The sequence below is a fragment of the Papilio polytes genome, unplaced genomic scaffold (genome assembly GCF_000836215.1).
Source record: "Papilio polytes unplaced genomic scaffold, Ppol_1.0 DF823399.1, whole genome shotgun sequence".
Classification (NCBI taxonomy): domain Eukaryota; kingdom Metazoa; phylum Arthropoda; class Insecta; order Lepidoptera; family Papilionidae; genus Papilio; species Papilio polytes.
In genome coordinates this window covers 1304787-1358491 of record NW_013525805.1, presented here as the reverse complement: position 1 = coordinate 1358491, position 53705 = coordinate 1304787, and the positions used below count along the sequence as shown (strand labels likewise).

At 32.7% G+C, this 53705-nt stretch overlaps 1 protein-coding gene across 1 annotated transcript; it reads left to right on the top strand.

Moving 5' to 3' along the window:
• The first annotated feature begins 1685 nt into the window (after window positions 1-1685).
• Window positions 1686-50431, top strand: LOC106104782 (small conductance calcium-activated potassium channel protein). The gene is made up of 14 exons (XM_013284917.1): window positions 1686-2423; window positions 37727-37929; window positions 40547-40676; window positions 40746-40841; window positions 41814-41987; window positions 43225-43367; window positions 44081-44185; window positions 45319-45454; window positions 47159-47269; window positions 47864-47991; window positions 48348-48417; window positions 49111-49212; window positions 49419-49561; window positions 49799-50431. The coding sequence occupies exons 1-14, from the start codon at window positions 1686-1688 to the stop codon at window positions 49959-49961; spliced, it is 2442 nt and encodes an 813-aa protein (XP_013140371.1). The 3' UTR covers window positions 49962-50431.
• Window positions 50432-53705: the final 3274 nt, after the last annotated feature.

The following is a 53705-nucleotide window of genomic DNA, read 5'->3' as shown; positions in this document are numbered from 1 at the left end:
CTGCAAGCATTACCTTTCGGATAAAAAAAGAATTATCCAAATCGGTCCACTAGCGGCGGAGTTATGCCGTAACACACATAAAAAAAAATATATACCGTCGAATTGAATACCTCCTTCTTTTGGGAAGTCGGTCAAAAAGGGTGATAAAGAGAAAGGGACTTAAATTAGCCTCCTTTCTTTCTAATCAGCGTACATGATAACATTTAAATTCCACTTTCTCTTTTATCAATGCAAAAAATACGTATTTAAATTCACTTCATTACTTCTTACTATAACTAAAACATCATACTAATATTATAAATGCAAACGTTTAGATGGATTGCCGTTTGTTAGAGTTTGTAGGTTAAACCGCTGAACGGATCTTGATAAAATTGGTTAGAGTTGTAGAGAATAGTCAGGAGGAACATATAAGCTAATCACTTTTTTTTAATCCACGCGGACGGAGTCGCTGGCGAAAGCTAGCTTAAAATAAATTTTCTCAACTAACTGGCACTCATTACATCGCTGTAATTTATGATGAAAATATAATGAAGTATCTTGAAAAACAAGTAATCTTTCATCGACCCTTGCCTTTGTTAAGAAAATCCCTTACAAAAACTTTCGAAGAGAAATTCCGATACAATCAGTGTTATCAATTAACTTTGGAACATTATCCTAGGAATTATTACAGTAAAATTGTAAACGAATTGGTTTAAACTTTCAATTACTATTGCGATCACTAGAAATTTAAGGTATGCCAATCAATACCAATATAATAAAGACGAAAGATGTGTAATTTAATATGTATTGAACTCACCAATTACTAGGCCAATTTCAAAAATACTTTCTACATTAAAAAACTACGTTACGTTAAAGTAACATAGGCCATGTGATTACTATTTTTTGATTTCGATTTTTTAAGGCGAAGTCGCGAAACTATCGACTAGCTATTGCTAGTTATAAACGTCTTAGATTAGTATAAATGGCTTGATCGATAGTTTGGTTAGGCTCTAAGTACATGTATTGCTTAAATATTACTTGTTTGATATAGCTAAAGTTAAACATCTTTTAAATTTACATTGTCGTGTGATTGATCTTTACAAATTCCCCTAGGACGACCCCTACTAACGTTGTCACTAAATTTCGCTATTTTTTCAATGTTACTTTATTCCTTTCATCCTCAAAGATTGCTCGAAAAAAGGATAATGAAATTAACTAATTCAAAGGAAATAAAATGATGTAACGATCTTTTTAATTAGCCATAAAATTAAGATTTTATAATCCCTGAAACTGCTGTGTTAATATTAAAACTGAAGAACAATGTAGCCATCATAATTAGTGTCAGCATAAAAGCGTTTGAGTATTCTTGAATCGTTGCGTTAACTCTGCTGTTTTGTGTCATTTTGTAGGAAACGAGTATAAATTACTAACGTTATAAATTCAGCTGTGATTTTAAGCTTTACCGTCTTGGAAGTTAATTGGGACGAAGGCGGATATAGCTGTCTGATTTTAAATCAACTCATTATATCTTAAATGGCGTCGGCGATCACGCGATAGATTGGCATAATTTTGTACAACCTTTTTTAATGTGAAAGAAGGATCATAATTTAATGTTCTTCTTTAAATATGTTTGAATATTTTATTTATTTTAATAAAAGCTCTATTGTAACATTTATTTCTCTTTTGTTTCAGATAAAAACATCGAAATGTCTGCACCTACAAGTGATAGTACTGAAGCCATCACTAACTCTGGCTATGGCAGCAGTGACGAGACAGCAAGTCTGCTTGTCGCAGCCCCAGCGGTGACAGTTATCGTGCCCACCGAGAACAGAACTGTCAAGCCTATCTTGCAGCGACAAGATTGCACAACTAACTTACGACCTCAATTATCAGGTGGCCCGGGTAGCGAGGAGAGTGCAACGTCTGTTAGAATTGAAGATAACTCGACAAGAAGTGTTCCCGATATAGAATTACAATGTCGAGATCCGCCAGATCGGCCCCAAACACTAATATCGCCCGTGGCCACCGGCAGCCACAGATGTTCAGTTACCACCTGCCAATTAGTTCCTCACGGATACGCTAGATGTCGCGTTTGCGAACGCAGGCAGTCAACGGCGCCAGTGTCGGCATTGCACCTAGCGCGATCTGTTTCAAGAGAAAGCGTTCGTTCAGCATTTCATTACAACTGTGGTTGTAGTTCCCTGCACGCCGTTAACACGTGCCCCGTCATACAACCGCCGGCGCTACTGTTGCCCACAACTAGTACTCGAATCATCCGCCAGAGTTCGCAGCCGGAGTCGAGCGCATGCGTGACCCACTGCCCTCACCACGCCCACCACCACCCTAGCGCCTCCTTGCGGCAACTGCGAGAACCAGGCGATGGAATTGCGGGCATTGCTGCTGATTCACTGAGAATAAATGGTGGAATGCGACCCTTCAAACAGGTAAGTGTACGCGATAGATGGCGCTGTTATTTTTTATGCTCGTCGGTGTCAATTTAGTAACGTTTAATTGGCAGACTATTCTTATGAATTTTTTGTTTGCTTCTAATCGCTTGATTTCAAGTCAATTAGATAAAACAGTATGAAAAACAATATTTATTTCTTAAAAAAAAGTAGAAATTGAATTACTTATTTTTTTAACCGCTAATTTACTAATATTTGTTGTTATATAACTCAAACTATATCAATCCAACATTTAAAAAAAAGTTTCTATCGGAAATGTAATAAATTGTATATTTACATAACAAGCATATTTTATTTAGCTATATACGATATTTATACATAGGCTTTTTATGTCTCTTTTGTACATACTTCAAATCTAGATTGAACCTCTTATAGATTTCCTTTCATATTTCGAAACATTGCAGATCTAAATATTATACGCTTTAGAGCCGGCGTGTATGTGCTGTGTAAAGAACATGAGAAATCAAATCAAACTAGATGGCTTCGATTTGATTCTTTTTCAACCAACAGGGTCTCCTCCTCTGCCCTCAAACCTTGTCGCAGACTCGCCGAGCTCGTCTCAGACGCGCATTCACTGAAGCCACGGGAGATACTGTTAACTACGTTAGAACGGTTCGACAAATAGTAATTGCATCTCGCACTACACCACCATCGACTGTACAATCAAAAAAACATCTATACATTAATGGCAAGCATACACGGACTGCTTCAAGCAATCGACAGTCCACAGTACCACAATTTACTATTGATGAAATTCCATAACTGCTCTGTGGACTGCTTGAAATGTCCGTAAAACCCTGCACATTCCACCTTAAAATACAAAATCATCTATCAAACGAACATTCAAAAATTCTACAATCAAAAAATCTCAACATTACCTATTGAAGAGCAATCACATATAATTGAAGTGTAACAATCTTATTTAAAAGTACAGTAACAATTGTATTAATGGCAACAGATTGTACAGTCGATACTGAGAGCTTAGTTGGCGAATGTGGCGTCCCTGTAGCTTCAATAAACGGTCACGGAGTTTTCACATCCTTAAATCCCATAGCACTTAGGCATTCACGTACACGTGATACTCTAAAGGTCATTTTAAGGTCATCTTCGTATCACAGCTCACTTATGCAATAAATTAGCTTTGTTTGTAACCATCTCTTTGATTGCGAATTTAATTAGGATGATTTTAGATTCTGCTTATGCAGTATCATATCCCATAGAGTTGATTGATTTATAAAATTCATCAATAGAACGATACACAGCACTTACACATCTCAGTGATGTTTTGATGATGAGGCACTTTAAAGTAGACTGCACTAGAATCTTAATTTATAGTATTTATATTAATTTAATGCAACGTTAATATATTAAGGTCTACTAACGGATTTTAACAAAATATTGTAACTTTTATAATGCGTTAAAATCATATTTCAATAGCGGTATATTTCTCTTAGTATCTTGGTTTATTTTCACTTCCTTCTTGTTTGTTTTGTAAAATTTAAGTGAATGTTTTTCCTCTAAGTTTAAATGCTTGGTTAATTTCTTTTTATTTTGAAAATGTTACAACCAGCATATTTTTATCAATTGCAGAACTTGATATGCGATTCTTGTCAGTTCATATGTTCACAACAAGGAACCAAAGCCCACTAGAATTAAGGAGAATCTAGACCACAGTCAATGGCGCTGGCCCATTGCAGGCTCTTTACACATATCTTTGAATTTCTTCGCAGATACGTGCAGGTTGCATGACGATATTTTTCTTCAAATTGAGAATGACGGATCATACTTCATACTAATATCATAAATGCGAAAGTTTAGATGGATGGATGGATGTTTGTTAGAGTTTATAGCCTAAACTGCTGAACGGATTTCGATGAAATTTGGCATAGAAGTAGTCTGGAAGACACTGGCTACTTGCATTTGTTATTTTAATTCCGCGCGGACGGAGTCGCTAGGGAAAGCTAGTCTTTATGAAATTTGAATAATGAACACATTGATACGTGGTGGAGATCGAACATAGACGTATAGATTTAGACCCCGGATGGTTGGTTTAACAATATCGCCACCGACTCTAAATGTGTGATCCTACCGAATATCCACATAGAAGAATCGAGATCTTTAGATAAACTTAAAGCATAAACGTTGAGTATAAAATTTATATGACATATATAAAATTTATTACATGTTACGTTACAGGTTTAGTTGAAGGTTCCGTTATAAAAATAAAATAAAGTTGTTTGTAATACACAATATAATTTTAGTGCGTTAAATTTTATCTGTACAAATTCTTCAATATGAACGACCATATTCGACATTTTTCTGTATTCCAAATTACATCGCTATCGATTGCTACAACTTGAGTTAACGGTATATTGTCCTATGATTGATTACGTTACAGTATATGTAAATATTTAACAGAGTACGCCGCAGTTACCTTTAAGAAATACAATGTCAACTTAATAAATATTAAACGATATTATTGACTTCAGTACAGTAACTAATATCGTTTGTTTTTGTCTCCATTAAAACAGCGTCACGATAATTAAGTTTGTATATCTTACAACATTACTTTGTTAATACCTCGACTTATCGCCATTTTGATTTTTTCATTTACCTTATACAGCTATGATTCTCAGTGGCCTGTATTTTGGAGAGCTCAAACTCCTCATCTACCAAAGAGGTTTTAATAGGTAAACTTTACTCAACACAAGTGATATATCTAAAATCATCAGGTAATTTAATATCGCTTTAAAAGGTTTCATTAATTTAATTATATGAATTCTTACAATCTTAAATCGATGTTGGCTTTATTGTTTGAACAATATTTTAACTAAAGTGTATGATATCTTTCTAAACCTCTTTTATGTAATATCTGTGCTTCCTTTTGTTTTGAAATACCATGTAGTAAATGTTTTGTTAGTATTAAACGTTACATAGAATACATAATGTAGAATATAGATAGATAGATTTGAGAGAGACAGATTTGTCATCTGGACGATTCCATCTGCTGTCCATTTGCATTTACAACTTCAACATAAACGGAATAAGCTGGTACGAGGCGATGTTATTTTGCGCGATGCAGTGAAGTTTGATCGACATATCTGCAGCCATTTGTTCGTATTTGGCTTGAATCCAGATCAATCCAGGAGATATATAGAATGCTTCGTAACACAATGCCTAGTTATGCCAAGATCTACCTAAAACGTATAGGATATCTCCCAAAGTTTTGTTTTTAAAAGTATTATAGAGCTAGGTTAAAGTGAACTTTTAGTCGGTCAATGTTTTAAATCGATTAATGTACCGGTGTGTCGGTAATCGATAAAAGGTTTCGATGCAATGAACTAAATGAAATGACAATCATAGTTTTGTTATCCTTAAATTCTAATTGCATTTAATACAATATTTAAAAGAATATTGTGGAATTTTAAGAACAGCAAAAGAGGATTTTATTCATTTTATCTTAATCTTTATCCGATTTTCAAAAGGATTTTTACTTACTTTTCTCTGTAACTCAAGTAAGCTGGGTATATAGTGACCACTGTATCAAAATTAATAAAAAGTTTCAAGAGCCACATTTATCTTTCTTACACCTAAATTCGCGTTATTATTAATTGACTGTTCTTTGTTTCATGTTAACTTTTCTTAAGTTATTTTAAAGAGTATGAAATAAAACTCCTTTCTTTATTATACTACAGTTAAATATAACTTACGACTTTATGAAAGGCGGCCTCAACTTTTTCAAATAACAATGTCCGATTCTGAGAAATGAATTTTCGAACGTCAACATCCCGTTCAATTGAAACTCGAAGCTTTTCATAAACAAAATCGGTTAAACGAAGTAAGTTGAAGTTGTTTACTCTTAAAATGTACGTTTTTCAATAACAACTTTGATATAAACAATTTACGGCAACCTTAAATATTACAATAAAAATAAAATTATAATTTAGTAGCAATAATTTCGCGTTTGAAAATAATAACAATCATATTTGATTTGATGCGAACCAAAAATAACAAAAGTCAAATATCAATTTTCTATTATTATTGAAATGTAGATTAATTCATAGTTTGAAATTGATATAAAAATCTATGTTTAAAATACTTCGATTTTCGAAACATTCAAAAAGAAATACAATATTGAATGTTTTTTTAATAAAATTTAATATTGCAGTTGGAATTGAAACTGTAATAAAATTCATGTATTGTTCGAAATATTAAGAGCATATGGTAAACATGAGCTGTAAAACTAAATGTATTGTAACGAAGTGTGAGAATACATGTCATAGATGAAAATTAAATGGACACTAAATATTATTGCAGTCTTGAAAACGAGCGAGAACCATTGACAGACATGAAGAAAATTATGGAACATATATGTAAATTGTTAACTATACAGCAGAGATTGGATTCTTAGATGGGTTGAATGACGTCTGCTTTTATTTTAATCTATTTTGATAAACTCTACGAGTTATTTTATGAGCCCTTACAGATAATGCTCTGATTTTTTTATAATATAAGGTTGGCAAACGAGCAAGTGGCCACCTGAATCCACCGAAATGGAAAGCGACCTCTGTCCATAAACATCCGCAATTTCAGATGCGTTGCCCACCCTTATTTGACGGAGGAGGAGACGTACATAAAGAGAATATTTCCCCTTCCTATGCGTCTCTTCCACAGTCAAATCCACTTTTCCTTCCCATCCTTTCCTCTTAGGGTGGAAAGGGAAAGGGACTAAAATTAGGCCTACGGCACCACACTCATCAAACGAAACGCGGAATGGCTTCCGCTTCACGCCTATGTGTGGTCGTGGTATTTCACCGGGTGATCCGGCCCTTTCGTGCTAAGATGTTAAAGCGGGTTCTACCAATGTTAAATTATTTAAGAAAGAAATATAATTTGAAAGTGTATTGGAAGAATCATTTTTAATACAATTTTTATTTTATAACACATTTTATTTTCATTCACTCACTCGTGAGCGGTAACCGAACGGAACTCTACCGTAGTCTTTTTTTTTTTTTTTTTTTTAGTAAAAAGGGGGCAAACGAGCGGCGTGTACACCTAGGTGGTCAACGACGCCCATGGACATCCGCAACACCAGAGGAACTACAGATGCGTTGCCGGCCTTTGAGGAAATGATAGGCTCGCTTCTTGAAGGACCCTAAGTCGTATTGGTTTGGAAATACCGCCGAGGACAGACCGTTCCACAACGCGGCTGTGCGGGGCAGAAAGTTCCGCGAAAACCGCACGGTTGTGGAATGCCAGCCATCGAGATGGTGAGGATGGTACCTGGCGGTCTGTGGCGTCGTCCGATGACGAAACTCGGCGGCAGGAATCGTTCCAAACAACTCCTCTGAACACTCCCCGTGGTAAATGCGGTAAAAGATGCAGAGGGAACTGACGTCCCTCCGCAAGGCCAGAGGATCTAGCCGATCGGTAAGAGCTCGGTCGTTGACGATTCGAGTCGCTCTCCGTTGTATGCGGTCAAATGGAAGAAGCTGGTATTGGGGTGCTCCCGCCCAAAGGTGCGAGCAGTACTCCATGTGGGGCCGAACTTGCGCCTTGTAAAGTAGTAGGCGGTGGCCCGGCTGGAAATACTGCTTCGCCCTACTGAGCACACCCAGCTTTTTGGAAGCCAGCTTGGCCTTGTCTTCCAGATGACCGCGAAACTGAACGTCACTCGATATGTCAACGCCGAGAATACCGATACTGGCTGAGGCAACCAGGGGAGTGTTCTCGAACCGGAGATCTATTTCCTGACTGCAAAACGTAAATGGGCATATAATTTACATAGCAACTTATTCTTATTTCCTTTATAATGGAGTAAGTTTATTTAATTGCATAGATAACAATAACATTTTCTTACTCTATTCCCTAAGAAAAGTAAGGACTATCTATGTTTTTTTCTAGTCTATTACACAGTCCATACTTGTTTTTGTTGTCTTTCCAAGATCTTATAAACGTCAGCAATCAATCTCAATACCTTCCTATGTTACCATCATCTCTCTATGTCTATAGTTTATTGAAATCGTGTTTTCAATAGAGTGCATTCCAGTATTTTTTATTGATGCAATAAGTGAAATTTTTCTACTATTAATTAGGGAATCGTTAACACGGAATATGAATTTGTGCACTAAAATGTCCCAAAACAAATATTTAACGTAGGTAATGCGTTTTGTTGATAACATTATTGCGTTTAGTAGGAACACCATGAGTTTTTATTGCTTTTAACTTATTTTAGTTGTTTCATAAGTTAAGTAGAATTGGTTTTGTTTAATTATAGTTTATACTAATTAATTAAAAGATAAAGGTTACGTGTAGTTTATAAAACATGTGTTATTTTTATCAATACTAATATTATAAAGAGGAAATATTTGTATTTTTGTATGTATTGAAATAACTCAAAAACGACTAGGCTGATATAAAAAAAAAACTCTTACACCATTAAAAAGCTATGTCATCAGTGAGTAACATAGGCTGTCTTTTAGAATGTTTTAATTTCATGCAAGCGAAGTCGCGAGCAACATTTAGTTGTGTTACAAAAATACAACCAGGAAATATTGATATAATATTTCCTGTTTGCATTTTTGGACAATATTTTCACACAGTTTTTTTTTTTTGAACAGTTATCGGTTTTATCGATACGCTGCTCGGTTTTCGCTTCACAGTATGATTCTACGACCTGGTCTTTTTCCAAAATGGCTGTTCGCCAATTTGAAATATGTTCAGAATATAAAATGTTCAAGTCTCGATTGAATATTTAGGGCGACCATGTTGCTAATGTATCGAAACCTGGAAATTTTTGATATAAAAAAAATGTAAAAACCGGAATTTACATTTTTTATCTATGCTAATATTATAAAGAGTAAGATTTGTACTTTTGTATGTATTAAAATAACTCAAAAATTGTTGGGCCGATTTTAAACGATGTTTCACCGTTAACTTTCTAACGTAAAAACGTCTCGTAATTTATCGGTGAGTAGCATAGGCCATATTTTTTTATTTCACGCGGACGAAGTCACGAGCAAAATTCACGAGCAAATCGTAAAATTTAGCTATTTCATAGGGAATTTGAACCAATAAATTAGATACAACATATTCAACATGCAATTATGTTATCTAGAAATCATATGTCCCACAGAAAATATGGTTCCACTACACCGTGCAATCACTTAAGTCGAACTTAACTTAAGTCTAGACTATTTCATAAGAAATACGAACTATCCGATTCTTGAAATATGTCACATTCCACAAACACTAGAAAATTATTTACCTGGCTCAAGTTTCCTACAACATTGGCATTGCTCCAATAAAATTAAACGTAACAACTGAATAGGCGAAAGTGTAATTAGCTTCGTGATTGATGTTCAGTCAGAAAAATTGATTCTGTAATAAAATTATTTGATCCGATTTTCATAAAAGTGGGACGAGCGACTTCGTAGATCGATTAATTATTCGTTGGCGCTTGGGACTCGATGACAATCGTTTCTATTACGTCACTGGACGAACATCAAATCGCAATTTACTGTCTTAAGTAACTTCCAAATGAACATTAATTTAAAATATACTAGAACTTATACTACTAAGTATCTTTAAAGAGTTGTAAATTATCATCATTTTTAAAATAACGTTCCTAGAAATAGACCACAAAAGTGCCATTATATTTTCGGTCTTATTGCAATGAAATAGGACTCTAAATGCAGCTCCTCAGATATTATTGATGTTAACCCTTAAATGCATGATGATACATTAATAAATCAGTCTTTTCTTCCTCCCAATAGATTATTTTGGAAAAACTTTTTTAATCCATGTTCAATTTACTACCAGTTTCAATTTATGGCATTTAAAAAGAAAATATAATGCATTTAAGGGTTAAATCCAACATAAGAGAAGAAATGGGTGATTTTGAACAAAATCATGTATCAAGCTATCATTGTAAAATCTACACAGCATAATAGACTTGCAGTTTCACCATAAATTACTTCGTGTTAACTCTTCTACACATAACAAACGTAACTCATCAAAATCGATCGAATCGATGCAAATAGTAGATATTTATTATTCAACAATCCCCGTATATTTAGAGCATGCGCACACCTTTGACCAAACTATCGCACAAATGTTTAGTCGCGCTTTGATTCCTACCTTATATGTAGGTACGCACACTACAACACTTTAGCTGTACTAAACTGTAATGGAATGCGAAACAATCGGCAATAGTTGTGCGATAAATAAATCAAACGTGTGCGTCCGCTCTAAGAATCAATAACTGATGAAACTTTTATCTGATTAAGACTTTACACAAGGTTGTAAGAAAATAAAACGCTGAAAAAGGGTTTAACGGTTTAACTTTTGTAGCCCTTTTTTAACAACTTTTTTAACTTTTTTAACTTCTTTTGAAACAATTGGATAGTTATGAACATAAACCGGTTATAAATATAATAAAACTTTAATACTAGCTAAATGGGTCATTGATTGGAATTCAATAGAAAATTGTTTAATAATCATTATTAAATTAAAAATAGATATAGTATTACTTTTAGTTATATCTTTGTAGGTTCATCTTTAGATCATTTATTATCAGGATGCCGCTATTTCGTCTTTTGAAACATTAATAATTTCAGCGAAGTCCGCTTCGTTTCGCCCAAAGCTATAGAATAGGTAAAATTGCGGGCAAAAACAATTTATATTTATTTAAAATGAATTTGTTTAAATTATCCGGTTTACCGTTAAACGAAATTGTACCGAATCAATTTTATTTTACAACTAGCTGTTCCCATGCGACTTCATTCGCATTAAAATATGACAATTATTTTATTGATTATATTTGTCAAATTCAATTGCAAATGTCAAAATGTCAGACATGATATGATGACAAAGCATTGCAATTTTGCTTCCTTGATGTTGGCAGCAACATATGGTCTCTTTCCCACATTAGGGTTTTTATCCAAAATATTTACCCCCTAAGTTTAATGGCGTGAAAATGTTTAGCCAAAAGCGTGACGTAAGTGTAGGACTTTTTATTAAATAATGTATTATTCAAAAAAATGCTGTGTTTGCTGATATCTTAGGCAACAAAGAAGTGTGTGTTTACGCTTTATTATAATAGTATAGATATATAACAAAACGATAAAACGTCATATAAAGTGTAAAATGTAAATAAAACAAATAACATGAAAACTATGTAAATATGGCAACTTTAATTAAATTATCATTTCATAGTTTAAACAAAGTTTACTGCGGAGGATTATTAAAACTTATGGGGTATTAAAATCAATATACTATGCTATGAAAGCTATAAATTATCTAAATATTTTTTTCAAGAACATTCCATCAATTCAACCAATCAAATACAATTAAAAAAAAACACCATGTGCGAATTATTTGATTTCCAAACTGTACATTGTGACTTCTTTGTAACATTTTTTAAGTTATTTTGCTTTTTCTAAAACATCATTGAAATTTTCTCTCCACTTTCTGTCTCATAAAAATTACTCGACGAACAAAGGCATGTGGAATAATGCGTGCGCTATCTTACAATCAACGGCTGAGTAATGAGCCGCCAACAATACGGCCCATCTGATACTATGTCCGCTGAAACGCTAATAACTGAGCAAAGACACGACACTCCTTGTACACAATTCAGTTCGTAAGCTTTTGTTTCGTTAAATGGAACGGTACCTAGTGTTAGCTTTTTAACTATTTTGATGTACTCTGTATTTCTTAAAGGTTATATAATCTGTGCTATAAATCAATACCATTTATATTTATTGAAAATAACAATATTAAACTTTGTAATTACGATCAAACGCATTATTTAAATATCTGTTTAATAATTTTAAAATGTAAGAATTCTACTTGTTATGTTAATAATCGGAGAGTAATCAGATGTCAGAAACAAAAGTGTTGTATTAACTGGGCTACTATTGGTAGTGGCGAACAGGGGGATAGTGAATACATGGAAAAACGGTGTTATTAGTAAGGTTATTCTGTACAAATTGAATAAAAAATAAATATATTTTATTAAAGCATAATATGGCTGTGACGTCCATACTAGAATATGTCATCATATTTCTTCAATGGATTGAAAACAATATGGAAATAATCAATACATTAAATAAAAAAGAAAACAATTTTTAAGATCTACGTCAGTCCGTGTTTCTTCAGGGTAATCTCGAAAACGGACCGATTTTGACGGGACTTTTTCCGAGAGGTATACGAAAATATTAAACTCTCTGTGTATATCTGTTACCATCCAATTGTGCCGAACAAGAGGGGTTCGGGTCCCGCGGCACAATCTACACTTAAATTACGCATGCATACGAGGGCATAATATTGTGAACAAGGAGGATGAAGAATAATATTGTAGTACCTACCAGGTCGATGCCTGTCTCACGTCCTGCAGGTGCCTGGTCACTGTAGGTGTCATTTAAGTCAAGTCAAGTCAAACACTGTCAGAGCGATACAGCCTTTAGATACACCTGTGTACGCCGTTATTGTTCCAAACGCGAAATCGAAATTCAAAGCGACCCCGTTCGCTAACAAAAATGACACGCCCGTTATGTGTTTCACAATATTGGATAAGCAATCACTCCCGATGACCTTTGAACTGTCACTTTCCTACACGACCGACTCGTTGGGCTGCTTGCGCACGACTCTCTTGCCGCATCCCTCTCCGCAGATCCGCGCCCGATTAAACCGGAGATGGTTTCGAATCTACCCACTTTTGCGGGCGAATAAAAATTTTACCGGGTACCCGCAATAACCCGGGCCGCGAATTTTAAGCTATATGTCCGCTATGGAATGTAGCAAATCCGAACCATCTGTACCGACAATTGCAACATAAATAATCAAATTGTGATTTAGGCTAACTAAGGTAACCGTAGATCGTGAACGTGAAAGAAAACAATCGACAGATAATCAAAACGGTTTTGTTTTAATTAATATTTTAAAATAATATTCGATCTCAAATGAGATGCATCATGAGAGTACAATATTTAAAATAGCATACATATAACTGCGATTAAATTGTCTATGTGAGTACATGAAGTTATTAACTAGTCCATTCAACCGCTACGTATGTTAGAGTATAAAAACATTAAAGCACAGTAAAAGAGAACTAAAGTTGAATATTTTAGTACGTTAGTAATTTGAATTTGTTCCCTAGTGGCCCGTAACAATGTGCTCATTGTACAAATATCGCGAAAAACTTTTATACAAAATTGACTACAAAGACCTTATAGGTTTTTACTGTTTTTAAAATTAAGGATTTTAAATTTAAAACAAAAGACGATACTTGATGAGTCGGTTTTTAGTAAAAGGGAAAGGTTGGAAGTCCGTCTTTGAAACAGTTGATGTGTACCGTATTTTATTCAAAAGTATGGCAATTATGTGTACCTGTGCCGGGGGTTCTTCTGAGAGCTAGGTTGGCTGGAGTAATCCACGTCCTGTTCCTCAAGCAAAATACGCGCTAGCCGTGGAGTTGCGGAAATTGTAGCCCCTACTACTAGTACTATTATGTGTACCTGAATCACTTTGATTTAATAAAAATAATACTATAAATTTATTTAAAAAACATTTGCTCTAGAAGAAACTTTTTGAATCCCGAGATTCTGATTGAACATCAACAACATTCATTCCTTAAAATCTACTCCTTATCATTGTATGTTATGCCTAAAAAAATGGTGAGTGTTTAAGCACACTTACATAGTGCTGGACACTTATCAGAACCAGTAAGAATGCAGCTCAATCTATTTAAAAAATGACAAAAAAAAACATAACAAGAGATCTAGACTACATGAAGAACATCTGACATTTTTAACAATGACAAGAGGGACAAGTGACCTATCGTTATTTAGTTTTAATTACGCCGACTGGATCAGATAACTTTATCGTTTATATTACACACGTACTGTGAAATGTCTAGGTCGTCGTGACACGTCCATACGTCTCGTTCACCTTATTAATACATTGCTAAGATTCCACCCGTCGCTAAGGCTTAGTTCAAGATAGAGTTAAATAGCTTCAGGTTGTTACGATCGATGCCAAACTTCGCTATTTTAAGAGACCATACACTGTCTAAATATATTAAACTAAACGACTTATTTAAACTTAAATTATAGAAAAATGTTTGTTGTTGTAGGCTAGTAAATATTGTTGCCTTTCTAGTAAATGAGCTATACAACAATATTTTCCTAACTTATTTTCGTTAAATATATTCTCCGCGCCTTTAGAGCAACTCTTGGCAGAGTTAGGCAATTTATTAACACCCTTTTGTAAGTCTTGTATTATACCCGACGAGCGGATTGAATCACATTTTGTTCTGACTTAAGTTGAAGGTTTTTGACCGACTTCTTCATACTAATATTTAAAATCATGTAAAGCCCGGATACACCTTCAGTTTTTTTTATGTAATTTAACCAAACTGTCCAATTGCTGTTAAAAAATGGAAAATTTCAAGTACGAAGAAGTTTTATATGCAAATGATTTGAATTATTGGTGCTTTGATTGAAGGTTGACAAAAATACTCGAACTAAAATACATTGTTTAGTAACCTTTTCACTAACGAAACACATAAACACTCAAAAATATCGTCATCACAGAAACAACATTTATTTATATTTTTTGTACTCACAGTGAATGTAATTATAGCCTTAAGCTGAAGTATATTGTAGGCAGCTGATTTGTTAACACAATTTAATAACTTGTCAAAAATAATTGACACTTCTGAATAACAAATCTAAGGTCTACTAGGTTATGTTATAATTAACTAGCTTTCGCCCGCGACTTAGTTCGAGTGGAGTTAAAAAAACCAAAGTGAGTAGCCTATGGGTTCTTCCAGACTATGATAGACTAAACCAAATTTCATCGAAAACCGATCAGCCGTTTATACTACAAATATTAACAAACATCCATCCATCTAAACTTTCGCATTTAAAATATTAGCATTTGTAAGATTTAAGTTAACTGACATGTAACTTACGAGCTAGAAGAAAAATACACAAATGTTTATCCATTTGGTTTCATTTTACTGTGAGTACAAAACGTGCTGTCTGTGTAAAAACGCCAGTCACGCTACATTCTAAAATCATTAAAGATTTACTGTTAGTACATTTTTTAAACAATAATATTATAAAAACCGTTAAATAATTTTAATTACAAACTAAATGATAGAAGAAAATTTTGGTTTTTAAATTTTTCTATCTAAGATACAAAAAGATCAAAAACTCTTCAGGAAATTTGACTATTCTCAGCGTCCCAAAACTAAACAAGATATCACAAAGTCCTTGAACTCGGAAAAAATCCTAAAACACAAGGAAACTATGTGCTCTATACGAATTTATGTTACACAATGCTGTGGACATGCGTATTGGACCCTTATACAGCCCGAAGCGTGAATTTTCTTTGCCACGACCAGATTTGCGTGGAAATCTAAGCTCTGTTACACTAGGGTGAAGTTCTAAATTTGTTTAGCGGGTGAATTGAGCAAGCGCTTTATGTTGGGCGGAGGCATCGAATCGAGGGTGATTCAGTTGAAACTCGTCGCGTAAGGGGTAGTGTCGCATTTCAGCCCCAACATTGTATAAATTATAGAAGGAAACCATCGGTGACCAATTTTGAATTCCATCCATGGCGACTTCTATTAAGTTATATCGGTGCTTTACAAAGAAACCGCTCTGACGCGAAATAATCATTATGTGCAAGCGAACACACTTTTTTAATAAGTATAAATGTGACGTAAATAGAATTTGTCTGTCTGTTACTAAATTATTGTCAATTAAGTTGTAGTGGAAAGAGTTTATTAACTTCGCAGTCTTGGTGATTCTATTTTTTATTTTGTTTGTCTAGTAACATTTTTTACGTTAATTTACATTAAATTAAAATTAACGGAATTGTTAATTCCATAACATTGATGTCTTTAATGATAAAACAAAAGTATTTATTTATGTTTTTAGTTAATATTTAATATACCTTTTGTAGGTTTCTTAATTATTAAATAAATAATACTTTTATTAAATCTTGAAATGTTATTGTCTGATTTATTTAACATTTGACTTTTAGATGGGTAGACAATTTATTTACATGTAATTTAAAAAGGTATTAAAACAAATTGCAGAAAATATTTATCTCTCGAGGTATTTTAATTAATTAAAAATAAAGAAATACAGTTTTTGTTTAGCTTACACATCGTAGAGTACCTTCACTTTAATTCAAATAAATATCATAAGATAAGAAAAAAAAAATGCCTTTGAATTGAACATGTAGATTAATAAATTAATTTATTTTAAATTCTCACATTTTTAAATCAAATAATTTCTCACGAGAAAATTTCGTTTTCGTTACATTTAACAACGGAATTTGACGTCCTTATTTTAGCAATATTTATTAATCATCATATTTATAAGACTGTATAAAATATAAAAGGGAAATAAATTGATTTAATAGTCAACTGCAGAAAGAAATAAGAGTGCTAGTGAAGTTTTAAAGGATCGAGTACGTCGACCCAATATACGACGCCAGCTAGTCTACGGTAATCTTGAAACGCCATAAAAAGGATTTGGAGTTAAACAAAATTGCAAATACGTTAGTGATCCGAATAAAAAAAAATACATTTAATACTGACAAAATAAACTTTTTAATAAAATAACAGATCTACTTTCAAACAAAATGCACTAAAAGCAAAATATTCTCAAAAGACAGTACACTGAAAAGTAATGAAATAATTCCTTGAAATTAGTAAACCTCCCTTAATGTAGCTGTTATGTCTATATTGTACAATTATTATTATTTGGTGTCGGTGTCAGCCGAGGTATGTTGAAATAAAGTTATTATAAATAATCATAGAAATACCGTAAATTTCCACTTACTTGTACTTTCTTCACACTCTTTTTGAAGACGACAGTGTAAATTCACTTTTAGATTCGTATTTATATAGCTGTTCTCGTGTCTTCTGTTTACATTTGTCAAATTATCAATTGCAAATGTCAAAATGACATGACATGACCAAACCTTAGCAATCTTGTTTCCTTGATGTTGGCAGCAACTTATGGTCTCTTTGCCACATTAGGGTTTTTATCCAAAACATTTACCTCCTAAGTTTAATAGCGTAAAAATAAGTAGCGTGACGTTAGTGTAGGGCTTTTTATTAAAAAAAGAAATATTCAAAAATATGCTGTAATTACTGACAACTTAGGCAAGAAAGAAGTGTGTGTTTACGCTTTATTATAATAGTATAGATATGTAAACGTGTTTGAATAACAGAAAACGTAATTTCGCTAAGACGATCGTAAGCTTTATTAAAATTCATTTGACGATAAATCTTACTACCTAATTTTCATTCCTTGTCTCGTTCTTAAGTACCACAGGAATTCAATCCAGAAAATCCTTAAATTTTCGAAAGAAAAATAAATCAAAAGGTCACAAAAATGTTTACATTTGAAAATACACGAGTAATCTGTTGGTTTGCCTATTTTGATTTGACTTTGATATTAATATTTAAAATAAATCAATTGTTAAATTACTATTAGCTAGATGCACCAGGAATTCCTCGCTGATTTTGTTAAAATCCAGAGACTAAAATAAAGAGTTTTTAAAAATACCTACAAAAACTTTCAAATCATGTCAAAATATTTTATTACGAAATTCTAGCACAAAAACTAGCAATTATTATCAATAATGATGATTGACAGTATTCATTTGTTTTGACACGAATGTCAAAGCAGGTTTTAAGAGTGACTTAGTACTAAAGTGGACAGTAAGCCATGGTAAAGTGTTTGATAGACAATGGAACTAAACTGATCAGGTGAAGGCATGCACCGGCCGTGACGTCACAGTTGTTTCTAGGCGCCGCAGTAAAACAAGACACTGTCGATGATAGTCTGCTTCATCGCTGAACTAACGTCATTTCAGGTATGTACACAAATATCACTTAGCTCGTCATTATTCACATTGAATTTTACCTCCTTGCGGTTAGATGACTAAAGTTTCAAAATACTTTATGAAATAATATTAATTGTATTGTGAGAGAATAAAAAAAAGTCCAATAGTTGCAGAGGTCTATCTATTCTGGTAGCCTATTGCTTGATACCTTATACTAGAAAAAAGGTATTTTCCCCCTTCCTGCATCTACACTTTATTGTAAAGAACACTTTTTTTGTCATTTGTTACCATCTCCTTCCTTTCGTTAATCTAAATCAACCACCAAGTTATTTTTTTGATCTATATATTCATATCATACAGATAAAAAGTTTGTATTCTTGTATGTATTGAAATAACTCAAAAAATACTGAACCGATTTAAAAAAAATATTCACAATTAAAAAGCTACTTTATTACTAATTAAAATAGGCTACGTTTTAATTATTGTTTTTTAATTACACGCAGACGAAATCGCGAGCAATAGCTAGTAGAAAACAAACTCAACAAAACGGCTAACATTTCCTTCGTAGCATGATTAAAACACAGTCCTACTATAACGTGTTGTAGTTGTAGGTATGTGTTGCGAATGCGTGTGAAGCCGCAGGCAACAGCTAGTTCATTAATACTGTCGAGTTGGCGACAAGCTCACGTGACTACTTGCACGTACGTAATAACCAACACCGTGTTAGTACTGTTTTTGCAAAACACGGTATATTGTTTCTCGAAACTAAGTTTATGTTTTAATATCGTCAACCATATATTTATTTTAATTAGCTACTGTAGTAATGTAGGTGGAAAAACTGTCTCTAGTAATAATAGAATTTTTACATAAGAAAGTGTTTCTTTTATCTACATGCAATATTTTTAAAATGCATATGTTTAGTTTCATTACAATGGAAAGTGACGGTTATGAAAAAGGTTATAAAAATGAAATTAGGAGTTTCGAAATAACTACAGGACCGTGACAAATGTAGGTCCGTGGTCTCTGCATACCCTTTTCGGTTACAGGCCTGTATAGTTGTTCTTTGAAATGATAACTAAGAATGCATCAACCAAGTAGGTTTTGATGCACCCTCAGTACAAATCCAGATGTCAATCAAGTTTTGTTCAAACAACAAAGATGTATGCGTTTTACTATTTTGACAGACAGACAAACAAAAATTTTTTAAAAGTGATTTCGATTTTCGATGCGTGCAACGCAAATCTTTCCAAAATCTGGAGATTTTCTTTTGACATTACAAACAGATTTTATTACATGTACAGATAGATAGAAGATAGAAAACCACATAAAATATATATAAAATACAAATTTATCTTTGTAGTGTACAATCAATGTTTAATCAAGTGAAACATCGGCCTCTATTGTTCTGGACATTGTAGTTTAAATAAAGTGTATTCTAAGGGCATTGATCAACAAGGATAGACGACGTTATAAACTAATTCACATTAAAAAGATACTATTTGATTATTTTTAAATTTAAATAATAATGTAATTCTTCAATTAAAAATGAAACACACTTAGAAACATATTGCCAAGATAAAATACTAAAAACATTGTTAAAAAATTAACTAATTTACGCGATTTTAAAAATAACCGAGTTTCCTCTTTTTTAATTTTAGTCACATACTAGCTGTTGCCCGCGACTTCGTCCACGCAATATTAAGATAAAAAGTGGCCTATAATATTCCCGTCTATGTCAGCTACTCTTTTGTGAAAGTACGGTCGAAATCGGCCCAGCCGTTTCAGTGATTACCCGGAACAAACGTAGCTTGCGAACAGACAGACAGACAGGCAAATTTTTTTAAATGCGATTTTCGTTATCAGCAACACAAATAGATTATCTTCCGGAAATCTGGAATTTTCCTTTTGACATTACAGACACTCCAACTTTATCATATGCATAGATTTACGCAAGTAAAAAAAAATACTAATCCTGAACTTCTGTTTTTTTTTTTTAATTTAGTCATATATTTTAAATCTTAAAATATCCATAACGTCGTCAGATTTATTTCGAAGTATGTACAATACAGTATAATATATTAAAGTGAAATATCATCTTAGTATAAATTTGTAAGTCTACGAACATGCAACTTATAAATCAAATAAAGCTCTGGAAAAGCTTTCTACGTATTTGTTTTAGATTTCAATAAAGCACGCCTCTATCATGCATTCTGTAAAGAAATTTGCTTGCAGTTGATACTTGGAAAGACATTTATGAGACAGAAAACGGACAAAGGATGCAAAGCTTTGTGACTGTTCTTTGTAATAAGTCAAAGAGGGATTATTTTAATTCTGCTTTTTGTTTTACAGTTTTATTTGAAATGTTACTGCGTATATCAAAAGTAGAAGCTAGATTAACATTTGAATTTGTATACTAACTATGCCTTTTAAGTAAAAAGAACGTTAAAAAATTCATGTTACTTTGTATGTTAGAGAAACATTCGGTATATAGTTAAGTAATTGTAAGTTAGTCGTAGAAAAATCAAACTAAATAGTTTACACTGCCAAAACCTATAATAATCCAGACTATATCTTAATAAAAGACAACTTATAGTTACGTAAGTATCGTATATTAAAAATTTAATCGAGCCTTTTCCAATAAAAATATCAAAGTACAATAAAATATATTTACAGCAACAAAGCTGATTAAGACGCTGGGCATTGTGTGGCGATAACAAAAATCTCTCGCTGACATTAGAGTCCTGCTTTATTGAGATAAGCCTCACCCATGTCACGTGCGGGATTTAAAAACCTCTATATGAAAAATTACTTCGTGCTTTATCCGCCTAAATTGCAACACGATAGTAAGAAGAAAATGATATAGCTTGTATTATATTATCTGTGTTTACTAATAATCCATACTAATATTATAAAGAGGAATATTCGTATTTTTGTATGTATTGAAATAACTCAAAAAGTACTGGGCCGATTTTAAAAATTCTTTCACCGTTAGACAGATAATTTATCAGTAAATAACATAGGCTATTTTTTGTTCACGAGGACGAAGTCGCGAGTAACAGCTACTCTTAAAAATAAAGACAACGTTGGGAATGATAAAAAGTTCATCTATCATAGGAAGAACCTTCTTAGGTTATTATTCAATATGATTTTAAATATACAATTATTTTATAATAATCACTGAAATTATTTTAGTCAGAAGGTTAATCTTCATTTGGTACATAACAATGACAATTGCGTGTTGGATACAATAATTTTGGGCATGTGCGTGTCCGGGTCATGCCACCCCTAAATATTTGAAGAGATGTTTGTTTGACTACGAAAAAATTCAAGTACATAGCGATACGTTTTATTTCGTCCATTGGGATTTATATTTGTACTGGACGTGAAAAGTTGCAATGTCAATTCATTTTGAAAGTTTTATAAGTTCTTTTGTACCTAAAAGTAATTTATAGCAATTAATAAAACAAATCTATTTAACTTTTAACCAATAAGCTTTGACATATTCTTCGCTTAATTAGACTGAGCAGATATTTTAGTATATCTGAAATTTGTTCATATAAAGTCTAAGATGTCCCTTGATCTTAACCGCACTTCAAGTAAAGGTAGTACCCATACCAGTTTAACGGTGTAGTATCTTGTTTGACATGCCAGTAACTAGCACAAACTTATTATTTAAAGAAAATTATAAATTATATTGTAATAAGGCGGTTAGAGTTCGTACATTTTGTACAGTGTCGTACTTGATTAGCATGCATGACCGAACTTTAGGGCTGTCAAATATCGCAAATGTTTGCACTTGAATCTACAAATCTATACACGGTTCCAAATCTATACTTCTATACATATCCATCTATATCTATACCATTATAATAAAGCGTAAACACACACTTCTTTGTTGCCTAAGATGTCAGAAATTAAAGCATGTTTTTGAATAATTGTTTTTGTAATAAAAAGCCCTACACTTACGTCATGCTTTAGGCTGTATGTTTTTACGCCATTAAAAATAGGGGGTTAATATTTTGGATAAAAACCGTAATGTGGGAAAGAGACCATAAGTTGCAAAATTGCCATAGTAAGGTAATTGGTATTTTAACATTTGCAATTGATTATTTGACACGAGTAAACAATAAAATAAAAGTTTCATAATTTCATGCGGATGAAGCCGCACGGGAACACCTAGTATATAACAAATAAACTAGGATAAGATTAATAATATATCTATCTCTTCTTTAAAGGTCTCGTAAAACTGTCATAACATTTAGCATAAAAGTCTCATTCGAAGTTAAATAATTATGTCCGCATTGCCACGCCCTTTGCCGCACATTGGTATTCATGCTGGCAAGACGCTACGCTGGTCTTTAAAAGTGACTTTCAGTGAGTTGAAGTTGATAACATAGGGGATCGTATTTCTTCTATCACTTACACTAATTACAGTAAAACAAATACAAGCCAACATTATGTTCTACATTGAGATTGAACGACATACTATTTCGCGTTTATGTCTTACATGGGGCTAGTTTTAAGGTGAAGATCAAGAGGGGAATTACGACTGCAATGACGTACAAGACCCTAATAGAGTTACAGGGCAGTAGAATGAATTAAAGGTTTTATATGAATATTTTTTTGATATAATTAGCTTGCGCCCGCGACTGCGTCCGCATGGTTTTAAAATAAACAAAAGTGAATAGCTTATTTGCTCTTCCTGACTACCCTCTACGTCTATGTCAAATTTCATTGATCCATCTAAGTTTTCGCATTTATAATATTAGTAAGATTTAAGCTTGTTGTTTACATTAATATTGTAGACATTTTCCATTTGGCGACAAAATTAAAATAACCACATTAACGACTGAAAAGTTTCAGTGCAGGTTGTAATTCGTTTAATTAAACAGGAAGAAAGGACAGGACAGGCGTTACCCTAGTTTGCTTTGTCGAAAAATCCCTTGTGTATCTCCTAAGGCCAACAAACACTCCAGTGTATGTTTATCGCATAATGAATGAACGAAGCGAGTTAATTTATTTATTAACATTTTATTTACAAGCCTCTCGGTCCCTAAATATTAAGGAAACGATGGTATAATTTTAGTAATACGATCTACTCTAGCTACTATGTAATCGATACACGAGTAAAAACATGAAGAAAAACCATCCCCTACTCGAGCCACCGTATTCCGAAGTGATGAATAAGCAATAAATCGGAACAAGATAGTCTGCATCTACGTTCTGAATAATGTTGGTTATATTTACATTCATATTTCATTGAAACTTTATTATTATTTATTCATCGTTCACATACTGTTCTAATATTCATATTGAAACTAGGGTTGTAACGGAGGCAATTTTAACGGAAGCGGATGCGGATGCGGATGCGGATAAGGAGGCGAAGAGCAATAAAAAAATACTAATTGCGATTTATTAAAGAAATAAAAACTAAAACTACGTTAAACCAAAATACAGATTGGTACATAATTACAAGATATAGTTTATTATGCAAATAAAATGTAAAACAATTATAGTTAGTTGACATATCACACCCGCGTGGGCCGCTTAAACCATACCTAATCGCCTCACTTGCTCTAAAGACGTAAATTAACCTCCGTTATAACTCCGCGTAAGAAATAACGGAAGCTTATGCGGATTTATAATTTTATCCGGAAGTTTTGCACTTGCGGATACGGAAGCGGAGTTCCGTTACTACCCTAATTGAAACATACAGAAGAATCGAGTAGCTCCTTCTTTTAAGAAGTCGGTCAAAAATTTCTTTTGTCCCTGATTATGTCCGCGCTGATCCAATATCCAATATGAAGAATTTATCCAAAGACAATCATTTGCTTTCTTTAACTTTATGAACTACCCTCTGTTCCCGTGCGGCATCATTCGCATGAAATTGTAAAAACTTTATTTTCATTTTTACATTTGTGAAATGTCAAAATTCAAATACACAAATGATAACGGACCATGGCAATTTCGTTTCTGTGATGTTGGCAGCTTGTAGTTTACGGTCTCTTTCTTACATGAGGGTTTTTCCAATTTATTTACCCCCTAAGTTTAATATCGTGAAAATGTATAGCCTAAAGCGTGCTGTAAGCGTAGGGCTTTTTATTAAAGAAAGAGTTATTCAAAAACATTCTATGTTTGCTGAAATCCTACGCCACAAATTTTATTTGATTATTGATTATACGAGAATACATTTTATAATTATATTATAATAGAATTACGAAGAACTTTGTTTTTTTCCTTTACAATTCTTTATGCAGCTTGGCACGCAATTAAAAAGATCAGCAGACTCAGTAAAGAAATTTCTTTGAGTTTTCTTTAGATATTTCCGACTTTACGCGACTCGTGCATTTTAAAATTAAAAACCGGGGACGTACTTCAGAAAGGCCTCCAAAGAATGTTTACCCTTTTAATGTCTATGATTTTAAAAGGTGTTTCTTAAATCCGGTAAACTCTTTATACTTAGTTCAAGCTTTACTATTAATTAGAAGTAGTAAGATTTATAGACTTAATATTAACAACTTAACTCACGCCCGTAACTCATAGGAGTAGACAGATACCGAGGACTCCTGACTCATCTCTATCGTTTTTTTTACATTTATATATCTACGTATGTATGTATATATACAAGTTTTCTTAAGTAATGTATGTTAAATGTAACAATAAAATAAACTGAAGAATATTAAGTCAGTCACTTTAAATAGAAAAAGAAAAATAAAATAATCAGATTTACACTTACGAAACAACTAGAAACCTTGTTATTTTACGTCAATATACACGCGAGCGTTATTGTGTCCCCAATGTATTGAAATCATGTAAGGACGTCATCGCCCATATCGTGTAATACTAAGAAAATAAACAAAACGACATTCAAATATGTTTTATGTACAGAAAGCATTATTTTAAAACGTCTCTTGCATTAATGCAAAAGGTTAAATTCATACTAATATTGCGAAAGTTTAGATGGATGGATGTTTGTTAGAGTTTGTAGCCTAAACGGCTCAACGGATTTCGATTAAATTTGGTATAGATGTAGACGATGGTATAAAAGAACACATAGGCTTCTCACTTTTGTTTTCTTTTAAATTTCACACGGACGAAGTCGCGGGCAAAGCTAGTACTTCATAAAGTAACAACATATTTATCTCGTAAACGTATATTCTTATCTATACTAATATTATAAAGAGGAAAGTTTTGTACTTTCGTATGTATTGTAATAAGTCAAACACTACTGGGTCGATTTTAAAAATTCTTTCACCAATCAAAGTCTACGTTATCAGTGAGTAACAAAGACTGTGTTCTTACTACTTTCTTAATTTCACGCGGACAAAGTCACGAGCAACAGCTAATTTCTAAATACTTTAAAACTTGCGCATTTATTTCTTAACTTCGATAAACAAGGAATGTTCAAAACTTTTATGAGACTCAAGTAGACAACACTCCTATCACAGCTATAAAATAGTTTAAGATAAGAGTAGATAGTGGACTAGACGAAATTTATTCTTGTAATCAGTGAAAAAAAAGTTTCAATTATCTAAAAGTTCATTACACTATTTACTTAGCATGTTCTGTACCAGTCATTCTTATCTTTCTTACCAACTGCGCCCTACATTTGAAAATTATTGCCTTGTTTTCGTCTGTCTTTCTCGTCCAATTCATTGTCACACTTGATTACCCTACTTACTTACGAAGTTACGTGCTTAGTCTGAAGCAATCTCTTAAGACTTGCGGTTTAAGTACATTCCGTTGTCTTGCCTTTACTTCAAGGTAACTTGCACATTCTAGGACGAATAACTTTATAAAACTGTTTACTATATTTGATTAAAATATACATCGTTCCTAGTAAAAGTAGATTTGACGGTGGAGGAGACGCATAGGACGGGGAAATGTTACCTTCTATGTGAGTCCTCCTCCTTAAGAAAATTTCGATTGCATTTAAAACACGGACAACACGGAATTACTGAAGCTAATTATTTTACATGGCTAATTTGTTAGGGCGCGGTCCTTCCGTATTCGAAAAATTTTGTTAGTATGCTTTCGTGACAGCTAATTTTTTGCCCGAGCGAATACAATGTTTTCTCCGATAAAATGAATGTAAAAATATTAAAAGCCTTGATCTATGTTAAAAAGTGAGGAAAACCGCAATCGATTACTTATTTGTACTAGGAGGTTTAGATTTTAGGAGTCCATTGGAAGTTGTTGTAGCTTGATTTAAAAACTACTTCAAACTCATAAGTAAATGAGTTAAAATATCAATACAGACTTTTAATAATAGTCAAATTAAAATCTGTTATTGCATTTGTGTATGCATTTTAATTATTCGTAAATCAAAGAGCGGAAAAATTGATTATCCACTGACGCATATTGCTTTCACTCGATTTGATGCTCGTGTTTGAAAATAGAATGAAACCAACGTTCATATCAAAAGTACTGACAATCGAGGCTAGCTCGGTTAGCATCATATGGCTTTCAATTAATGCTGGGTTTCTGAAGTTTCCATTTATTTTGTCGTTATCTAATGATTCATTATTGTTAGATCGACCTATGTTTTAATGGAGTAAAACTCAAGTTACGTAGTTCGTAAACGCATTTCATGAATTCATCGAACCAACAGTACTAACAAATGGTTAAACGTAGCCGGGAAACCGGCCGTAAGTATGCTAAGGTTATTAGAGCATGATTTTTTAACCTTATCATATAAAATAACCGCTTAAAAAAAGAAACTCACATGATGTAAAAATCTTTTAAATTTTAAAGAATAAACTCTTATATTATTATAAGTGGCACAAGGTTAGACTGTTTCTTACATTTTTAATACAAATACACTATTTCGCTGTGAAGAAAAACTTAACGTGCATTTTTTAGTTAGTAAAAAAATATTATTTCCAACAATAGCCGCTAAATTTTGTAAAGCATGTGGAAAAACTCACAAAGAACATTTTTTACAACACGAGGCAAACAGGAAAGTGTTTCACTTATGAAATGAATAACACGCTCACTTGCTCGAGTTTTATAATTTACAGATAATAAAATTAAACGGTAAAAAAGTTAGGACATAGAATAAATGTTTAAAATATGAAATGCACTCAAATTGCACGCATATTCAAACGTAGAACTCGTACAAAAAAGGGGAAATACTTGTTATTGACATAACTCAAAAACTTCTGGACTGATTTCATGAATCATTTCGACATTAATACACTCAGTTATCTCTGTGTGAAGATGAATATAGGATATATTTACTGCTATTTTTTAAATTTCACGTAGGCAAAGTCACGGGCAACAGTTAGTGCTTGATAAATAGGTATTAACTTTTTGTACATTGTAAATATCTGTTTTTTCATTTAATAAAATTTTGTACATTTAAATATTCATTTAAAACTAAGAACTTAGCCTTTTTTTTGAAAATGTATCATTGTCAATTACCAAATAATTAAACCGACGTTCTAAATATTCGTATACTTCGATACAATAATTTGGTCAATTCTATTTCGTCTATGAACAAAGTTTAGAATTTCAAATTCTGTTCTTTCATTATTTGTTCTTCCAAATTATGAAAACCAATAACTGCTACTGTCTTCAAAAGACAGAATTTAATATAATTTCCAACTTTTATTAAATGTTGAAATAAGTTTTCTAATTTCACAAGTTAAATATGCACGAAGTTGTCCGTACAAAGCGTCAGTGTATCGGAGCATTTCGGTGGAAGCGGAGCGGCCAATAATAAATGGCCTGCAGCTACCCGTATCTTATTGATCTTCAAGTAGCGAGCCTATTCTAGACACTTCAGAGCTCTTTGTGTCAAGGTTTAGTTAGCTAAACAATTTAAAACATACTTTATTATTGAACAATGAACATCACACGAACCACGAAATAACCCGGTTGAAGACAATGATTTGTTGAAAACAATTAATCGTTTTCGGTTCAATTATGCATTTATTTATTTATTTATAAGGTACACCAATTGTATTATATTTCATTGTTAAAGCATATAATGGTTTAACATGCATGTTGTATCACGTAACATTTGCTTTTTATAATTCACCAAAATATTCTATACTTCATACTAAGATTATATAGAGGATAGATTTGTATTTTTGGATTTATTTATTGAGATAATTCAAAAACTACTGGGTCGATTTTAAACATTCTTTCACCATTAAAAAGCTTTGTTACCAATGAGTAACATAGGCTATAATTTAATTGTATTTCAATTCCACGCGGACGAAGTCGAAAGCAACAACTAGTCATTAATATGTTAGATTATTCGATTGTTTTGTTAAATTTCTTTTTCATAAAGTTAATTGTTTTACGTTAACATAAAACCAAACAATTATTTGTGATACTTTTAGTTGCAGTCCTTGAAATAATTACTCCAATGTCATCCAAACATTGACGTAATCATCACTGAAGTTGATCGTTATCAATGGAAGTAAGGTTTATTTTAGAATTGAGGTTATTTACGGAAATACAATGGGGTTAAATATACGTAGTTCAGACCTTGAAAGTCCCCTCGTGTTAACATGATATTGCTTGTGTGTATTTTCCCAAAGGGAAACCCCTAGGTCGTATGTGCTCTGGACAATTCTATATCGTCTGTCGTTAATTACTTGTTGAACAAAGGAAATATAATAAACTTTTCTATCAGCAACATCGATATACAATTTTCTATTATTTTATTAGTACAATAGATGTTCCCCCCGTGCGGTTTTATACGCAAGTTATTATAACAAACAGTATTTTGTTTACATTCTGTAGAGCTTTCAATTGAAGATGGTAAAAGATAATCGCTTATATGACAATTTAAGCCTTGGCCTAATAATTACCTAATTTTAGTCCCTTTTCCTTTCCATCCTTTTATTAAGAGGGAAGGATGAAAAGGAAAAGTGGATTTAACGGTGCAGGAGACGCATATGAAGGGGGAATGTCCTCTTTATGTGCGTCTCCTCCTCCGTAAATTAAGGGTAGGCAACACATCTGCAATTGCGGATGATTATGGGCAGCGGTCGCTTTTCATTTCGGTGGATTCAGGTAGCCGCTTGCTAGTTTGCCACCTTATATTATAAAAAAAATACCATTACCATGGCGACCTTGCTTCTTTACTACTATTGGTTTGTGACAGTAAAGCAGGGAATAATTTGAAAGTAAATAAATAGTTATTATATTTATTTTTATTTCATTGTAATAACACTTTAGATATATTAAAATGAATATTAATAAAGCAACTTTACATCTAAATTTTTTAATATTCTGTTTGTATTTCTGGAAAATTTATTGAGATTGAAATTATATTAAATTTATGTTAATACACGTACCTTGTGTGGCCAAAACTATTGACCTTCTGTTAGTTCGAGGCGGGTCGGAGGTGGACTAATGGGCTGTAAACAATATGCCGAATTTGTACCTCTGACCTTTCATAGTTTCTGATGTTACTGTAATTGTTTATTAGCTCGTAATTAATTGCAGGATCGATTTATTCCAATTGTTACGAACGTATCACTTTAAAGGTTTTTTTACAAAATTATTGCTGTTGCTAATGTCTATGCGCAGCGGTCGTCATTTTGGCGGATTCAGGTGGCCGCTTGCTTGCTTGCCACCTTGATATAAAAAAAGTATGACCAAACTACACAAATAAACATTTATGTAATCATTATGCAACTATGAGTGCGACAGTTTCGAATACACTAGACGTGACTTAATCGCTTAGTCTGATAATAGTCTGCTATTAGTGGTTCATTAAAAGTAATTATTACAAAATGTGAACGCTAACGCTGTTATCTTTGATCACATTCGAATGTCTTTAAACTCAATTCAAACAGTAAAACCCGTGACATGATTTTTAAAATGTTAATCTACCTTCATTAACCTAGACCGTACCGTTTTATAAATTTTAATTACTATTTTATTTACTTTTAAATTTTTTTTGTTACTTAATAAACCATAATTAATAAAAAATAACTGAAACACTCATACACAAGATATTATATATTTAAATATATAATAACGTTTTCTATACTTCCATACTAATGTTATAAAAAGGAAAGATTTGTATTTTGTATGTATTTGACTCACGTAAAGCTAGTGGATCGATTTTAAAAATCCTTTTATCCTTAGAAAGGTAATTTATCTGTGAGTAACATACTATTTTTATTATTTTTTAAATTTCATGCTGACGAAGTTGCAAGCAACAGCTAGTATATGAAACTCTAAATTCGCAATTCATAAAAACTTACAAAGTTTAAGATTTGGTTCATTGTTCAGACATTAGTGATGTAAAAGACAACACATTATTCTTTAAAATCGGTCAAGCAAATATGCAGTTTAAAATGGTACGGAAACTGCGAGAAATACCTTCCCGTCGTGAGGTAGACGAATAATCCTTCTGCATTTCGTTTGAATACTAAGAAGGCACTGACATTTCCTTCCTGTCACATCCTTTTCTTATTTTCCGTTTCAACTTCCCTCCTCTTGTCAAAGGCTGACTCTGGAACCCTTTTGACGATTTAAATAGGTCACAGCTATATTTGCTATCTGCTCAACCATTTACTAGATTACTATCTTCCTTACATCATAAAGTAAACAAATGAAAAGAGATCTTACTAATACATCAGGTGGGATCGTAGACAAGCGTTGTTTACTATATTGTATTATATAGTAACTAACGTTTGTATAAAATGTTTGGATGGATGTTTGTTACTAACTCTCATAAACGGCTGAATATACGACTAAAATGTTAACATTTTGAACAAAATTACTTATTAATGTTTTCCAATATGTGGCAACAATTTTTGTGAAATCTATAATTGTCTATATATTAGGAATAAAATAGTATTTTACAATTATTTCGAATGAAAACATTACATTTTATTTGTCTGTGGTTAGAATTTCGCAACAAAGAGCCACAAAACGGCAGCACAGTCCAATTAGGTGTACAATTTGAAATAAATTTTGACTAAAATTCGTTTAATTCTATTCAAATGTTTAGTTTGGAACAATGGTACGCTGGACAATGTATTTAGTCTAAATAAAACAAGAATTAGAATTACCTGTTCCATGTTATTACATTTTTTGAAAATAGAGTTTCAATTTTTTTGAAGCCATTAAATAGGAAAATGAAAAAACAATCAGGGGAAAAATCATAAAACTAACACGTTTTAAAAGATTGTCGGGTCGGTAGTTTAGTGGTTTAAGCACTTGCCTTGTCTACAGGTCTTAGGTTCGAATCCCGCCATGTACCAATGTGATTTTCGATTTTTCGAATTTTTCATAAGTACATAATTTACCCGACGTTCTTACGGTGAAGGAAAACATCGCAACCTGCACATATCGGCGAAGAAATTCAAAGATGTGTGAAGTCAACCAACCCGCACTGGGTCAGCATGGTTAACTATGGCCGAGTCACCCCTTACTTAAGGTACGGACCCCTCGGTGGGGACTTATAGTGAGCTGGTGATAAAAAGTCTGTCGTAGAAGATTGTGCAGATTGTAACCAGCAGGTTTGTTGGATTATACCTTAATATACAGTAACCTATTTAATTATTTAAAGAGTAAGGTAGAATGTACCGGATTTTATGAATGTATTCAGGACAAAGCTATATTCAGCTAATTCATGCTTATTTTCCATTGCAACGCAGGCCTTTGTTAGAAACTAATGCAAAACACGACGATTGTTTAAATGTGTGAGTTTTTTAATAAGAGATTTATTGTAAAAACATCCTTTAGTATAAAAACAGATCAAAAATTAAACTTTTTATTTAAAAAAAATCAAGTACCATTCGTATTTAAAATTGGCAGAATACAATCGGTCACAAAGTACTATTTTTAATTAATTGAATCCATTTAACTTTTGTACTATAGTACAAAAAGTTATGTTATGAAAGACTCTATAAAATTTTATTGTGATAAATTCGCTACCAATTTTACAAGTACGTGTAAAGTGAACGCCAGTTTGCAAGCAGTTAATTGCAAAAGCCACACGAACCGCGTTGCCGTTTATATGCGAGTACAGTAAAGTACAGTACGATAGCTTATAGCAATTCGTTAAAAAATGTTATGATTTTATAAAAAAGAAAAAACATGATCATTTGTGTGCCGTACAAACGGCTTCAGGTCCCGCGGCACAACCTACCCTTGAACAACGATTGCACCGGAGGGCATAACATTGTAAATGTAGGGGAAATGGTACTCACCAGCTCGATGAATTGCCTCACCTCATGCAGGTGCCCTGTCACTGTCAATCGAGTCAAAGTCTGGTTCAGTCAAGTCCATAGGCCCAGCGATGCTGCCTGTACCAGTAAGGATTTAGAACGCGAAACCGAATTTACCGATCCCGTTCGCTACCGAAATCGACACGCCTATTGTGTCCTCACGTTATAAAAAAGCAACAACTTTCAACTTTAATCCGCACACGTGTTCACGACCGACTCGCTTGGCTGCTCGTTTCCGACCTTTCTTTCACCCTCTCCGCAGGCCCCGCGCCCGTCCGTAGTGGAGAGGGTTTCTTCATCTACCCGCCCGTCCGGGAAAAATAAAATAGGCGCGCTTACCAGCACTAAACCCGGGGCGCGAAATTTAAATTATGTTCGCCACCAAATGTGGCGAACCCGTGCTATCTATACCGAATAATAAGAGGTAATTTGGATTTAAAGTATACTAAGTAGTAAAAATACTTCATACTAATGTTATAGATGGATGGATGTTTGTTAAAGTTTGTAGCCTAAACGCCTGAACGGATTTGGATGAAATTTGGCATATATGTAGAGGATAGTCTGGAAGAACACATAGGCTTCTTTTGTTTTTATTATCACGCGGACGGAGTCGCGGGCGACAGCTAGTGAATTATAAAATTAAGGGCCTGTCCCACCAAATTATAAATTGTCCAATAACAATCTAATGTGTAAAATTTATGTCGGAAATAACGAATTTTGTTACCTTATTTTACAGTGACATTATTTTTAAGTCGTCTGTGCCTCTATCAGCCAGTTGTTGGACAGGTACTTACCGATATCTATGTATCTGGAAATTTATACCACAAACGTTAGACAATGAATTTCTTTTACTTGCTTTCGACAACTATCCATGCAATATATCAATTTCATCACATAACGTTTTGGTTCAGACTTACACTATGATATAAAATATTTTTTAAAAAGGTTAACTAAATAATTTTTATTTTTGTATATCTAATTTGTCACTCTCTGTGAAGATGTTATATTATGTTCATGACGGTTATTTAAGAATACGAGTAGATGCTGTAACTTTAAGGTACAGCCGACATTACGTAACTGCTTTGTTTAAGAACAGAAAGACATGTGGTGTCTGAATAATGCATTACTCTGAACTATGCAGTGACGCGACTCGCCAGAAAGTTCGCACGTGTTAAAAAAAATCAAGACCGGTGCTCTCATTGTGAACCTCTCTTTATTGATAGCTAAACTGCTCGTAACCAAATGGATACGTCTCACTTGCAGACGTAGACCAATTTACATTTCAAAAGAAATTCCACTCGCTTACGAGAAAACATTTCCATTCCATTTCGCTCGTGAAGACAAACAATACGTATTCGAGTTTCCTCTCTAAGAAATAACACAATAGTATTTTATACTTGCCAAGATATTTGTATAATGTATGCATCGTTACCTCAACCATTCAGCGGTATTTTTGAACTAGTATTTACATCCCTCATTTTCAAGGGCAACCTTTAATGGCCGATTTCACAGCTTCGTTTAACCATTTCTTAGTGGTTTTAGATGAATTCGTAAAATGCGTTTCCGAACTACGTAACTTGAGTTTTACTCGCTTAACTTAGGTCAACCGAACAATAATGAATCGCTAGCTAATAACAAAATTAGGAGGAATTTCAGAAACCCAGAGTAAATCTGCTATATACACTAAGTTCTGATGGTTTTATCAGTTACTGTCCGTGTAAAAAAAAAATGTCTGTGATAAAACTTTAACTGAATATTCCAACTAACAGTTAAAATTTTGTCTACACAATGAAACTGTTCAGTTAAAACTGTCAGTTACAACTGTAACGGGCTGTTACAGGCTTAATAAATGTAGCATGATTCTATATCGGTAACTGCATACTTAAAATGTATGAACCAAGAATGCGTTCATCTTTATCAGTACTAATATCAAAAAAGTGAGATTTGTATTTTTTTATGTAACAAAAAAACTTAAAACTTTTTTAATGGATTGAAAAAAATCATCCACCAATAGAAATTAAGTAACTAAATAAAACTGTGGATGAATAGATATTTTATAAATTCCGCACGGACGATGTCGGGTGCAAAAGCTAGTAATAAAAGCGGAACTTGGTATATATTCTTCCGATAAGTTACTAATGATACTTTGATATCCTATGTACATTTCGCTACTTCCTTATTGCATTGCCAAATTGAATAATTCTGGAGGAAATACGGAATCCACAAAAATTACTCGTAATTCAGTCGATTCTTAAATATAGAAATACTAGCTTTCGTCCGCGATTCCGTTATTGTGAAATTAAAAGAACCAAAAGTATAATCTATGCGTTCTTACAGGCTTCTGAAGTTTAGGCTAAAAACCCTAACAAATATCCACCTAAACTATTGTTATAATATTAGTAAGATCACTGCGGTCGTAGGTAAATTTATTAGTAAATGTCTGTATATACGAGCGATGTGTACCACGGCCTTGCTAAAGGGAACCCGTTATCTTTTATTATCCCATTTAGAATTTAAGTCACGTGCATATCATGTTGTAAATCGTATATGGGGGTTCACGCCTAAGATAAAATTATCTAGTAAATAACACTAATAACTATTGAAACGAGAATATTAGCAGAAAATAGCAAAGCTATGTAAAGAGTAGAATTATATTCATACTCTTATTGTTACATAACGTTTTTATTATCTAATAATTATTCGCACGTATGTAATGTTTTTATGCATGAGGGTTTTTATGTATGTAACAGCCTACAGCCCAAACGTCTTACCGGATTTTGAGGAATGAGGTATTCTTAGTCATAATTCTTCTTCCCTAAAGTGTCACAGTGTCATGGGCACAAATACCTACAGTGGAAGAGAGAAAACAAATTCTAAAAAATGTACAGTACCGAGTACGGATCTCTCTCGCGTATTTTTTTTTTTTCATGTTTTAGTATATTCAACTACTAGAGTAAGTCAATCGTTTTTTTTTTTTTGGTTTTATAAAAAAAGCAAGGTTTAAACACTTATTGAGAACTAGCTGTTTCCGCGCGACTTCATCCGCATGAAATTATGGAAAAAATATTTTATTGTTTACACTTGTGAAATTTTCAATAGCAAATGTCAAAATGACATGACATTACAATCCTTGGCAATCTTGCTTCCTTGATGTTGGCAGCAACTTATGGTATCTTTCCCACATCAGGGTTTTTATCCAAAACATTTACTCTCTAAGTTCAATTGCGTGAAAATATATAGCCTAAAGCGTGACGTAAGTGTAGGGCTTTTTATTAAAAAAATAATTATTCAAAAATATGCTGTAATTGTTGACATCTTAGGCAACAAAGTAGTGTGTGTTTACGCTTTATTATAATAGTATAGATAATATATTATTGCATGCTATTCATGTTATTCTTGTTTTAATAAAATATCTTTGAATGAAGCCACTAATGTGCTTGAAGTTTCGTTGCGTAAAACTTATTATGCTAAGATTAAGAACAAAGGTGTAACGTTCGCTTAAAAGGATCATTTATTTATTAAATTTACATGCTGCAATATTCAACAAAACCATCTTATGCAACACTAGCATGATCTAGTCAGCTTTAACTAGAAAATGTCGAAAATTTGTAGCTGAAAGTAAAAGTTTGACTTTGTATCTACTTAAATAAGTTGCAATCATTAAGAAAAACTTAAATTACACTACTACCACTTTAAAGTTTACGTTCACCGTACTTCTAATTACCGTTGCAGCTTAAAAGTTCTGATTAACTTGAAGTTAAGTGGATTTGAGATACTTTTGCTTAGAAATATATTAATAGAATTAACTCTAATATTTCTGCGTTTCCCATTATAAAATATTAGGAGTGGATAACATAATTAAAAAAAAGTTATTTTGTCTGGTTTTTGTCTTTTTAATAAAAGAAATAAAACAAGCTCATTTGATTTTTGACAGTACAAGATGGACTAATTTGTACATGTAATTAAGTCGTGTTCCAATTTCTTACACGCCAGTTTAAGGGACATTAAGTACAAGGGATGATTACTTCCACATAATAGCTACAAATGATAGCATCGTCTATGATCCTTTGACGTAAAACTAATAGCAAGATATAAACATAAGAGATTACTTTAGAAAGTAATTTGTACGGCTACGTCTAGAATATTTATTGAAACATTTGGATGTTATTTTTTCTAACCCATCTAAAAATTCTCCGAACGACTACAATATAGCGCAGTGCCAAAAAAAAGCTTTGTAGGGTATGGGACGTTGACATTAGCTAAGCTTAGAATGAAGTGCAATCTGATTGGAGCGCTAAAATGTTTTTAAAATGTTCTTGCTCAATTTGACATCAACGAAGTGCATGAATCGACAAAAAGTATATTTAGGTAATAGATGACTTTTTTTCCTTTAGAATTATTTTTAATGGTTTAAGTGTAAGGTTCATATCATCGTCCTTAACAAGATTTGCTCGTAGCACTTCGTAGCTTATATTCGGTTCACGTAGCGAACCGTAGCTTTCCGTAGCTATATGATATTGTAACGTAACAATAATAAAAAAAACGACTTCCAAACTAAATACACTAAAAACAAAATATTCTCAAAAAATAAAAAAGTAACGAAATAATTCCTTGAAAATAGTAAACCTCCCTTATTATAGCTGTTTATGTCTATTTGTACAATAATTATTAGTTACTTTGATGTCGGTGTCAACTTACAGACGAATTGAGTACCTTCTTCTTTTGGGAAGTCGGTTAAAAAGGGAACACATAGCGATAAAATTAACATATAACAATATTGTATACCCAAGCCAGACTGGATTTTAAAAAAAATAAAAAAATGACTTACGTAACACCAAGACAATGTATTATCCTTGATCATTTTAAACTTGATTAGGTGTTTATGATGTAGTTGGTATAGTAACCAACTATATCATAATAAGGTTGATATAAATGTATACCTTCAAAAATGTTATCTTCATTAAGTCGGCCAAAATAAATATTTTAAAGAAATTTACATCATTATCATGAATCACGTTCAAACGCTCTTGAACTAGGTTAGAGTATCCTAGTTAAATTATAGATCGGCTGCCTCACCGCTTAACTACATTACGAGTTAATTAAGCATACTTTAGTTCTGGAAGCTTTTTTACTACGTTTTGCGGCGAACGTTTTATTATACGGTTAGGGTTGTCACAAATTGAGATGTAATGTTATGAATTCCAGCTGCGAAAGCCGGTGTCGACGGTGTCGATCCCTGGCGCGATGAAGGCGTACTCCGGGGGGAGAGACGCGGGGGCTGAGGAGGCGGGGGTCGCGCTGGTCGGGGTGCACAGCGAGTACCCGCGCTTCGGCGAGGAGCGCGCCCTCGGCGGCGGCACCTACAAAGGCGGGGGGACAGCTAAACACAAGCCAAACATAGGATATAGGTCAGTAGCGTTATCTCTTAATTTAATTTTAATTGAATATATCCATTGATGCGACCCGACTTGGGTTCCGGCAATTTACCTAAATTGAAATCTATGAATATATTTGCAATAAATTTGTAGAATACGGTCTTTGTTAGAACACTTAGATCATGAATTACAACAATCTAGTGGATTAATTTGCGCAGAACTTCTTGTTTCCAAAGTGAATATATTTAAATGGTACTGAAAGTAAATCTACTTTATAAATGTTAGGAGTATTATTTACAAGTATTGCACTTGTGTCGCTGCCAAGCAGAATGGGATCGTTAACCTTTTCTCACGACTGTTCTGTTATAAGTTGGTGTTTTCCACACGCTAAAGAAAGTACAGCTGTATAGAATACAGAATAATCTATATAAATATTACGAAGAGAAAAGATTTGTATACAATTAACCCAAAAACTAGTGAAACGATTCATAAAATCTTTTCAACATTAGGATACTATCTTATTATTGAGCATCCGAGACTATGTATCTATACTTACATTATAATGAGGAAAGATCTATGAATTTGATTCACGTAAAAACTATTGGTCCGATTTTAAAAATTCTCTTACCGTTAAAAAGATTATTTATCTGTGAGTAACTCAGGCTAGATTTGATTATTAGTGATGTTTAAGAATTATAAATAAACATCGTATTTCTGGACCACGGTTTCTTTCTCGGTTTACGCTGCCTAAACCGTTTGAGGTATATATACATACATGACGTATGAAGGACTTGTATTTAATATAATTGTAACAAGCGGAGACGGTTTTTTTTTTCAATATCCTTCATTGTTTATTTTTAATCCAACCGATATACGTATTTAACGATATGGTACGTGTTTAACTTGTTACCGACAGCGCGGCAGCCAAAAATACAAAACAAAAACTTGTCTTCTAACTAAAATATTTTTAAAAATTTATCTACATATTAACAACTAATTAACAAAACTAGTTATATCGTGAACACATCTAGTACGTAAGGGTTTTTTCCTTCTCTTTTTTATCATCTTTTCTTTGATACTTAAACCATGCAATATCTCGCTGGCCAGTATTCAACCTCTTTGGCTATATTCACAGTTGTAGCCAAAGAGGTTGAGATTTTGTAATGACCAGTGTTTAACTTGTTACCGACAGCGCGGCAGCCAAAAATACAAAACACTTATTATTAACCTAACATATCTTTATTTTAAAACTTATTTACACAAAATATATACAAAACTTAAAACTCTCTTGATTACATCTTGACTTCTTCTTTTATAAACGATTATTGCCTTGGTGGCCAGTATGCAACCTCTTTGGCTGTATATATACTGCTTGTCAGCCAAAGAGGTTGTATTTTGCATTCAACAACCAGTACGAGAGCTCATCCATCATTTACGATGTAACAGTGTTAAGGGCTATTGTTATTGAATTTTGTTTCAAGAATATTATTTTCAATCTTTCAAAACAAATATACAGTAACGGAAATTTTATACTCAGATATATTTGCCACAAAGCATTAACTTCGTTGTTATTTTACCCTTTTGACCAGATAAATCCGCTTTTAACCAGCTTTACGAAATGTAATGCCCGACTTTATACGGGACTTAAGCTGGATTGCACTCCGAAAATATATTTAGATATTTTTACGTTCAAAATTTGAACTTTAAATTTTAGTTTGTAAATGTATTTCGATAATTCAGATATTTCCTTCTTAGATAAAACTATCCGCGCAAATAAATCAATGGTCAAAAACAACGACGAAATTAAATAAAAGATGAAATCAAATGATAAATTCGTTATCGAGACTAAGTCAAACATTTATTGAGAACGTCGAGTGAATTGTATTTGCTAAACGTTGGTACATTTTCAACCTTGACCAAACGGATATAGCTTTTATCGGACCGCATCGATCTTGAAAGTTAAATGTACTACCATTTGTCACTTATTGCTTTCTGTGTTGAAAATGCCTGAATATGTCAAGTTGAATTTTAAACTAGAATTGACTATTGCATTACATTTGCTCTATTTATAAAAATACCATAGTTTTATCCTTCACGATTTAAATATCAATTTCAACGGAAACTCGATATATTGAGTTTTATATTTTTTTTTCTTTAACAACAATTTCATTAGTTTGAGATGAAGTTAATTGAATATTTTTAGTTTATTATTATTTTTCTTTATAAGAATAAGAATCTTTCTAAATAATTAAATCTAAATAAATTACTGCACTCAATCAATACTATTATAATAAAGCGTAAACACACACTTCTTTGTTGCCTAAGATCTCAGCAATTACACCATATTTTTGAATAACTCTTTTTTAATAAAAAGCCCTACACTTACGTCACGCTTTAGGCAATATATTTAAACGTAATTAAACTTAGGGGTAAATATTTTAGATAAAAACCCTAATGTGGGAAAGAGACCATAAGTTGCTGCCAACATCAAGGATGCAAAATTGACATGCTTTGTCATCATGTTATGTCTGTCATTTTGACATTTGCAATTGAATTTGACAAATGTAATCAATGAAAAAATTTTCATAATTTCATGCGTATAATGTCGCACGGGAACAGCTAGTTTGATATATTTTCTTATTGATTTCAGGTTAGGTAGACGAAAGGCATTATTTGAAAAACGAAAACGAATAAGCGACTACGCCCTTGTAATGGGAATGTTCGGTATTATAATTATGGTAATAGAAAACGAACTTTCCAGTGCCGGTGTTTATACCAAGGTATGTCAGACGGTCCTTAAATATTATCGTATAAAATTGATTTGAAACTAATGATAACCTTCTTTTCAGGCGTCAATTTACTCACAAGCGTTAAAAACATTAATTTCCATGTCAACTGTGATCTTACTCGGCCTAATTGTTGCTTACCACGCGTTAGAAGTACAGGTGAGTGGTGAATATTCATACATATATTTTCTAAGGGTTATTTTGAAGAAAAAGATGGACAGGGAAAGTGGATTAGGCGGGGAACAGAACTCATACGTTTCCACTAAGGGTCATACATAATTTAACCGACGTTCTTCCGGCGAAGGAAAACATCGTGATGCAATTTTCACATATCAGCGAAAAAATTCAAAGATATGTGTACCCACCAACCAACCCGCAATATTCCAATGTGGTTGACTATGGCCTAGTTACCCTAACTTAGGGTAAGATCCAAACCAGTTAATGGGGACGTATAGTGAGCTGGTGATAATGTGGTGATTCTAATGGTTAATTATAAAATAAGATATCTTTTTTGAGTAGACACTTATTAAGCTTGTTAAAAATTAAACATCAGTTTAACTGTTTTATTTCACAAGTGGAGATTGTTGATGAAAAAAATGGAATTTTCAAAAATCAACAGAACGATCCTATCTAAAATTCATCAGCTTTTTCATAACGCTTGCAGTCGGACTGGGATAACCGTTGCGTTGAATATTTGATAAAGCAACGCTACTGTGTCGTCATTTAGATTTTTATACCCTTCGTTTAGTAACATTTATGAAGTACTTGAATTCATGTTTCTATGAGTTCGCTTAGTTTTATTCTCTTTTAAAAAATAAATAACTGAACGTTTTAATATCATACTAATCATACATGGAAAGATGGATGGATGGATAGATGGATGTTTGTTAGACTTTGAAGCCTAAACGGCTGAACGGATTTCGATGAAATTTGGTATGGATCTAGACGATAGTCTGGAAGAGCACATAGGCTACTCACTTTTGTTTTTTTATAATGCTGCGCGGACGGAGTGGTGGGCGAAAGATAGTGATTTATGTAACCTCTGCAACTTGGTGGTATCTCGAACTTGGTGATAAAGTATCACAAACAGTGGAAACACAACTTGTTCTTATGATTGTGTTTATGTTCCAGCTATTCATGATCGACAACTGCGCTGATGATTGGCGGATAGCAATGACGTGGCAGAGGATAGCACAGATTGCGTTGGAACTCGCGATCTGTGCAGTCCATCCCATTCCAGGCCAGTACACATTCACGTGGACCACTAAACTGGCCAACAAAGGAGGTGTTATAGGCGTTGAAGTTGTAAGTTGATTTTTTTACACACTGTGTTTTTAAAATGGATTGATAAAACATTAAATAAATTTTATTTAGATTTTAAACTAAGAATAGTGATGTTCCGATTATTCCAGTTCGAATCTATTAAAATTATGGATTTTTGCTATGCTAGACGAAACATTAATAGTACCGTGTACGCAGCGAAAAAAAATCGTTTTGAAATTCGTAACGTTATCGAAATGCATTAGATTTGTGTAATACTCCCTAGCGGACATAAAGTACATACCTCAATAACAATTACAAATCTAATAAATTTTTTTATCGATGACGTTACGAATACTTTCTCACAGTGTTTCGTGATAGGTCCCCAGATATGAGCGTTTGTATTATGGCAAAAATTATAATAAACAATTAAGAGGATTGTAACCATTCACTGTCGTAATTATTATTATTTATTTTTAAATCATTTTTATTTTTTATAGGAAACAATGTATAAGCAAATTCAGGTCTGTATTTAAAAAAAAACTTGTGTGATGTCGTTCAATGTATCACGCATGGTTTCCTTGAATTATGTTTGTTTGTTCGTGTTTATTCACATTACCTACATTGGTTAAGACCTTACAATATTAAAAAAAAATGAGATATGTGTTGTTTGAAAAAATGTACACTAGAAGATGGTATTTACTATTAAAATGTTTTTTTTTTTTAATTTCTTTAACTGTAACATAAATATACCATATCTTCTAGTAGGTTAAATAGTCAATTTAACTCTTTTCTGATGAAAAAATTAAGTGTCTAATTGTTTTATCGTACGTTAATAGATATATTTTTCGAATTAACAATTACATTCAATTTGTACTGTAATCTTTAATTTTTTCAACAGATTTAAAAATCTAGATTTAGATCTAGGTTTCAACAATGATTTGACCTGCACGTATGCTAAAAATTGTCAACTCTTGTTAACCCTTTGTCGTTTTAATAGCACGTTGTGACGTTCTATTTATCTAAATGCGATATTGTTTATTTCAAAATGTTTAATCTGAATAGTATTTATCCTGGTTTTTAAGAAATATTTTTTTTAATATCAAGCAAAAGAAAAAAATCACGTACATTGTTATTACAAGAAAAGAAATAATCTATTAGAAAATAGGAATTCCAAGTTCAAAATACGAATACATTTATACGAAAATAGTTGAACAAATATAGACGAAAGTGTTTTGTTTTTTGTTATGTTTTTTAAATGATTTTTTTTCTATATTTCCAGGTTCCTTACGACGTTACACTTTCATTGCCGATGTTCTTTCGACTCTACCTAATATGTAGGGTGATGCTGCTTCATAGTAAATTGTTCACTGACGCATCTTCGAGAAGTATAGGAGCCTTAAATAGGATTAATTTTAATACTAGGTAAGTTCTTCTTACTTGTTGTATTAATAAATTATTTAAAAGAACTGAGTATGTAGCCAATGCAATACTTCAGACTGTAATCTATCTGTTTTAAATTTTAGAGTTACGTAATAACAAATATAAGTCTTTCCAAATTACCTTATTTATAAGAGTACTAGCTTTCGCCCTAGACTCTGTCCGCGTGGAAATAAAAAAACAAAAGCAAGCAGAGTATGTGTTCTTCCAGACTATTCTCTACATCTATGCCGAATTTCATCGAGATCCGTCCAATAGTTAAGGCTACAAACTCTAACAAACTCCCATCCATCTATCCATCTATATAAACTTTTGCATTTATAATTTCAGTAAGAAGTAAAATTATTACAATTATTGTCATATTAAAACACACTCAGTTTAAAAATAGATTAAGTGGTCATTCGGCAATTTGTGCAGGTTGCATCAAGATGTTTTCCATAATGGTAAGAACGTCATTTGTACATTTACAAATGCACGTAGCTGGATTCGAACCCAAGAACTATTGCAATTTGAGTGCTTAACCCCTGAGCCATCGAAATAAAAAAAAAAAACAGAAATTCAAAGATGCAAAATGTACCAACACACTGGGCGATTGTTGTCTATGGCCTAGTCATATAACATTCATTAGGGTACGCTTCAAACACTTGAGTGGGGACGTATTCAGCTGACGAGTGACCCTATGTAATATTTCCTTTCAGGTTTGTGCTGAAAACGCTTATGACAATTTGCCCTGGTACAGTACTATTAGTGTTCATGGTATCTTTATGGATAATAGCAAGTTGGACGTTACGACAGTGCGAAAGGTTGGTATCAATGCTTAATATCACTAAGTAACTAAGCATAACACATACTAAAAGATCTACTTGAATACGACAAAGATCTTCACGGTGCTATGAACACCAAGTACACAATGAATTCTACCAATGTACATTAGTACTTGAATAAAAATGTAATTTTGTTGTTTTATTATTTTTGCTATTATTTTTCAAAGCTACTTTCGAGTACGTTGTAAAATATTCTTAGCTAAGCTTTGGTTATTTAATTATGTGGTTAATATAAAATGTATTCGTATGTTTCTAACTGCCTCCACAGATGCAACCGCTTCAGTACTGTGTTGTCTTGATTTTTTTTTTGTTTATTTTCGTGTAGTAGATGTTACTGGTACAAAACAAAATTGAAAGTATTTATTGTTCACGATCATTTATAACAATAAATTTAAGAGTTTGACTTTGACTATCACATCTCTTTCAACATTTTTAAAGTGTTACTTTTAATAGAAGAATAATTGTAAAATGTGTTTCATAAAAAGATTAACAAAAATAATACGATGCATTGATAACATTAAAGAAACATTATTAAATTAAATGACGGATAAGAAATAGAAACATAAGTATCTTCAAATCAACGAAATTTGCTTTTACAAACAGTAGTTACGCACAAAATGGCTCAAGGTTAAACGGTGCCAGATTACGACCCTTACTTGTCACTCACCGCACCTCGTCACACACATCTTCATACTTCCATCTGTACCCCGTATACTGGGCTTTCTGTTGTACTTTACGTATCTCTTTATTCTTGCTGCGTGTCTGTCACTTTAATGTTGATTATCTGTGTTATTAGCCTGTGTTTAAACAGTAAGAAAGTTCGCGCATGGCCAAGTATATTTGATTATATTAAGTGTTTAGATTGCACGTTATTTACGTTGTTTTCAAAATCTAGTATGTGTTGTAATAAATTTGACATCCGTTGATTCAAGCTGATCTGTTCTGCATAGAAATTGCTTTATCAACTAAATGTTTGTTTTAATCTATTGTCAAATATAAAAATTGTCCCTTTGATATTACAAAATTATTGTTATGATATTTGAAAATTTTCACTTGAACATGCTATCAATGTCGGTTATTTTGTGGTTCTTGTTGGGCATTTTGGCTCTCAGGTTCCACGATGAAGACCATGCAAATTTGCTAAATTCAATGTGGCTGACTGCTATTACCTTCCTCTGTGTCGGCTACGGTGACATTGTCCCCAACACTTACTGCGGCCGCGGCATTACTCTCACCTGCGGCATGGTGGTATGTATTAACTAGAAGGCTATTGTGGACGTTCATTTCTTCTCTGTGGTATACGTTATTAAGTTATCTATTATATTAGTCGTGTCAAATATGATCGTTATTGTTGTGATTCTTTCTATCATTTCTGTTTGTATAGGTCGGTAAAGGTGAGCCATTTTATGCATTTCATTCATCAATGATTATACTCTCAGAATCAAAGTCAAACTCTTTACGAACTATTTTTTTTATTCTTTCGTTATCTATCCTTTTTGACAAACAGTTACTGAGCGGGCATTTGAGGCTGTAAAATTCATTCATTTGTCTACATATACGGGTTTAAATCCAAGAGATACAATTTATTAACGATTCAGGTTTCACGATGAAGAACACGCTAACCTACTCAATGCGATGTGGCTTATAGCCATAACATTTCTCTCCGTTGGTTTCGGAGACATTGTGCCAAATACATATTGTGGCAGGGGTATCGCTGTAAGCACCGGTATTATGGTAAGTTTGTGTTAAAAATGTTATACGTGTTGACTGACATTTTTTTATCAATTAATAACGAAGAAAATCAAGACTTTTAGACATTGATATTGTGTCAGTCAACACAATTAACTGGAAGTGACATTCGTGGACACAAGACACTGGATTGAACACACAAATTATGAGAGACGGTGATTTTACTAAGTGTTGGATGTTTAAGTGTATGAATGTTTTCACCAAATATTTGTATGCAAATCGATGTATGTATACAAAGCCTTTGCTTTCACAATATTTGGAGGTATATATTATATTTTTACTTTAAATACACAAGCAAATATGTGAAAAATATTCACTTTACTGTTATTAATAAAATGTTTTTAAATTAAAATTAAAATTCCGAAGTGAGTTTATATCGAAATAAATCGTCCATTTCCCTGTTAAAGCCAGCTATTAGATGATTTATATTTTGTAGTATGGAATGCTTCGAATCTTCTTTCTATTTGTAGATTTTCTATTCACATTCTTAATATTTCACCGACTGCACTATACATTGTTTTTTCTAAAATGGCTCACTTTTCCTCCAGTTTTTAGACATGAGAAACGTTAAAAGTCTTCATTGCACCTTTATTAGTGGTTGTGTAATATTAAATTAAGCTAAAATATTCAATAAATAAGTTGTATAAAATGAGATGCACAATTTAGTTGAAAAGCACTTGATGGATGACAATGACAGTATCTCTGTTTTAAATAATTATAAACTACGATTTTTTAGTCTTTGAGATTATATCTTACTTCTAAATTTTAGCATATAAAATCTCGTCTATATACTAATTGGCAACAAAATTATAGCTTCTACTTAATTGTCTTATTAAATTAAATTTTAGATAATAAAGCTATTGAGTGTGCGACAAAACTTAACTAGATTATTTAAATTGCTATTTTGAATAATAGACGATTGATACAAAAAATCAAAATTTTTAACAAAAAATCCATTTTACAAACATCTTCGGTAAGTAATATTAACATTATATTTCTTTCTTTTTGATTTTTTGTATGAATTTAATTGAGTTGCCATAAATAAAGAAAATAATAACCGTATTCGGCTAAGTAGCATATAGCTCTTAATAAAAATTTAAATTTTAGTTGAATAGCCTTTAATATGCATTTATTTGAGGAATGTAAAAAATCGAATGCTTTCCACGATCGCTTACATTTTACATTAAGTTATTCACTTAACAGGGAGCTGGATGCACTGCGTTATTAGTCGCGGTTGTTTCAAGGAAGTTAGAGTTAACTAGAGCTGAGAAGCACGTTCATAACTTCATGATGGATACACAACTTACTAAAAGAGTAAGTATTCCATCAGCATCGGTTCATCACAATTGTTATTGATCTAATTAACAGGGGGCAGGATGTACAGCATTGTTAGTGACCGTTGCCTCGAGAAAGTTAGAATTAACTAGAGCGGAGAAACACGTTCATAACTTCATGATGGAAACTCAACTCACAAAAAAGGTAAGGGCCTCTTGAACGGCAGGCCGAGACAAGGTAAGGAAGCCTGCGAACGGAAATAAAAACTAACCATTTGCTTTCATTAAGCGGCCCAAATTTTGTTAAATAACATTTTGTGAAAATAAAAAAAGACATTTCGATGCTTGGCATATACATACATTAAACAATAAACAAATTCAAATAAAATAGACTTTTATATCTTATTTCATTTCGGTTCTGTGTAAACCATTTAAAATATAAATAAACTAAACAAAGACTCGCTAGTTATCTCCGTATTTAAAAAGAGATAGGAAATATAATCACATAGCTCTAAAATATAATAAGAAAATATCAAACAAAAATACACACTAACAAATAAGTTTTTTTTAACGTGAAAAAAATTCTATATAAAATGAACACAATACATCCATCAACGTGCTTGTAAAATTTCAGCTGAAAAACGCAGCGGCCAATGTGTTGAGGGAGACTTGGCTCATATACAAGCACACGCGGCTCGTGAAGAGGGTCCACCCCGGGCGCGTCAGAACACATCAGAGAAAATTTCTACTAGCCATTTACGCGTAAGTTCAGAGTGTAATAATTAGTAACCATCTTGCTCTTGGAAATTCCACATTAAGATACATTAAAGTCCCCTCTGACAGCTATTCTACGCGTTCTTAGTACAACACTTATGCATCCAATGGCCTCTATGAGAAGCCTTTTACTTTAAGATATCAAAAATTAAATTCTATTTGGAATATAAATACTTCAGGTATATCTATTCTAGTATTCTAAAGAAAAAAGGCTTGAATTTTGTATGTATGCACTTTGAGAAAGCTACCTTATCACTGAGTAACATAAGCGATATTTTTAAACTTCATGTAGACGAAGTCACGAGCAAAACCTATTTACTTAACATTAATGTTTGTTACTACAGATTAAGAAAAGTGAAGATGGATCAAAGGAAGCTAATGGATAACGCAAACACAATAACAGACATGGCGAAGGTAAATCAATATACTTGTCTTTTAAGTATAGCTGATGCTACTATCATTTACACTTTCATTCCTCTAGAGGCACTTAAAGTATTGTGATGCCCAGTAGACGTAATTAGTGATTCTTTTAGACTTATTACTAGTTAAAAATCCGATCTGTTGTGACCTGTAGACCAAACAGAATGAATGATTTGAAAAACTCAGTTATTCTCTGAAGGTTCAAGAATATTTTTATAGATTGTTTAGCTTTTTAACTAAATATTGCTTGTAAGTAATTAGTTTCTATTAAAATTATTTGTACAAATTCGTGTTTCCTAATATTATGATTTCTGCACGTTAATTGTTCTTATCTTCTTAAGTGTTATTTGAAATAAATAAGAGGAAACATCGATTTAGTCTAATAATACTTTTATTTTAAGAAACTCATTTCCATTTGCTATTTGCATGTAGTTTCATTATAACAGATAACAATTACAGTATTATTTAAATGATAAATACAATTTAAATTAATAACACGCTTATACAAAACAAAATAACACACGAGAGAATTATTTATAGAATATTCTCAGCAGACATACATTTTAAAATACCACACAGAATAACAACTAGAATTTGAGAACAAACAATACAATAAAGCCACGATTAGAACCAACAGTGAGTATTGAGCTGCAAAGCGATTGATCGTAGGACCCTTTCCTGTTGCAGACCCAGAACACGGTCTACGAGATCGTGTCCGACATGAGCACGCGGCAAGACAACATAGAGGAGAGATTAACTAGTTTAGAAGAAAAACTCACATCTTTGCAGGTAAATAAATATTTCAAATAATAGACTTATACACAACTAAGGAAAAAAACGGAAGAAAGTAAGGATGAATTGTGTGAAAGGTAGTGATTTCTAGATAGATCTGATAGAAATGTATGGAAGAGTACTTACTGACACTAATGCTAGAAGACAACGTGCCATCTATGATTTTGTCAAAGCTGATTTTGACAAATTGTTAATCGTTACAGGAGCAAATGAATACAATACCAGACATCATGGCTCGATGTTTACAACAACATTGGGAGAGAACTGAACAGCGCAGGAACTATCTCCATCCGGACACCGCGGCTGTGCCCACGCCTCCCTCATCAACGATCACACCGTATGCCAGGTAAACGATGAATACACTCAGGAGACGCTCATTAAAGCAAGGTTTATTTTTAGAATTTGACTGCTCAATTATTTAAAGATGCAAGGTCAACTCTTGAGTGACAACTTCAATTTCGAATAACATACAGAAAACCTAAAAATAGATCCAGTGATTGTAACTCTTCAACATTTGACATTGGTTTTGGTTACAAAAGAATACTACCTGGACAAGTATTACAATTTGCTTTTTGCTTAACAGACCTCTGGCATCAGCTTCGCATCCGTGGCCGCCTAGTCCTGTGGGCCACCAGGCGGCGCGAGCACACTCTGCGCCGGAGAGCACGGCCGCACATACGCCGACGGCGCAACTCGCGCCCACAAGCCCTGCGCCCGCGCCACCCCGCACGCAGCTGCCCAGCTGAGTACCGCCCTCCAATTCCGAACTCCTTTGCTGAACTCGACGAAACTCGGCTCCTATCCCCTTCTTATGTAATAACTATTAGTAAGTTTATCGGGAAAATTGTTTCACAATAGCTTATAACGATGCAGATAGTAAAGCAAGCTTAATTGACCGTTACTGTTTTTAGTGTTTAAATGTTCTATTCCTTTGTGCAACGACAAATTTGTTATTATCTATCATAAACTTATTGGAAGAGTGAAATGAGTTTCCCGGTTCACCGACGGAAGAAGCCAGCGTGAGACAAGGCCAGCCGTAGTTTCCTTCGCTGTTCCCCAAAGTTTCGGAAGTGTCAGACTGTTTCTTAGTGGTATTGTTTAGATAGTAGATGAAGAACGAAAAGACCTAATACTGTGAGTTAACGATATGCTTTATCAAGAAACGCCTTGTCAAAAGATAGATGATATTATTTTAAATTCTAATGTTAATGTTAAGTATCGTCCTCATTTTATATTTTAATACACAGCAGAAATATACATTTGTATATAGCGCGATTATTTGAACATCAATGTTCACTTTATAAATTACGCTATTTATACCACGTTGTTAAAAATTATTTTACTGCATCGCGTACTAAAAATGTTTTGTACATCTGAAATCATGAATTTACACTGACATGAATATGCACAAAAATGTTATCTAATTATCATGTTATGTTTTTGGCTTATGTTCTTAAAGCATGTTTAATATAATCAGATTGCTTTTATATAAAGTTATGTTTTAAAAATATTAAAAAACACATATTCTAAATAAATATTTACAATTCAAAGGGTAATCTTTGTCACAATAATTGTTAATGTTCTCACATTATTTATTGTAAAAAATCCCACGTGCAAGTAAACAGGTCACACAGAAATTAAGAAAATGTTTTAGTAGCCTTTTGTGTGAAATTCATGTCTAATATTAATAATTCAAAATAATGTACCAATAAACATATTAATGTCAACACATATGAGTTTGACAGCTTTAGTAATATGATTCTGAACGCTTATAAATATTTAAGATCACAACACAATTTACGATACACTCCAAATGCATTAAGCCACCGTAAAATTGTAAACAACGACAGCTTATGACATCACTAGCGATAGTCTAAACTCTCATAAATTGTTTTTATGATTTACTAATTATTCTAATATCATAAAAAATATTAAATTGTTTTAAGTTACTAATATAACAAGATTAGTTTAAACTTTGACGACAAAAATTTGAAAATTCTAAATGGTTCGCTTGTTAGTTTCCTTGTTTATATTCTTAGTTACATTGATAACAAACAATGTTTGCAATTTTACGGTGGCTATACTCATTTATAGATATAACAGTACAGTGCGTAGAAGGTTTGCTGATAACTCCACTGAAAACAACCGCATCCCGCGTTCCTCTGTTCAGTATTGACTGACGCGTGACGTCATGATGCTATCAGCAAAGTTTCCGCGCACGATTATAATCAAATTTTTACCTGCCTGATGAAATGTAGTTTGTATGATAAATTAAGAAAGCTTTGTATAGATAATAAGTATTGATGGCTGTCTAAATAGTGCCTAAAACACTACGAAAATTTCGAATATTCTGATTTATTACTATTAACTTGTGTATATGTAATTAGGTAAAATAATATTTGCGATTTTAATATTTAATATGTAAATGTTAGATTTTGTAGTATCCATGAGTAAGGAGAGGGATCAATGTTTTTTTATCTTTTTTTTTTGTGTAAAGTAAAATATTCAAAATCTAAATAATGTAAGTCGTTACAACATAATAAGAAATCGAATGACTATTGATTTGATGCAAACATGGGTTACAATTACTACAATATTTTAGTGTATATGAATTGGGAGGTCACTATATAGCGTAGTTTACTATATTATAATTACATCTCAATCATCATCGTCATCCTCCTTATCCTACTCCCGTAGAGGCGCAACAGGTTGTTGTCCTCCAAATAACTCTATCATACGTCATCTCAGTCATCACCACCTTCTTGATCATGTCACCTTTACGCAATCCATCCAGCTCTTTCTAGGTCTACCTCTACCGGTGTACCTCCACACTCCTTACTAACGTTCTCCTTGTAACATGTGATTCATCCCTCCTCATAACATGCTACGCAGTATATCAAAATATTTTTTTGTCACAAGAACTTGGTAAAAACTCAATAACGGTTAAATTTATCTTTTTGTTGTCTCATAGCGTTTAGTGATGAACGGATGACCTTTAGTTACTATTACAGATCTTATTATGTTTTAGAAACTAAAATTTGTACCAAAAATCGGTAACATAATGTTACTCCTAGTCTGTTTAATATAAAAAAATTATCTTTAAAGTAATGATAATATCAAATGTATGAAAGGTAACCAGCCCCCCTAGACAAAGTGACTTTAGAATAGCTATGTCGCTTGTAGAATCGACAAAATGTATAAGAATGAATACGTGACAATCACGTGATTTTTAAATGTTATTGTCAGTTTCATACATTTTTGACTTTTCGATCAGCGATACCGATAATCGAGTGTTACTTTGTTGAATGGGATGCGCACCTGCAGACTTGCGACACTGTCGCACTTGCGAAAAGTCTAAAATCTATGGAACTAACAATAACTTTTGATAAGTCACGTGCTTGTCACGTGTTTATTTCTATACATTTCGTCGATTCTAAAAGCGAGATACAATCGAAAGTCGCTTTGTCTACGGAGCCTGCACTTGAAGATGACAGAACGATAATTTTTAATTTTTTTATGTAAGTTATAATAAAAAAATACATTAATAATAAATGTGATAAGATGCACAGTTATTATTACACTGAAGGGAAATTATAGACATTTACATAAATTAATATAGTGTGTATAAATACAAATGCTTTACTTTTTTTTTACATTTTTAAATTGTCATAATTAGCCTATATGTAACACCAATTAGCGTAACCTAGAAGTATAAAATAGGTTAGGTACTTTAGAAAAACAAATTATTTCGTTATTTTAGTTGAACTATTGCAAATTATTTAGTCTGTGACTTAATTTATATCGCGTTTTTAAGCAGCTTTTTTAGAATTGTATTTTAATGGCGGTATTACCAGGTTATAATTTTTAAATACTCTCTCGTATCGTTAGAGCAACGTTTTTTTTGCTGTTTTTTGAATTAATCTGTTGACCGAAATCTGAAACGACTTTTTAATATCTATAGTATGTCTAAATAAGATAGATTAGTTTATTAAATGACGCATGTAAAGTATCGAATTAAATTTGTATGAAAGCAAATGCCATACTTAATAGACAGGTATCGTAGTGACGAAACAAACGCGCATAACGAACAATTTTGAAAATCGATATTCGGTTTAAATATTTATCGAAAATGATTATTTTTTTACTAACTAATTTAGAGGACAATTCTAGTATTGATTATAGTGTAGAGAATTGAGCGATGACAGAAATAATAGCAATATCCAATTCGATTACGTTCGGCTGTAGTAGTAATAAACATTTATTTACTCTCATTATTTGTTATGGTCATTATTAATTTGAGAAAACAGTGTTTTTTTTTTTAATTTATAGGTTATAACAATAAATCTATCGATTCCAACTTCTATAATAAAAATCAAAAATCGATAAGATTCATGACTGATTTTACACAACCCATTCCTACTAAATTTGAAGTGAATTGTCAAACTTATCTAAATTATTTAGACATACTTTTTTTTTTTTTTTTTTTAAGT

Bases quoted from the DNA above. Each gene is read 5' to 3' on its own strand.
- LOC106104782 (XM_013284917.1), top strand. From the start codon at position 1,686: ATGTCTGCACCTACAAGTGATAGTACTGAAGCCATCACTAACTCTGGC. The intron at 41,988-43,224 runs GTAAGTTGATTT...CTATATTTCCAG, and splicing joins GTGTTATAGGCGTTGAAGTT to GTTCCTTACGACGTTACACT. The intron at 43,368-44,080 runs GTAAGTTCTTCT...ATTTCCTTTCAG, and splicing joins AGGATTAATTTTAATACTAG to GTTTGTGCTGAAAACGCTTA.